This window comes from Pithys albifrons, chromosome 7 (assembly GCF_047495875.1).
Source record: "Pithys albifrons albifrons isolate INPA30051 chromosome 7, PitAlb_v1, whole genome shotgun sequence".
Lineage (NCBI taxonomy): Eukaryota > Metazoa > Chordata > Aves > Passeriformes > Thamnophilidae > Pithys > Pithys albifrons.
In genome coordinates, this window is record NC_092464.1 from 17,218,595 (window position 1) to 17,290,191 (window position 71,597).

The 71,597-nt window shown below is 42.3% G+C and overlaps 3 protein-coding genes across 3 annotated transcripts in view; 1 reads left to right on the plus strand and 2 right to left on the minus strand.

Moving 5' to 3' along the window:
• Nucleotides 1-12,293: 12,293 nt before the first annotated feature.
• Nucleotides 12,294-27,029, minus strand: LOC139674063 (phthioceranic/hydroxyphthioceranic acid synthase-like). The gene is made up of 7 exons (XM_071560179.1): nt 27,015-27,029; nt 25,354-25,422; nt 24,473-24,626; nt 22,595-22,755; nt 20,637-20,840; nt 20,352-20,533; nt 12,294-17,888 (listed from the first exon to the last, which is right to left on the minus strand). The coding sequence occupies exons 2-7, from the start codon at nt 25,412-25,414 to the stop codon at nt 12,330-12,332; spliced, it is 6,321 nt and encodes a 2,106-aa protein (XP_071416280.1). The 5' UTR covers nt 25,415-25,422; nt 27,015-27,029; the 3' UTR covers nt 12,294-12,329.
• Nucleotides 27,030-49,534: 22,505 nt separating this feature from the next.
• On the plus strand, nt 49,535-54,815 carry LOC139673990 (patched domain-containing protein 3-like). Its single transcript, XM_071560026.1, has 4 exons — nt 49,535-50,434; nt 50,657-50,778; nt 51,374-51,519; nt 52,735-54,815. The coding sequence occupies exons 1-4, from the start codon at nt 49,703-49,705 to the stop codon at nt 54,333-54,335; spliced, it is 2,601 nt and encodes an 866-aa protein (XP_071416127.1). The 5' UTR covers nt 49,535-49,702; the 3' UTR covers nt 54,336-54,815.
• Nucleotides 54,816-59,966: 5,151 nt separating this feature from the next.
• YME1L1 (YME1 like 1 ATPase) overlaps nt 59,967-71,597 on the minus strand; it is a 17,699-nt gene continuing 6,068 nt past the window's right edge. Inside the window, exons 6-19 of the mRNA XM_071560059.1 lie at nt 71,351-71,501; nt 71,152-71,259; nt 70,316-70,398; nt 69,376-69,466; nt 68,394-68,546; nt 67,063-67,195; nt 66,523-66,585; nt 65,939-66,051; nt 65,412-65,567; nt 64,885-65,036; nt 63,726-63,852; nt 63,553-63,626; nt 62,822-62,908; nt 59,967-61,698 (exon numbers count right to left, since the gene is read on the minus strand). Of these exons, the coding sequence (XP_071416160.1) occupies nt 61,555-61,698; nt 62,822-62,908; nt 63,553-63,626; nt 63,726-63,852; nt 64,885-65,036; nt 65,412-65,567; nt 65,939-66,051; nt 66,523-66,585; nt 67,063-67,195; nt 68,394-68,546; nt 69,376-69,466; nt 70,316-70,398; nt 71,152-71,259; nt 71,351-71,501 (1,635 nt within the window). The 3' untranslated portion in view covers nt 59,967-61,554. The remainder of the gene's footprint in view (nt 61,699-62,821; nt 62,909-63,552; nt 63,627-63,725; nt 63,853-64,884; nt 65,037-65,411; nt 65,568-65,938; nt 66,052-66,522; nt 66,586-67,062; nt 67,196-68,393; nt 68,547-69,375; nt 69,467-70,315; nt 70,399-71,151; nt 71,260-71,350; nt 71,502-71,597) is intronic.

Consider the following 71,597-nt stretch of genomic DNA (forward strand, 5'->3'; position numbering starts at 1 on the left):
GACAGCTCAGCAGAAAGTAGTTCACCAGCTGGTGTCCAGGAGAACAGCAGAAGCCTACAGAATTTCCCAGATGTATGAGGGAATCCTCACAGTTGGAAGGGAAGATGTGCATGGTTGAGTGCATCACATTATGCTCCTTTTATATTCCATGAAGAGAAAGAAGAGGTTTTGTTTCAAGTCCTCTGCCTATTTGTGTTCTTGGACTGGACTTTATGTGTGGGTGGTTGTCACAGAAGCTATCTCTCATGCCCTGAAGGGATCTGGAAACCTGTTTTGGATGCAGATACCTCTGTTCTTGGTCAGATGAGCCCATCAGGCCCAGGCAAAGCTCACTCATGCGTAAGACCAGTGGAGAGGAGTGGGGAGGGGGCACACAGGCTTTGGCCCAGAAACATGTAAGGCAGGAAGCTTGGAAGTGCTGCTGGCTCTGGCCACATCATGGGCCGGAGTAGCCACAGTGCACAACCACCTTTGTCAGATCGGCCTGTAGAAACCCCAAAGGGTTTCTTCGTTACTTGTCACCAAGCAGTGAGTGAAGAATTAAGCTGCATGACTAAGCAAGCTTTATCTGAGGAGTTTATTTTTCCCTCCTGCAGCCCATTGCTCAGCTCCCATGGAGAAAGGACTAACACCTGGGGTGAGCTTGAGGGTACTCATGGGGCCAGGATTGAAACTTTGAGGGTTCAAAGACTTTGATCCACTGCAGTACTGCATGGACTTCCTGTGGTCAATGGAAACAAGACACTGTGCCCAGCCCTGGAGACAGGGCAGGATGGGCAGATGGCTGGTTACAGTGCTTGGCCCTGCCCAGCTGCCCAGCGTGGGTGTGGGAGATACCATTGCTGAGAAAAGTCTGGTATCGGTAGCTCCCCACTGAGAGAAATGGGGAAGCTTGATACCTTTGGAGTACAAGCAAAACCCACTTCCTTGTTCTACCCTTCCACAGAAATACCACAAATACAAATAAAAATGCAGTCTGCAACTCATTGTACTAACTGAAAGAGAAATTATACTTCCACTGCTTTCTGTTTTGCTCTGTATACAGTCCTGTGCCATGACTAGTAAAGCTGGTCCCTCACAGTACAAACCCTGGCACATGAAGTTAGGCCTTAGCCTAACATGTCATGGTTTGTTCCTTGTCAGCCTTTTTTGATACTGTGACAGCCCTCTGGTCTAGTTGCACTGTGATGTGAACACTGTAAACTTGCAGGGGGAAATAAAATTTTCAAGAGACAAGTGTAGGTGATGCTGCAATTTCTGGCAGTAGTCACTGTTTTTAAAGTTTCTGCTCTATTTCATAAAAGCATCCCTAACTGTTTAATAAATTTTACTTAAATGATGAGAAAATATGCCAGTTTTGGCTGAGATAAGAGTTTATTTTCTTCACACAAGCTGGTATGGGGCAGTGTTTTGGATTTGTGCTGGAAACAGTGATGATAACTCAGGGATGTTTTAGCTATTGCTACCAGTGCTTACACAGTGTCAAAGCCTTTTCTGCTTCTCACCTCATCCCACCAGCGAGGAGGCTGGGGCTGCAAAGGAGTTGGGAGGGGACACAGCCAGGACAGCTGACCACAATGGACCCAAGGGATATCCTGTACCATATAGTGTCATGCTTTGTATATAAAACTGGGGTAAAAAGCAGAAAGGGATGAAGGCATTTGTTCTCCTGAGCCACCGTTACACACGTGATGGAGCCCTGCTGTCCTGGAGATGGCTGAACACCAGCCAGCAATGGGTAGTATTGAATTAATTCCTTATTTTGCTTTGGTTGTGCATGCCAGGTTTGGCTTTACCTATTAAACTGTCTTTATCTCAACACCCAAGTTTTATTTTGCCCTTCCAATTCACTCCCCGTTTCCATGGGGAGTGAGCGAGTGGTTGCGTGGTTTTAGTTGCTGCCTGGGGTTAAACCGTAACAGATATCCTGTTCTTTCTCTTTATTTGACAAATATAGTAATGGAATTTAAGTGGAAAAAAATGCCAGGTTTTATTTAGCTTTTTTTTTATTTCTGCCACTGTGTCCTTTGCCTTTGGAGTCCAAAACTAGCAATCAAAGAGTCTTTGAAAGTTGCAGATTCAGAGCTTCTCCACAGCAGAAATGTCCAGACAGGCCATGAGTTTCTTGCAATCAAATGGTTACTGTGGAACAGGCACTGGGACAGTCAAATAAATGATTCAGGGAAAAAGCAAATGATGCACAGAGGCACTGCCAGACTGGATTGCATTCCAGGTCAGACAGGCTTGTGATACTCACTGTTAGTGTGACAACTGTCTATGTATCACTTAACTTCTTTCGGAGGACACGTTTCTACAAACTTGTTTTTTTCTCCTATTTCTGTACTACTACTTTCCTAAAACCTACACAGCCTCAAGTATTTTGTGTATTGCTCAGTGGCCTCCTCTGCAGAAGAAGCAAACCCAGGCAGTGTTGAACCTACTTCTGTTGGTTCAAATTCAATACTATTTTTTCCTTGGTTTCTACTAGTGGATTCAAGCTGTGAAGCACAACTGGGATATTTAAAAGATTAAGACAGACATTTTTTCTTTTGTGTGCTTGTCCTGGTTTTGGATGAGATAATTTTCTCCTTAGTGGCTGTTACAGTGCTCTGTTTTGGATGTAGTATGAGAATGAAGTTGATAACAAACTGATAGTTTCATTGTTTCTTCTAGTTCTTACTCTAATTCAAGGACTTTTCAATTTTCAGTGCTGTCAGTGAGCAGGTACACAGGAAGATAGGATGGATCACGGCCAGGAGAGCTGATCTGAAATAGTCAAAAGGTTGTCCATACCCTAGAACATCATGCTCAGTATATAAATTGGGAAGATTGGCTGGGAACTGCCGATTGCTGCTCAGGGATGGCAGCTCAGGGATGGGACAGGTCAGCAGGTGGTAAAGAATTGCATTGTGTGTGACTTGTTTTTCTTGGATTTTATTCCTCTCTTTCTCTCTGACTCTCTCCCTTTTTCATTACTATTGCTATTAATTACATTATTACTATATTTTACTGTATTTCAATTATAAAACTGTTCTTATCTCAACCCACGAGTTTTACTTTTTTCTAACTCTCATCCCCATCCCTCCGGAGAAGCGAAGGGGATTCAGCAAGTGGCTACCTGGTAGCTGGTAGCCAGCTGGAGTTAAACCATGACAGTGCTAAAATCAATCATTTCTGAAAAACACCGGTTTGACATTTCATGGGCAGGTAACTTAGCAAGCCCAGAGAGAGTAAGTCACTTCTTGCATTCAGCTGCTCAGCTGTGTTTTCTCTTGTCAGTTTGAGGTATTCCTTTCAAGTGGAGAAAAGAGAAATAATTCCTCTCCTCCTCTATAGGGAGGGGCAGTCTGCATTTGCAAGCCATCTGAGACCTTGTTTCTCATAAACCTATCCCCTCTCAGCCCTATGCTTTCCCAGACTCACCAGCTGCTTCTCATTTGCGTAGATATGCTGGAAACAGGAGGTTTCACTTCTTCATAATTCTGCTGTGCATACATTTCAGGAGCACAGATATTGAACAAGCTCTTCACTGATGTGATGTAAACATCCTTTGAAGCAATTTTAATTAATTCTGATTGATTTTTAACCAAGTCAGTCTTACGAGTAAGCCCTCATGAAGACTGCTCAACTGATGAATCATCAGTTTGGTTAATAGACCAAGTGGAATCTTGTTTGAAAGTGCACTAGGTTTGCAACCAGACTATGGGCTATCTGTTCTGATTTACAACATTAGTATTTATACCACATATTTGGTGAAATACAGCCATAATACTCCCTCATAAATGTCAATAAGCATTATAAAAGCTGTTCCTACCATGATGCCTTTGACTTTAGTGTTCAATAACTCTACTGTTTCCATATATTTTAAATCCTTCTATGTACCTGAGGGAATACACATCTAAAGTTGTAGGAAATGGCTGTCTCTCACCCTGAGTCTGCTGACTTTATGACTCCCAAAATACTTTTATCTGTATGTTCTGTCCCCATGTCACAAATTCCAAATGTCTTCCTGCTTTGTGCGAAAAATACAAGACTTCTACAGTATCTTCTCACCAGAGACTGCTCTGGGAATCACTGCCTATTCGTTTCTAGTCCAAACACTAGCTAATGAGGAGCTCAGCATTGTCAGAAATCCCCTTCTGGAAAACATAACCTTGTGTTTGAAGACCTGGGCTATTTTAATCACTATTATGGTGCTGAAGAAAAAAACTCAAAGCTTGTTGCTAATCACAGAATATCTCTTGTGTTTTTAAAACTTAGGGGCCATCCCAGGGAGTTTTCACTCACACTATTAGCCGTGAGTAAAAATCTATTAGCTTTCAGCAGGTCTAACCAGTTTAATTAAGGGCTTCAGTTTGCTGGAATGCAGCTTCAGGCAGCAAACTGTAAACAGGTTTTTGTCTAAATAGCATTTAAGGTGAGACAAGTCCTTATTAATTGAAATTATTGGGAACAAGTGTTTTTGGCAAAAAATATTTCACATACGTGTACAAGTTCTATCTTGAAAACTTGTCTTTTCTCAGATTTGTCTCCCTTAAAGCAATGCTGACACAGCAACTATGATGCCACTTTGGGGGTGATGTCTTGATTTGGAAAATTTGTTGCAGCATCAACAACTAAAAATTATATGTAAGCAGTTTCCAAATAAACAGATTCATTTTGCTGAATTTGCTCAGTGTGATCTTGGCCACAAAGGAATTCCACATTGTCCTCGTAGTCACATCCAGCCACAATGGCCACTGCAGAAGGTGAAGCCACAGATAATGGTGGTCTGTGCCCATCTGCCCTTGTAACAGAGCCTTTTATCAAATAACACCTGAGAGGTGAAGAACTGTTAATCCAAAAATGACAGTAAAAATAGATGAGGAAAGTTTCTAATGTGCAAACTGTCCAGGTTATTACATAGAGATACAATACAGTCATCAACACTGCTACCTATGGTACTTCCAGGATGTAAAGCCAAAAAGATTTACAAGGCAAAACATGGGCTAAATTCCTGGAAACCAAAGGACCACCTGTATGCTTACTGGGTAGGCTTTCACAACTTGTGAAAACCAATGTTATTTGCTTCATGGAGAACAGGATTAGAATCTCCATGCTAAAAATCTGATTTCAGATTGCAGTAACATCCTCAACAAGAAGACAGCTCACACTGTGCACATTTTTCCCTGTGTACATACTATTTTGATATCACATCTTTCCAATAATATTTCCATCATATTAATATTGTCTGTTCCCAGAAATCATCAGTTCCAACACCTACTGTCTTCATTACTTAATAAGCAGAATAACCTGTTATTTTCTCCTCTCTTCACCTATGGAAGTAAAGGTACATTATGTCAATATGAAACGTTGCATTATCTGGATTTACTAATGGTTTGGCAATAAATTTTATCAATGACAAGACATTGTGTTTCTGTGCAGGAGCCTCTTCTTCATGTTCTTAGTATTTAAAAGAAGCCCATCACCTGGATAAAATCTTCCTTTACCCTTGTATGAAAGATGCAAGGGTGTACTTCTAAACCAGTACTGAAGCTCAAGTGGTTTCACTAGTTGTCAGCTGTGATACAAGCATGGGCAAGGTACTCTTCTGCTGTGGGCTGATACATATGGACTTGATGTAACACCATAATAAATTTTTTCTGACATTTCCCATACTCAGCCCTGTGTCCTGTTGCACAGACTTCTGCCAAATATAGGCCAGAAGGATACAGATTTTTCATCCACACCTGTACAGGTTGAATTTCTTTGGATATTCAACAAAATAAGTTTGGTTGTCTCCAAGGGAGCGTTGTGTGAGCCAACCGCCCTAGGTTACTCCTGCTACCAGTGGTAAAGCACGTATTTTAGAGAGGAGAGTCATCAGGCCTCATTCGAATTTATTGAGTCTTTGTTTCTTGGATAGGATTTATTTTTTCTTTGTGTATGTGTTTGTGTGGAGTGTGTGTGATTAACTTTGCATCAAGGATGTCACACTCTACTAAATCCATCCTTGAAAATTATAGAAAAACAGGTCAGCTGCTTTCCTGAAGGGTCACATGCTGTTATCAAAAGAGTAAAACTAACACTGCAGCTGTGAAGAGCAGCCTGTCTGCACTGTGAGGTGTGTCACTATTCTCATCTCTGCGAGGGATTTAATAAAAAATACTGTTCTCACTCTAGACTAATGTAGAATGATTTGATCTGAGCTGAAGAAACTAACTGAAGAGGGTCTGTGTTTGGCGCAGTAGATAAGACTGTCATGTCCTAATGAATTTCAGGAGGTATATAAAGTCACAGGTAATGACTGCATGGAACTACATTCTGTGTTTCATGCATAGGATTTACTTTTAAATTTACAATAGAAAATGCTTTCTTAAAAGTATGAAACGATGTCTTATAGCTAGATGTGAAACTGAATCTGATATTCTGTTTTTTGACCAAGATATTTTTAATTGTACTCTGAAATTTCCAGAATGGACTTCTGATACATAAGAATCATTAAATTTGTCCCTCTGGGCATTTCTTTCAAAAGTGTGGGGTAGTTCTTTCCTTAGAGCATGAACAGGGGTCAAAAGGGTCATAAAGGGGAAAGAGGGAGATAAGCCACAGGATTCTGAATTGATCAGGTTTTTTTACAAGGCTCTTTAATGTGGTAGTGTCAAACATTACCCAGGGTTGGAACTGATGGAGGTGATCAAATATATCTGCCAATGGATCTCAGAATCACAGCAGGTTGGGAGAGACCTCCAGGGGTCATCTGGACTAACTCCCTGCACAAGCCAGGACACCTACAATCTGTTGCCCAAGACCATGGTCAAAGGGCTTTTAAGTATCTCCAAGGATGGAGAGTCCACAAGCTCCCTGGGCAACCTGTGCCAGTGCTTGGTCACCCTTACACCATAGGGAAGTGTTTCCTGGTGTTCAGAGGGAATATTCCGTATTTCAGTCTGTGTCTGTTGCCTCTGGTTTTATCACTGGGCACCACAGAAAAGAGCCTGGCTCTGCCCTCTTTGCACCCTCCCCTCATGATTTTACATCCATTAATAAGATACCCCTGAGCCTTCTCTTCTCCAGGCTGAACAGTCCCAGATGCCTCAGCTTTCCTCATATATGAGATTCTTCAGCCCCTCCATCATCCAAACAGCCTCAGGTGTCTGAAGAACTTTGCTGTAGCTTTCCAAGGATCCTGCAAAATGTATGTCTTGTTCTGTTATTAATGTCATCATTTCTTATAACTGCCTCTGAGATCACAGGTGTAAACACTAAGTAGCAGAGCACCATAGGAATAGCCTGTTGAGTAAGGTGTGTCTTAATCTGTTGACTACATTAATTAAAACATTTACATGGATCCATTTAGGATACAGCATTTTTGCTTTGCAGTGATAATCAGTGTTTGGTGCAGTTCTGAGATATTACTGAGGGAAGCCTTTAGCAACAGCATTGCTCCTATCAACTGAATGCCTGCTTCTCTGGGATATTATCTGAAAGAAAACAACTGTTGTCTTCATAAGATCCTGGGGTTTGGCTGCCTAGGCTCAGGGCTAAGGCAACTCAAATGGGACCATGGGGAGAGGCTCCCAGAGGCACTGTGGGTAGGCCATGGCCACAGCCAGCCTTGGTCTTGGGGAAATCACCTGGCCCCTGCCAGAGCTATAGCCATCTCTGTGTTCTGGTCCAGCCACAGGCTGGCTGTGACCCCTGACCTGTGTACAGAACACACCTGCAGGCCAACATGGATATTATCAGGCATTATATGATCCAGGCAAAACAAGAAACAGACATTGGCTTACTTGAAGGAAAATTAGTGTATTAGTTTAGCCTTCAAGCTCCTATTATGCAACAGGAGTATGTTTTGATGAAGTGCCTGAGCAAAAAGTCCATCTGTGAGCACATTTTCCAAACAAATATTAGGGCTCTTTTCCATTAATTCTGTATTTATGTTGCTTCTGTTTAGAACATATCTGACTAATTGCATTTAGGGTTATACTCAGAGAAGGAGAGACAGGTGTTTCAGCCATTTGTCTAAATGTTGTATCACCTCAGGCTCTAACTGGAAAAATTAATAGTTTTCCAAGTACTGTGCCAGTCATGATTATCTGATTACTGAATATGCAGCCTGCTAATGGGATCCTTCCTCTGATAACAGCACTGAGAGTTTGGAGACTGAGGGCACAGAATCATTAAAAATACCCCTGTGTAGTTAACTATCTAAGATTAATTGCAAAGACCAAACAACATTGTCACTAAAAGCCTTCTGTTAAACACAGATAGAAATTTTTTTCAGAAGTAATTTAGCTAATTGCAGTTTATATTTGAGCAGAACATCATTTTTCAGGAGGAAATAATAGCTACAGCTCTCTTCAATCATATTTGACATCAGCTGATGAAAGAAAAAACCCTTTTAAACCTATTTAAATTAAACTGGCTGAACACCAGATCCCACAGGGTTATAATTAGTGACATAGGGTTCAGTTGGAGGCCTATTACTACTGCTGTCCCCCAGGGTTCAATATTGGGCCAAGTATTGTTTAACTCATTCATCAATGACATAGCTGAAGGGGCAGATGCCTCCTTAGCAAGTTCACTGTTGACACAGAGCTGGGAGGAGTGGCCAATACCCCAGAGGGCTGTGCAGCCCTTCAGAAGGACCTTGACAGCTTGGAGAGATGGGCAGAGCAGAATGGTCTGAAATTAAACAAGGGCAGATGCAGCATCCTGCACCTGGGGAGGAATAACCCCATGCACCAGTACAGGCTGGGAGCTGACCTGCTGGAAAGCAGCTCTGTGGAAAAGGAAGTGGGGGTCGTGGTGGACAACAAGCTGTCCAGGAGCCAGCAGTGTGCCCTTGTAACCAGGAAGACCAATGGAATCCTGGGGTCAGCAAAGCCTTTGACACTGTCTCCCATAACATGCTCCTGGAAAAGTTGCAGCCCATGGCCTGGACAGGGGCACTCTCTGCTGGGTTAAGAGCTGACTGGATGGCTGGGCCCAGAGAGTGCTGGTGAACGGAGCTGCGTCCAGCTGGTGGCCGGTCACCTGTGGTGTGTCCCAGGAGTCAGTGTTGGGCCCAGTTTTGTTTAACATCTTTATTGATGACTTGGATGAGGGGCAGTCAAATGCCTCCCTGATGCCTGATCCCGTCAGATCTTGGAAGCCAATCAGGGTCAGCCCCAGTTAGTACTCAGATGGGAGACCTCCTGAGAATACCGGGGGCTGTAGGTTCTAGTCCTGAGGACTTCACTGTCACCGTCCAAGCCCGCCCGGCCATGGCAGATATGAACCTTAGGACTTAAAGCATGGGGCCAGTTCTGCACACGCTATGCTTCACCTAAAAAATCCACTGCGCAGGCTCAAAGGACACACCCATGTGGGGAGAGCCCTTCCCAAATCTTTGTTCGTGAAGCCGAGATATAGGTATATAGACAAGGGGATTGAGTCCATCATTAGCAAATTTGCAGACGACACCAAGTTGGGAGGGAGTGTTGACCTGCTGAAAGGCAGGAGTGCTCTGCAGAGGGACCTGGATAGTCTGGAGAGATGGGCTGATACCAATGGGATGACGATGAACAAGGACAAATACTGGATCATGCACTTTGGCCACAATAACCCCATGCAGTGCTATAGGCTGGGGACAGAGTGGCTGGAGAGCAGCCAGGCAGAAAGGGACCTGGGGTTTGGATTGACAGGAGGCTGAACATGAGCCAGCAGTGTGCCCAGGTGGCCAAGAAGGCCAGTGGGATCCTGGCCAAGAATAGTGTGGCCAGCAGGACAAGAGAAGCGATCCTTCCCCTGTCCTCAGTGCTGGTGAGGCCACACCTTGAGTGTTGTGTTCAGTTCTGAGCCCCTCAGTACAGGAAAGATATTGAGGTGCTGGAGCAGGTCCAGAGAAGAGCAACAAGGCTGGTGAAGGGACTTGAGCACAAGTCCTATGGAGAGAGGCTGAAGGAGCTGGGGCAGTTTAATCTGGAGAAGATAAGGCTCAGGGCTGATCTCATTACAGTCTATAACTACCTGAAAGGGGGTTGTGGCCAGGTGGGGATTGGTCTCTTCTCCCAGGCAACCAACAGTAGAATAAGAGGCTTAAGCTCTGCTAGGGGAGGTTTAGTTTGGCTATTAGAAAGAGATTCTTTACAGAGAAAGTAAACAGGCATTGTAATGTCCTGCCCAGAGAGGTGGTGGATTCTCTGTCCCTGGAGGTTTTTAAGATGAGCTTGGATATGGCACTTAGTGCCATGATCTAGTAATCACAGTGGTGTTGGATCAAGGGTTGGACTTGATGATCTTGGAGGTCTCTTCCAACCCAGTTCATTCTATGATTAGCCCCCTGCACCTGTTCTGCACGAGACAAAGACCCACAGCATTACAGGCAGGGGACTGAGTGACTGCAGAGCAGCCTGGATGAAAAGGACTGCAGGGGTCATGATGGGCAGTGGACTTGATGCCTTAGGACTTTGTATATATATCTTTTTATAGTTGTATATACATGTATATATATTTTATATATTTGTAAATTTTTATATAGCTGTATAGCTTCTCATATTTGATGTAGCAACTAGCAGTTTTTACCTTTGTGCCATATTCCTGAATTTCTCTGTTAAGGGTCCACATGTACCAAGATTAGAGTAGCAATACATATTATAGCCAAAATAAGATACCATTTTAGTCAAAGCAATAGAAGGCCTAGAAACCCAGAGACTTTGGAGAAGCTCCAAAGGAGGGAACATGATGTGAAGATGATGATGGTGAAGAAGTAAGAGGTCTTGAGAACTCTGACTCAATTCCAAGGAGGCGTGCCAAGGGGCAGGCTAGGGAAGGTTCTGAGGGTGAACAATTCTTGGGTTGGATGCAACCTTTAGTTATGGTAGTTAAATGGTGTTATAAAATTAGCAAACCCCTATACTGCTGTGTGCATCTTTATACACTGGGGAGGGCGACGTGGCCAGAGCGGGGTCCCACCACTCCCTGCCCCTCTCCTCTGGGCAACCCATGAAGAGCCTCAGGTCCTGCCTGAAGAAACATGAGGCCATCTTTGGAGGCAGGGTGCATCTTTCTATATTTGGTATATTGAAAACTCTCATTAAAGAAGTGCTCTTTATTTTTCCCAAACTAATGTTGTCTCAAAAAGTTTTCCCTTGATTTTAGAGAACAGACTAAGCACGAGTTTACCATGCACACTGAGTGCGACGAAGGGTAACAGCCAATTGGGCTGTATCAACAGGAGCATAGCCCATAGATGGAGGGATTCTACATCTCTCTGGTGTAATGAAAACAACTAGTACACCACAATTTACTCATTACACCTCATCTAGAATCCTGATCCAGTGCTGGGTGCTCCAGTAAAAGAAAGACATAAATAAGCCTGAGTAAGATCAGCAGAAGGTTGTCAAGATACTTATGGCTGGATCACCAGAACTAAAAAGAGAGACTAAGAGAACTGGGTTTGTCAGCCTGGAGATCAAATGGTTTCAAGGGGACCTCATGGACCATGGATACTCCATGCACTGGAGAATACTATCAGGACTGCAAGGGACGTCTCATAATAACTAGGGATAAAAGGAAGAAACAATACGAGGACTCTATTCCCATATTAAGACAATATAAACAAAGTTTCCTTCAGTGTGTTTGGGGAAAAGTCTCTATTTTCTCACTGGAGCAAAAGCAAGACAGATATTAGGCTAGGAGAAACTTAAACTAAGACAGCAGATGAGGAACAAAAAATTTAAATACAATAAAGATACACTTTAGTGTTGGATTTTTTAAGTTTTTCAGTATTCTTTTTTATTTGGGCATTCATAAAAATTGGTTAATTGATAAAGAAAAACATTTGTTTTACTGTGTGCTTTGCAACTGGTAAATTGTTAATGTTTTTGAAGACATAGGAAAACATTGGATTTTTGAAAGGCACAACATCAGAAGTCATTCAAAAAGATGCCTGTATTTATAAACACTAGGTAATACTAAAAATATAGTGATAAACTAATACTATACTATGACAAAAATGGTGATAATCAGCTGCTGCTTTTCATGTATATTCACCACTTACAGGTGCAAACATGCAACTTTCATCAAAATTGAATATACTTAAAAAAATGCAATGTGCATTGAACATACAAATTCACTAAATGAAAATGTGTAGCTATTAACCTACTTATTTTCAGCTAGAACTATTGATAATCAAGGTTAAAAAAGTATCAAATGCAACAAGGTAAACGATTGAGATTTTACCATTAGCATGTTGACAGAAGGGTACATTCAGCATCACCAAATGTTCTACCCCATCTGCATGACATATTCTGAGATGCTACAAAGGTATCTTCAATGTACACATTTCCTGAATGAGAAGATTCCTACAGCCGGCTCTCGTTTTCTGCAATTTCAAAAGCAGCATTATTCTTCTCAACTACCCCATTTGCACCGCTTGTTTCTTCTAAAACTACCACTAAACTTGACAGAGTTGTGTTTGGATCAAGCAGTTTCACAAGAGGTATGTCCACCTTTCTCTCCTGAAAGACACGGTTCTGAATTGTCATAGCTAACATAGAGTCTATGCCCAAAGATGAAAGTGGTGTATTCATGGTTAGTTCATCTGGGTTCAGTCTGGTGAGGTCACTCACCAGGGAGGTGATATAGTCTTCAGATTTGAGAAAGGCAGTATCTGGCACTTGAGTTTCCTCAGGGCTTTCAAGCTTGTTCCTGAAATCTTCTGACATAAGTGATATGAAGCGACTTTTGAGTGAAATTATCCGAGAGAAAACATGATGATACAGAGCTTGAAAGTTCAATTTGACAACAGCTTGCTGTGGGTTATTCATAAGTAAGCTCTTCCTGAGATACTCATGAATTTCATGCACTTGCAGAATGTCTATGCCCTTGGATCCCAGAATGCTCTGGATATAGTTTTGATTGAGCAGAATGCCAAGGTTCAGAGCACCCCAGTTAATAGATTGGCCTGAAAGCCCACAGTTCCTCCTGTAGAGGCAGAAGACATCCAGGAAAGAGTTTGCAGCTGCATAGTTTGTCTGGGTGGCATTGCCCAGAAAGGAAGTAATGGAGGAGTAGCACACAAAGTAGTCAAGCTCCTGGCCTCTAGTAGCCCAATGAAGATTTAGGGTCCCTGCTACTTTGGGGCTCAGCACTTTCTGAAAGTCAGCCAAGGTCAGAACTTCAAGATGCCCATCGTGTAAAGCAACAGCACTTTGAAACACACCTTTGATCGGACTCCCCGCAAAGGTGTTTGCAATGGACTTGAAGGCTTTCTCAACATCACTGGTCGAAGTCACATCGCACTGCACAAACACTACTTTGCTCCTTTTGTACTGCTGATGCAAAGCCTTCAGCTCTTCTTGCTTCTCGTTGCTCGGAGTTCTCCGGGACAAAATTGCAATACACCCTCCTCCGTTCTCAGCTATGAATTTCACCGTTTCAAAGCCAAGCCCAGTGAGCCCTCCCACTACTACATAAACAGCATTCTGCTTAAACAGCTGCTTCTGGGGTTCATACAACGGTATATCTGAAAGCATGCTGAGGTCCTTCTGCCTTCTCAGTACAGCAAGGGGGACAGAAGTGCAGGTGAAATAGGACATTGCAGAGTTCAGCCTTTCAAAGTTCTCACTCTGCTGAAAAACAGAACCTGAGAGATGTCTAAACTTTTTCATATCCATGGAACAGATCCAGGCATATACAGTCTTTTGCAATTCCTTTAGAGGTGCTTTCTGGAAAACACTGGAAAGGGCAAGGATATGAAAGCTGATGTTTTCATGATCAATTTCACTGACATTCTGGATACATTCGGACTGTCGATTGCCACACACCATCACCACATCTTTAAGAAAGTACATGTGGGCCAGATCCTCCCGAGACAGTCTGCTGACTGGAGGAAGGACAACAAGGGCATTGCATAGGTTTATATACTGGAACTTATCAGGAGTGGGCCTTGCAAGGACTGTTCTCCAACCCATCTCTTCTGCCGCTGCAGAAATAACAAGGCACAAAACCGATGATGGGTCTGCAGTAATAATACCCAATGTTCTGCCATGTTTCCCTTTGGGTAATCTCTGAGTGAGGATTTCCCATGCAATGATGAAGTATGACACACAAGGGACATTCTGGAAGAATGGGAATTTCTTTGCACTGAAACAAACTGTTCCCGGAATCCGAACCCTGGATGACGCAGCAGTGGGATAACATGAAACCACATGATCTCCCACTTTCACTTTTTTCACTTCACTTCCTGTTGCTGTTACTGTGCCACTGAAATCAAGAGCTAAAAGTCTGTGTTTCTCTCCTGCTTGCGAGTTCCAATACAGTGTATTACCAAAGTTGCAACTAGAAACGCTAATGGGAAAATAATCTTCTGAGTGGACACAGATTTTATCCACTTGAATTTCAACACTCTGTTTGTCAAGCTGAGCAGCAGCGTTGGTGGATAATTCACCAGTCAAGTCTTTCGCTGTGTATGGATCAGAAGTGTACAAAGTGAATGTGTGTGACTTCTGGAGAGCTCTTACAGGTTGGATGTAATCTGCATCTACAAAAGGTGTGCGTCTGATTTCAGACACATAAATTCTTCCTTGGCTGATGCAAACTTCTGGATAATCCCCATCTTTGTATTTGACAAGAACATCTGCTAGAACTGAGATGTCCAGGGAGCTGGAAGAGCCGAGGTCAATCAACTGAAATGTGATTTCTGGAGCTTCAACCATGCAAGTTCTGGTCATGCCATACAATGCAAACCCACAGTTAACATGGTCTACGTATCTTTCTGTTGTCCTGTAGGTGATCACTCGGACTGAAGAGCGGGACTTTTTCTCTCTTAATGCCACCACTACTTGGCGATAGGCCTCACAACACTTTGCCAACTGGTCTACAACTTTCCTTGGGAAATCTTCATTTAACTTTTGAATGCCCCACAGGAAGAGAATTTCATCATAATCCTCAACCTCAGCTCTCATTTTATTCTGTGTGTGGCCTTCCCAGAGGGCTTCCCAGTCTTCATACATAACATATCTCGAAGAAGGATGCAGATACGTTTTGAGCTGCTCAGCTATCCCAAATTTATCTGCAAACACTAGGAATCTGGGCTTAACACCCAGATGTACAATTGTCTGTGAAGGAGAGACTTCTTTCCACTTGTTTTCAAACAGGAACTCATTGTCTCTGGAAGATGCTTCCTTCATGAAAGTGATTGCAACCCGCTTGAGTTCAGCCAAAACAGAGCCATGTTTGTCCACAAAACATCCACAGACCTCTAGGCAGTTCCCAGTGGACTTGCTTGTTCTCATATAGATCATCATTTCTTCCTCCAGCGGCCGGAGCACCACAAGGCTGCCTATTCCTGAGGGAAAGCCTGCTCTGGACTGAAATGTCCTTGAGGTCAAGACAGCAGTCATCTGCAGAAAACAGTCAAGCAGCACTGGGTGGATACAGTAGCTGTGCATCTCTCTGATGGTCTCCTTGTTCACCTTTATGCTTGTTATAGCTTCCTTTAGTTCCTGGCAATAATGCACATCACTGAGCTGCCTGAATATGGAGCCGTACTGAAAGCCAACCTGAGACAGCGCTTCATAAACCTCCTCTCTGCTAATCACTGACCTGCATCTTTGATAGATGTCTTGGAAGGAGATAGTGCTCTCTTCCACCACAATTTCAGGCCCCTTTGCCACTTGGCCAGCAGCATAAACTGCATTGGAGGGAGAGAGAATCTCAAAGGCTGTCACGGCTTTCTGGGGACTCAGCTTGATACTCAACACTTGGGAACTCTGAGAGAGAACGCACGGTGCAGAAAAACCAATACTCAGCTGGCAAGTACTCAGAGGCACTTTGGGTCTTGAGCTGCTCATCACAGAGGCCAGGCCGAGCTCTGCATAAAAAGCACCAGGGACTAAGGCCACCCCATTGTTCTTGTGCTCGTATAAGTACGGTGTTGTGTCCTGAGACAGCAGGCAGCCAAACTCCATGTCATCACTGTTTATACTGTAAATCAAAGGATGACTGGAACTGACACCTCTTTGTTTTGCTTGTTGATGGATATCCAGACAAGCCATGAGTTTTTGGCGATCAAACTGATAGCGTGGAATGGCCACTGGAACACTTTGATATGCATTATAAATGTGCTGCCAGTTGGGATTATATCCCAGTTCAAACAGATTTCCCACCAGTGTGAGGAGCGTCTGATGTTCTGCATCAGTTTGCAAAGAGGAGAACACCTTTGTGCCTTTTCCTAGGGTTTCCCTTATGCTTCGCTGCAATGCTCGGTGAGGACTTATTTCCACAAACACCAGGTTTTCCCTGTCTCTAGCTGCAGTTTGGATGGCTTGCCTGAAAGCCACAGGCTCACGAGTATGCCGGGCCCAGAATTTACCCTGAGCAAAGTCATTTTCAGATGCAGCCACCCCAGTCAGCGTTGAAATCACTTCAATTTCCCCCTTCTGCTTTCCCAAAGGCTCTATCTTCTCTTCCAGCTCCCCAAGGATCAAATCCATGCTGGGGCTGTGGTATGCAGCTGGGACATTTAACACATGAAGAAAGATGTTTCTCTGTCTGAAAGCTTGAGCTAACTCTCTCTGGACAGCTTCCACAGAGTCTACATTCCCAGACAAGGTGCAGGAAACTGGGCTATTGAAGGCAGCAATGCACACCTTTCCCGAGTAGGGATGCAGACATTCAGCAATCTCTTGAACAGGGATGTTCCCAACCACCAGCATTCTGCCACTGGCAGTCTTTGCCTGCAGCCTGCTCCGGTGATAAATCACTTTGACTGCATCTGCCAGGGAAAGGTACCCAGCAATATGCGCAGCAGCAACTTCCCCCACCGAGTGGCCAACAGCAGCAACAGGCTTAATACCCCAGTACTTCAGGAGGGAGGCTACGGCAACCTGCAGGGTAAAAATCAAGGGCTGGGACAGCTCTGGGTTCAAAAAATCCTTTGGGCTCTGATCCCTTGCTGGCAGGAGGCTGATTGCAGTGTGTTGCTGAAAAAGGTCTTCTATTTCCTTACACTTGTCTCTGAACACTGGCTCTGAGCTCAGCAGAGTCTCGCTGAACTCCTTCAGTGTTACGCCGTTGCCACAGAACACAAACACCAGCTGTGGTTCCCCCTTGGACAGGGCCGGTTCAGTGCTCACTGCAGATTTAAGCTCTTGCTGCAAGTGTTGAAGGGAATTTGTGACAAACGCTTTGCGATACCTGTAGTTGGCATGGCTTCTTCTACAGGCAGAGGTATAGGCCAGGCTTGGGAGAGTTATGGAGTTTCTTATGCTCAGCTGCTCAGCTGTATCACCCATGGTCATCTGAAGGGACTTACTTGATGCTGCTGACAGCAGAACTAATTCAAGGGGCCTCTTAAAGGCAGGAAGAGGCTCTGGCTGCTTAACCTGCCTGACTACAACGTGACCATTTGTTCCTCCAAATCCAAAGCAGTTGATGCCAGCTACTCTTCCATACTCACTTGATTCTTCCCAGGGCTCTACAGCAGTAGCAACATCAAGGTTTAATTTCTCCGTATCAATGCTGCTCATCTCCTTTGAGTAATGCAAGGATGGAACAATCTTTCCATGATGCATCATCAGTAGCACTTTGATTAATGCAGCTGCTCCAGCAGCTGATTCAGTGTGTCCAATATTTCCTTTCACTGAACCAATTTTCAGAATGGAAACTCGGGAAGACCTGTTTTTACCAATGACATTACCTAGGCTTTCAGCCTCAATAGGATCTCCAGCAGCTGTTCCTGTACCATGTGCTTCAATGTACTGCACAACCGAGGGATCAACACGACTTTCATAAATGCTGCGCAGTAACTTCTCTTGCTCTGTTAGAGATGGTCTTGTGATTGGAGTTGTGGACCTACCATTCTGATTTACTGCACTGATGTTTATCACACCCCAGATTTTGCTGTAGTCTTCCTTTGCCTGTTTTATAAAAGATAAAATTCTCTTTAGTAATACTAGTAGTCCATTGGTTAAATATGTCACCAGGAAAGTTCTAAGCCTGGTACCACCCACTGACTACTATCCGTTACTGATCTTCCATTGGAGGGAGAGAGGAAATGGCAATACACAGTCTTAAGGCAAACAAAAAAGTTTTCAGGGCTTTGGGATGTTTGCTAAGGGAATTAGAGGCACAAGTTATTTTCTCCTCCATACTCCAGTTGAAAGTAGCAATATTGAAAGAAACAGACAGGCTGAGTCTATTTATACCTGACTCTGCAGCTAGTGTCACTACCAAAATTTTGGGATTTTTGACAATGGTATGGCCTAGGCAGGCATGCTGGCACCAGAGGGGATTCATCTTTCTCAGTGAGGAAGGAAAGTCTTTGCCCAGGAACCAAGAAGACTCATTGGCAGAGCTTTAAACAAGATTTGATAGGGGACCGGAGCAATATCAGGCTTGTCCCTGGCAAACTGAGGGATAGTATGATAAAGTTAAGAGGGACAGGGTACATGTGAGGGTCCTCTGCAGGTGACTGTGAGATGTACCAGCAACATTGGAGTACACCTGCAGTTTTACAGAGGTGAGCCTGGGACTCCTGAGATAACAGAAGACAACAGGGAAACATCACAGAAAGACCTTAGTAGCAAAAGAAGGCTTTGCGATTACGGAGATGTGGTGGGATGGCTCACATGACCGGAATGTTTTCAGGAAGGGCTACACACTGTTCAAGTGAGGGAGACCAGGAAAGTCTATGTGAGGCAACACCTGGAATGTATTGAGCTCTGTCTTGGTGAGGATTATGAGCAAGTCAGGAGCTTATGGTTAGGGTATGGGCACACTGGTAAGGGTGACATTGTGAGGGGGGTGTGCCGCAGGCCCCTGATCAAGAGGAGGAAGTGGATGAGGTGTTCTACAGGCAACTAGAAGCAGTCTCAAAGTCACAGGTCTTGGTTGTTGTGGGGGACTTTAACTACTCTGACATCTGCTGGAGAAGCAACACAGCAAAGCATAAACAGTCCAGGAGGTTCCTGGAAAGCATTGATGACAACTTCCTGTCACAGGTAGCCAAGGATCCCACAAGGAATGGTGTATTTTGACCTAATAAGAGAAGGCCTTGTTGATGATTTGAAGTTTGGGGGCAGCTTTGACTGCAAGTGACCATGAGACTGTAGAGTTCAGTAGTGAACAGTATCAGGACAGTGAGCAAGATTACAATCATGGCCTTCAGGAGAGCTAAATTTAGCCTCATTAGGGATCTTCTTGGAAGAATCTCATGGGAGAAGACCCTGCAAGGAAGATGGGTCCCAAAGAGTTGGTCAGTATTCGAGGTTTACTTCCCCCAGGAGGAGTGGCCAATACCCCAGAGTGCTGTGCAGCCCTTCAGAAGGTCCTTGACAGCTTGGGCAGAGAAGAACATTCTCAAACAAGGGCAGATGCAGCGTCCTGCACCTGGGGAGGAATAACCCCACGCACCAGTACAGGCTGGGGGCTGACCTGCTAAAAAGCAGCTCTATGGAAAAATAACTGGGGGTCCTGGTGAACAAGCTGTCCAGGAGCCAGCAGTGGTCCTGGTGGCCAGAAAGGCCAATGGAATCCTCGGGTGCATTAGAAAATCACTGCCAGCAGGTCAAGGGAGGTGATCCTGCTCCTCTACTGAGCCCTGGTGAGGCCACATCTGGAGCACTGTGTCCAGTTCTGGACTCCTCAGTACAAGAGAGACACAGAGCTCCTGGAGCAGCTCCAGCAGAGGGTGACAAAGATGATTAAGGGACTGGAGCATCTCTCTTATGAGGAAAGGCTGAGGGAACTGGGCCTGTTCAGCCTTGAGAAGAGATGACTGAGGGGACCTCATCACTGTCTATAAATGTCAGAAGCAAGGGTGTCAAGAGGATAGAGCCGGGCTCTTGTCAGCAGTGCCAAGCAATAGGATGGGAGGCAACAGGCAGAAACTGATGCATAGGAAGTTTGACCTAAACATGAGGAAGAACTTCTTTACTGTGCAGGTGATCACACACTGGAACAGGTTCCTCAGAGAGGTTGTGGAGTCTCCCTCAGGGGAGAGATGTAAGAACCATCTGGACATAACCCTGTGCTCTAGGATGACCCTACTTGAGCAGGGAGGTTGAACCAGACAATCCACTGTGGTCCCTTCCAATCTGACCCATTCTGTGATACTGTGACAGTCCCATACTTTCTCTGTAGAGGGCAGAACAAAACACCGTGACAAAGCAAGAACAGACAGAGTACACTGCTAACTTTTAAACATGTGATCCCTTTCCCATGTAGGGAAAGAACATAAATGCTTAATGTTTCAGGAATGCTTCATTGATCTTAAGCTTGACTTGGAAAATCTTCTCTGGAAAAGTAATCATTAGACCTGAAGATACGAGACACAGGCAAACAACCAGTCTTATTTTAGCCTGCTTCACAAGCAATCATACCTTTTTCAGTGGTTTGAGGAAAACAACACCACAGCCTTCTCCCCTTCCATAGCCATCAGCCTTGCTGGAGAAGGGTTTGCTTATTCCCTCCGGAGAGATCATTTTCGCTTTACTGAGAGATACAAAGGTCCGAGGATCTATTATGCAGTTCACTCCAGCACAGATTGCTGCCTCACAGTCTCCTGGAGTAAAACAGAAACATGCTCATGTTGAGATGGCCCAGGTGATAGACAGAAACAATCACAATCCTGAATTCAGTGTCCAGCATCTCTTCACTCCCATTACCTGATTTAATGGCTCGCAAGGCGTAGTGCAGAGCAAAAAGAAAAGATGAACAGGCAGTGTCAATAGTCAGGGATGGTCCAGTCAGATTAAATGTGAATGAGACCCTGTTAGCAGCAATACTCATTGATGTTCCTGTGCCATCATAATGATTTATTACACTCACTGCTCTGCTTGTTACGATTTCATAGTCTCGATTCATAAGTCCTGTGAAATATAAGATACATGTCAAGTTAACCCAAGCCAACAACAGGGATGTACAGCTCTAAACCTCATGGAATGTTTTGGTTTGTAGTTTTAATAGTAAAACTGTGTGCCATCAATGCTCCTATGGGGAACCTTTCCTGCAACACAGGTCAAAGGCAAAACTCCCACCAATATCCCCTGGACACAACTGACACAAACATACCTAACACTTGAAATTCCTACCTGACCAGTAAATGACAGGCCTTTCCTGATGGCTTAGCTCACTGTAGGATGCAGCTGAGCTCCCTGTAGCCTGCTTAAGTCCCTGTGTCTCAGTTTGACAGTGGTTGTTTTGGTTTAGCTAGGGGAATATACATCAGCAAGTTACACAGAGGGTAGCTGGGACATAAATGTACAAGACATTAGCTTCAGTTCCTCACATGTACCAAGTTCAAGGTCACAGCACAACCTACATTTGGTGCTTTTTTATTTTTCTCACTCTGTGAACCAGTAAGATAGAAATAGAAAAGAACAGAGCCTGTGAAAGCAGCTGTGTCCTCTTCCTGTGAACACACAGGCTTGAGGTACCATGGATCCCCAAATCCATGGGCATGTGTGGAAATTGCAGTATCTCCTGGATATTGAAACCAGGACACTGGCGACTTTTCTTTTTTCTTTTTCTTTTTTCTTTTCTTTTCTTTTTTCTTTTCTTTCTTTTCTTTTCTTTTTTCTTTTCTTTTTTCTTTTCTTTTCTTTCTTTTCTTTCTTTTCTTTTCTTTTTTCTTTTCTTTTCTTTCTTTTCTTTTCTTTTTTCTTTTCTTTTCTTTCCTTTTCTTTTTTTTGTTTCTTTTCTCCTCTCCTCTCCTCTCCTCTCCTCTCCTCTCCTCTCCTCTCCTCTCCTCTCCTCCTTTCCTTTCCTTTTTCCTTTCCTTTTTCCTTTCTTTTCCTTTCCTCCTTTCCTTTCCTTTTTCCTTTCCTTTTTCCTTTCCTTTCCTTTCCTTTTTCCTTTCCTTTTTCCTTTCCTTTTTCCTTTCCTTTCCTTTTTCCTTTCCTTTTTCCTTTCCTTTCCTTTTTCCTTTCCTTTTTCCTTTCCTTTCCTTTCCTTTTTCCTTTCCTTTCCTTTCCTTTTTCCTTTCCTTTCCTTTCCTTTCCTTTCCTTTCCTCCCTTCCTCTCTGCCTCTCTCTTTCTCTTTGCCTCTATTTCTTTCTCTCTTTCTCCCTCTCTCTCTCTCTCTTTCTATTTTTTTTTCTCTTTCTCTCTCTCTCGCTCCCTCTCTTTAATTCATCTCTTCCTTTCTCTCTTCCCTTTCACCCAACTCCTTTATCCAAAACTATTGCCACAGGCTTATATAGTAGGGCAGGGACTATCACACCAATTTCCATGCCAAGTGTGTAATTTACTAAGAAAATTGAATGATTTTTTTTTGCAGACTCCAACATTTACAAAACTTGGGGGTTCTTTTCCCCTTATGGGTGGGACATCCCAGCCTGTCTTGGGAGTATCATTCTCAGGAAGGCTTGGGGGTGCAGCTTAACTGGTTCCTGCTTCAAGTTCAGTGCTTAAACACAGGAAGAGGAGCACCTAAGAGAGATACAGCAATTCTATCATGAACTTCCAGAGGAGCCTAATAATTCCTACCAAAAATAACCAGCAGTGCCACAGCACAGTAGCCTTACATCTCCAGTGCTACATAGATGTGCAAAGTTTATGAAGGAGTGCTCCAATCTTTGGGACGTTCAAACACACTTTCTTTGACATGAAATTTTCATCTTACCAACAAAAACACCTGTTTTGCTGCCACTGACAGCTTCTACAGGGACTCCTGCATCCTCCAGGGCTTTGTATGTGCATTCTATCAGTAACTTCTGCTGAGGATCCATGCGTTCAGCTTCCATGTTATTAATCCCAAACAGGTGGTTGTCAAATGAATTAAATCTAAAATGCACAGAAAATGGTACATCATGTATCAGATACATTTACTTCTAGACTCACACTACATATCTTTTGTAATTTCACTAAAAGTAAAGCAAAAAATGGGTTTTAAGCCACAATTCCCATTTATGAAATGCAGAAGGAAATGTGCTTAGGCCAAGGATATTTGATGTCCCACCACAAAATATGTATTTCTAGCAATGATTCTGCATTTCACAGGTAAGAGCCATCACCTAGACATTTTTATTTGCATGGTCATTCTCATCAGATTATGAAATGGGCAGAATGAGACTCCCTCTTTTGCCAACAAGGTGAAAAAATATTGTCTTATACATTACTTTAAGCCAATACAGACTGATGCTTTACAATTTACAACCAGTAAGTAGAGGATCAGCTCAGCTGTTTCCAAAAGATACCTATACTTCTCCAACAATAAATTCAAAATACTTTGTGTATATGTCTGTGGTTATCTTTAAAAACATCTTCAGAGTAGGCCCAAGCTTACAAATTACCAAGTCCAACCTTAATCTTATATCCCAAGATCAGATTTGTATGGCCTTCTATCATCTCTTGGTTTCAGTGCAGAATTCAGTATCTGCACTCAAGTAATTATGGGTCCTATCATTCAACCCTGCCAAGTATTAATCTCAGGAGCCAATAAGATTTCTTTTCTGCATGTGAAGTTCTCGTTTGAATAAAGGTCTACAGCCTGAGGATTTAAGGTGAATGTGGAATTCAAATAAAGGACATTTGTGTTGATCTTATTGTAATTTCCTATTCTTCTCATAAGTCACAGCCCTCAAACATTTGCACCCACATCTCTGGGATAATTTGACATGAGATAGGAAGACACAAGTGAGAGGATGCATCCTGCAGTTCCCTCCTTCAGACTCTCTCTTCACATTATCTTTACCTGATACTCATACATATATAGCCCCTCAGTATTATGGAGGAATGACTCAGAATAAAGACAAAGTTTCTTTCTTTAAAGCATGACAGTATGAGCCCTGAGAAAAGCAAGTTTGTTATGCAATTATGAATAGTTCAGGTTTACAAGCAAGCATAACACACAAATTAAGCAGGAGATCCCCTTCTTTACCAGCTATCCAAACCAGGCTTCACTATTGTCTCTGAATTACCACACCTGCACACGAATTAGCGTTACTTGTCCCCACAACGACAGGATTAGGTCCCAAGGTCCAGCAAAGCAGGTTGATCTGCAGGAGGAAACTGAAGGAGACCCACCTGGCCCTTCTTACAGCTTCACCACCTTCCTCTGCAGTCCATACTACTAGAGACAGTACTAATTATCTGACAGGCTCTCACTCTCCTCAGATCCAGCCTACACCCCCTCATACATAGTGCATGTCTGCTTCTGTAAACCCCAAATGCAGACACCACTGACACACAGCAGGCAGGTGACATCTCAACACATGCTGAGTGTGTACAGACACGTTGGATTGTGCAATCAAAGGCCATGTGTGCTCCCAGACATGCACATAACATGCTTGACACAGCCTGCAACCAAATTTCCTCACCGATGTCTCAGACCAGGAATTCCTGTAGTTGGATAAACCACCTGCTCCTCATGTCAGATAAAAGCAAGTCAGTTCCTAGGTCCAATTTATAGATTCTCCCTGTGCTTTGCATTCCCTCAAAGGATTAGTAAGTTAGTCTAAGTACAACAAAACTTGGTGGTGCAGCAGAGTAACAGACTCACTCATCAAGAAGAGCAGCTCGCGTTGTACATATTTTTCCTGGCTTGTTATCATCTGGATCATACCACTCTTTGGCATTAAATCTCTCAGGAGGGATTTCCACTGTGCAGTTTCTGCCTTCCTCCAGCACCTTCCAGAAATTGTCAATTCCATCTCCTGTTGTACAAAGTTTTTCAAGTAGATTAAAATATGTTCTCCCCTGCCCCACGCAGACTCAGAAATGCACAATCAGCCACAAAAACTCCCACAGATAAATCGAGTCTGCTCACACAGAATTGTCAGACAAACAACTGGTCATTCTTTGGTGAGATGAAACTGAAAAGCTTGACTCGCCCCTTCACTGCTTGTCTAAAAGCAAAGGAACCCCACAAAATCCATAGCCACCTTCTCTCCCCATTTCCCTTCCATCTACTGCATCCACAGTATATACTGTCAAAAAGCAGGAAGTTTTCTTTCAGCAAAATCCAGCCTATTTATAGTACAGGCACAGCTGGTGATATTGTCCTGCCCTTGATCTGTCCTGTCCCTATTGGATGCAGATTCCTGCAACAATGTACAGTCCCCCTGCCAGTGCACGTGAAGAAAGTTCAAATCATCCCAGACCCATCCAGTTCATTTGTAGGAGTTGCACAGGCAGCTCAATCCCCTGCCCACAGCCAGCACTGTGAGTCAGTTGGTTGGTCTGTCTGTCTGTCTGTCTGTCAGCAGACAAATTAGAACTAACTGGTTTACACCACAGCACAACCTTTAAAAAGATCCTACAAGTAAAAAAGCAACAAATTCTACTAAGGGAGAAACAGGTTTTATTCTGTTTCAACACTCATAAATTACTTCACTTTTCAACGTTCACTCACAGCCTGCTTTGCTTTTACCCCACACTTACCTCCAGGAAAGTTGCATCCTATTCCAACAATAGCAACTTCATCTGCAGTCTCAATCTCCATCTCGTGGGCTGCACAATACAGATGTAGTATCAGCCAAATCAAACAATGATGCATTTACCATTGCATAAATACCAGGTTAAAACATGAACTTCCCACAAACACATATACCACATACACTTGTTCAAAGCTTGTTTCATCTGGAATGACCTGTTGCTTGCGATGACAATGACACTCCCCATCAGTGACCAGAGCTGTGCTGTATTTTTCTTTCCGTCCCTACCTTTGGAGGGAAATCCCCATTTCATTCTCCAAACTCCTTCCTTCAAAGACTCCTTATTGTTTAACCTCTGCTACTCCTGCCAGTTGATCTGCTCTTGTGCCTTTCCCTAGATTAGTTCTGTGTGTCTTCTTGTGTACATAAGTGAACACAAGGCCCATTGACCAAGGCACTCTTTCAGCTCTATAGTCTCTCTCCTATTCACAAAGCAGATCTCCCAGTCTGCAAATTGACAGTTTAAACCAGACCATGTAAACCAACGACAAGCTGCTGAAGGAACAAAAGGTGCATCTTCCACACTCCAGAAAAGTGCCTGGAAAAAAACACCTCGTTCCCTGGATCCCAAGACTGCCTAGCTTTTGTCTAAAGCAGCTTCAGGTGAAGAGCTTGACCCCCACAGACCATGCTGAGAGCCACATGATCTCACTGTTCCTCACAATGCACAGTCTCCAGGTAGCCCCACTACAGCCATACAAGTAACTCCCTGTCAGCTCATTTGCAGCTCCACAGGGAAAGATTTTTCCTGGGAAAAGACTCACAATAATCATTGAATAATAATTTTTTCAAACAATTAGATGGCAAAGAAAAGAATTCTGTGGAATCAAATTTAATACCCCAGTGTAGAATTGACAGATGAGGGGGTTTCCCTTAATTCTGGGAAAGAAAGTTGTCAGACAAAAATCAGTTCAATTGAACTACTTAGAACTCACGAGGATGCCCACCTCAGAGGGTGTAAGTCCTCCTGGAGTTGATTTAACCCACAGAGGAGAAGATTCCTGTTGAAAGGTTTGGGAGGGGATTCTTGGCAGTAGGGATAGATTCTCATAGCAGTGAGACCACAGTAGGTCCCAAAGAGCCCTTCTCAGTCACTGACTGACAGCAGTGAAGCATAGATGAGGCCTTTTGACAGCCCCACACATCATTCAGAGTTACCATTTCTTGGAGATTTGCTTTGAAAGGTGAAATTAAGAATAACTGCTCAGGTTCACACTTTGAAAAATTTACTTCCTGGTTCCATTAACTAAGACTGAAAAAGCTAAAAAGCCACCTAGCAAAAATAAGGAGACCAAAATCTGGATTTCCAGGAGTAAATTCTATTGTACCGATAATATAAATTCTGAAATGCTATAACAATTGTTTCCTTTTAGTTCCTTCAAAATTGTCTATGATTTCTATGTTTCTTCCATTCCATATTTTTATGTCATTGCCAAGCTAAAGCTGCAAATCCCAACAAAAATACTTTTAGCACCAAGGTACTTTTAAGCATTGTTCCTAAGTTAGCACTTAAATAGCAAATAATAATAATATAAAGACTTTCTGGTCATAACATAAAACATGTCTTTGGCATCTCTAGAGTCATTCAGTGAGCTATGTAACTCTTACCTTATAATATCCCAGTAGGATGGAGTAATAGGCTGAGTCTGTGGAAGGAGTTTATATAGGATTCTGTGAAGTTTCTTATTCAAATATGCATGCTAAAATGTTGACGCCTTTTAGAGGAAAAAAAGCAGATGAGTAATGTGATTAGTCAGTGACCCTGACAAAAGTCTAGAAGTACTTCCCTGTAGTAGTAAATTTCTTGGTCATCAGGTCCCACAACAGAACACTTGTAAAATTTCCATCTTATGTAACTTTTTACAGTTAGCAAAACAATTATTTGGATATATGTCACCATGAAACAGCCCATAAAAATTTTATTATTTTAAGACTATTATTTAAAAGACCCTGTCTTTAAATTAACAACTCAGTTTTGTTTGCTTTTCATATCAGGAAATCTGAACTAGTCTCTAAAGCCCTTCCCATTTGTTGAAGGCATCATTAGTGAAAATGAAGCACAAACTCCCTGTAAACTTGTCCAGTAGTTGCTGCTAGATGCCTTTTTCACTCTCTCTCTCATCTGATTTCACCCCAATCACCCAAACTCAGCTTTCTCCTCTTCTGACTTTGTAATGGAAATACAGGGTTCCATTCATATATGGTTAACATTTTCCCTGGCTATGGGACCCAACACTTTACAAAAAGACTGCAAAAAAACCATTGTGCTGAGAATAAAGTTTATTTCACCACTGAATAGCTTCCTAACCTGATCTGAAAAGTTCAAATTCTCCTCTGCATTTCATATCTGAAAATCTCAGTCAGTCACTTTGCTGTATTCTGAGGGTTTTGGAAGTTATTTAATGATTTCTTAACTTAACCCACTTCCTTGATATCAATTTTAAGGCTGATTTACAAGATGGCTAGTTTGAAACTGACTTGAGACTCTCCATATTTTACACATGTCTAAAGAACCCTCTTGTTAGTGCTGGCACCATTAACATCCCCTGGCAGAACAGAATCTGGGTTCTTCAGGAGGACTAGGAATGCACTGTGGAACCTCCATCGTCATTTCACTGTTAGCAACTGAAAACAGTAGATGTTAAGCCATATTATGAGGTATTGGTTAGGTACTGGGAGAATATTGAAATGAATCCAGCACATCTGTGGCCATTAACTTCAATGCAAGCTAAACCAATCTGATCCCCAGTGATCCAAATATAGTATCAACAATGCAACCATTACTGCAGGACTGAGAAAGTGTTGTTAACATCATTGGTTCAGAATGTAAGACTTGTTTACATTTGCTGGTGTGTTGCCTTAGTACTGATGACTTGCACTTGTCTTATCATAGCTGGAGTTTATTAATAAACCCAAACGATTGCTCAATCCTTTTGAGCAATGCCAAAAGTAGATATAGGAAGTAAGGATGGAAGCACATGTAGGAGTAATTGATCGAGTCTGTTACTAAGGTAGCAAGCCCATTTATAACTGAATTTTAAGTTCATTCGTCATCAAGTTTCATCACATTTCCTCTAAATGTTACAGTAGAAAGTTCAAAAGGGAGACAAAGACCTGTTATATGGTAGGCACTACATTTATTTTGCTTCCCATGCCATTAAAGTATCCACCTCTGAACCAAACCTTTCATTTGTTCTATCCAAATTTATGTTTGATAATTCCAAAAGGACAAAATATGTATGCATTTCCCCAGGTTTTCAAACCAACTGCCAGGACTTCGATATAGGAAAATAGCTATTTAGCTGTCTAGACTTCATTATTTCAATCAAGTTTCTTCCATCTTTTCATGGGAAAATATGCATGAGTGAAGTACCTGTGGGACTGGATTTCTTTCAGAGACAGCACAGAGAAAATTAAAAAAAAGGTTTTTGGAAGTTTTTTAGTTCCAAGTAGGTAATTAAAATACTTGTGAGTTCCCCATTTCCATCAGGACACAGGAAGGATTACTACACAAATCACTACAAGTTATTTCTTCACTGAAGCACTGCTCTCACAAGCTAGGAGGTGGTAACACAAATATCTTATTCTGCATTATCATGAAAACCTAGTAAGAAAAGGTATGTGTCTTGGGCAAAACATTTCAATTTTCAATCAGTCAAATCTGAAAAATTAACTTTGTACATAATCACAATTAATGAATATTTGTTGCCATTGAATGAGGGAGTAATATTTACCTTTTTCATACTGCAGCTATGAAGCTTTCTGGTACACTGTTATCATCCCTGGTTTTGTTGCTGCTATAGCAATAATAACGCCACCAAGCACAGCAGGGTTGTGCTACACCAGGAGCTACACTAATCCATAGGAATTAAAACAGTGTCACCACCAGAGTAATATATGTGACAACCCCAAGTTCTTTTCATTACTTTCCAGTGCTCTGCACTATGGGGCTAGACAGGAGGAACAGAAGCAAAGGGAAGAGCAACTTCTGACATCTAAATTATTTTTCTTGGATTTTTTTCCCCACTTTAATAGTAATCTCATGTATGATTGCAAAAACAAGCCTTCTATAGACAGTAAGTGATGCAAAGCTGTCTGCATGAGTTTGCTGAGAGCCTGAAACAATAAAGTGTCCAGGCCCTGCCCCATTCAATTTAACTGTGGAGAGTCTGGTGCCATTGCTCATAGTTTGAACATGGACAAAAGCAATTCTTTTCCTGATGATCAACAGGTGGAAGAGAAGACATGGCATAGTAGTATGAAGATCTTGGCCTAATTTTCCTAAAATTTGAACAATAAGAAAAGGATGGAGTACAAGAGGATTTCTCTTAACTTCCTAGATGTGGAATCTGAAAACTTTATGCCTTGGGTAAACTCTGAACACCGCTGGTCCATGATTAGGGTTCATCTCATTTAGCCTGAACTACCTAAATGTTGGGCACATTGTCTGTGCTAACCATCTAGCTTTCTTCTCCAATGACAACAGAGAAAAGCCTGCAGTGGGAAAATCAGATCAATTTAGATGGTTAAAGTTATATAAAACCACTTTCACTGACAAGAACAGTGGAAGAATAATTTCCCTATACCTACTCAATATTCCTTTTTATGCAAGAAGGGATGCCATTAATTCTTTTTAGCATACACTTAATCTGAGATGTGAAATAAGATGGTTATCTAATAATACTTTCAGTTTCCTTTCCAGCATTACAGATTCTCATAAAGTAATACAACACCCTGTCAAATCCCCACTTTCTCTATTCCTTATTCATGATCTTGCATTTAGCTATTGCAGAATTTTTCCCTGACAATTCCGCAATTGAGTTACTGTATCTGGCTTAAATTGAGGTGTTTAAGCTGTTATTTTTTAAAAGATGGAACATAACAGTGCATAAATAGATATATCTAAAAAAAAAGTACCATTGGGAAAAGCCATGTGTAGCTGTTACAGTAAATATAACAAGGATTTTCATAGAATACCAGGTTGGAAGAGACCTCAGGGATCATCTGGTTCAACCTTTCTTGACAAAAGCACCATCTAGACCAGACAGCTCAGCTTAAAAGTCTTAAAAGTGTCCAAAGTTGGCAAAATCACCACTTCCCTGAGGAGATTATTCCAATGTGAAAAATATTTGTCTTGTGTCCAAAAGGAATCATCCCAGCAGTAACTTGTACCCCTTACCCGTTTTCTGTGGTTTTGAGCATCTCTGAACAATTTCAGTTTGAGCTGAGCTTTTGCTTTTCTAACTGCATCTCTGCACACCCTGGCAATGCTCTTGTAGTCCTCAGTGGGTATTCATTCACTTTTCCATCTCTGGTATGCATCTCTTTTGGTTTTGAGCAAACACAGCAGCTCACAGTTAATCCAAGGGGGTCCCTTATCGCACCTAGTTTGCTTGCCTTTAAAGGGGAAAAACTGCTTTTGTGCTTCCAGGAGAGGATTCTTGAAAATCTCCCAACACTCACTCGCTCCTTTATCCTCCATGGAAGCTTCCCACATAAGTCCTCCCAAATGAGTTCTGAGTGAGCTGAAGTTTGCTTTTCTAAAATCTAAACCTTTTGTCCTAGTACTAACCTTCAGCATGCTTGACATGATCCCAAACTCCACAATATGGTGATCACTGCAACCAAGGCAATCACCAACATTGTAATATAACAATAAAACTTTACAAGATATTACAAAGCAGGTTTTCTTGATTTGTGAGTAGCAAGTCCCGCAGTGCCTCATTCCTTGTTGGCACATACTACATTTGTATGAGGAAGCAGTCCTCTATGCATTCCAGGAACGTGATGAATGGCATGTGAGCTGCTGTATTCTCTTCCAACAAACATCTGAGCAGTTGAAGTCACCTGTAAGTACCAGGTTCTGCTGACCTGAAGCTTGCTTAAGTGACCCAAATTATGCATCAGCCTTATCCTCCTGGTTTGGAGGTTGGTAGCAGATGCCAACAGTAAGATCCTCCTTGGAGATGACCCCTCTGATCTTGATCAGAGGCATTCTATAGGACTTCAATGATTGCTGTAGTCGACTTCTACATATTCAAGTTCTCCTTATCATAGAGCATGACTCCTCTTCCTCTTCTTCCTTTCCTGTCTTTACGAAACAGCCAATACCCATCTGTCATAATACTCCAGTCATGTGAGTTGTCCCACCAGGTTTCAGTTATTCCTATGATATTACAACTTTCTGACTGACTCATGGAGTTCAAGTTCCTCCTGGTTGTTTCCCAGGCAGTGTGCATTTTTAAAACCAAACTTGAGTTGTGTGGTGACTGTCTTCTGGTTCTTGTCTGGACTGTCAGATAAGGGATATTTGTCACTGCTCCAGTTCACTTGACTTATTCCCCCATCGTTTGCAATGTCATGAGTCTGGCCACTTTGAACCCCACACTCAGAGTCCTCCAGTTTAAAGCCAACCACAACAAGTTGTCCAGCCTGCTATCCAAGACTGTCTTCCCTCTTCCAGACGGGGCAACCCTAACCCTATGCTTAACCCCTCCTGAACAGTCTATAGTCATCAAAGAATGTTCTACTGTCAGGCCAGCAGAGGGGTGCCTCAATACCCCTTAACGGAGCGTCACCCACTGCAAGCACTCTTCATTTCTTTTTGTAGTATCCACTGTGTGCTGTTGGTAGAGTTTCTCCTTGCAGACCTTGCTCATGCTACATCTGTTAAAGCTTCATATCTGGTTTTAGTTGTTATGCTGGAGGGTGGGGAATGAAGCAGAGCCCGATGTTTGTGGGTCACCACCATGAAAGATGCCTCATTCTCTGTAGTGTCCGTGAGAGGTGTATGGTTCTGAAACCACGTATCTATCCCCATCTCAGCCCCTTTAACACTGTGCAGCCTTTTAACCACTTTCTGCAACTCAACCACCTAATGGGACAGATCATCAGCCTGTGCACATCTTTTCACTGGAAGTAGGATGTGGGCACTCATTGCAACCTCCTGTCTATACTGAAGTCTCCTTCCTTACCAATTCCATCTGCATGAAAGCATCAGACATCTCAGGGACTTTCTCTGTATGAACACTGGTTTTATATCTGAGGCAAGGGCCCACCATTATGGCAGAGACCTAGAGCACTTCCCTGGGCTGTGGGCTTACAATCAGAGTGCACAGCCCTTCTCCTGTGCCCATCTGTGCAAACTGCTGCACTTTTTCAATCCCTGTGCTGCCCCCTCTCGATCCCCATTTGCCCTCTTAAACCCCATCTGCCCATCCTGGTTGCAGCGCTCCCCAGAGTCATTTCAATCTCCCACAGTAGCTCCTGGCAAGGCCTGAGCTGCATAAGCCTCTCTCATGAGAGCTGCTACCTGCAGGCAGGAGCTCTCTGTCCTGCCTTGTGTCCCTGGCAGCAGGGACCCCCTGTACCCTTTGATCCACACTCAGCCATGGGACTTACCTTTGCTGTCGCTTCATGCCTCACTGATTTTCCTGAATATTCAAGAGTAGATAATTTATACTTTCCCCAGCATTAAATTATCAAACAATTAAGATTTTTAATGCAAAAATAAGTTGTGTACTATTTAATCTAGCCAGCAACCAAAACAGTAATAAGCAAAACAGAACCTCTCTATTTGACAGCTAACGAATTGTAGCCTGAGGTCTCGACTAACAGCTCAATAAACTCAACACTATTTCTTTAAGAAAAGCTGGTTTTTGTTAGCAGCCCTCAGCTGCAGATTGTCAGGCTGTTACAGGATAACAGACGGCAAACAAGTTTTTGCAGAGATTGCATCTTCTAGCAATTTGCAAGGGCCTTATGCAAGCAGCGAGACAACCACGTAACTCTGTTTAAATATATATATATGTATTACTGAAGGGAGTCTCTAACTAGCCAAATGTATAGGTTGTTTTGTCAGTCATGTAAGCAGCAGTAACATATGTATCTATTTTAAGAAACTTCACATACATTCACGCACAGAAGAATGCACACACACCCAAAAAAAACCAGATCACGAAATGCGAATGGCTAATGTTAGCCAATAGAGAGATAAGTAATACCAAAGGAATTAAATAATCCTTGCTAAAGACAAAGGAATAAAATAACCCTTGCAGGATCTCAGATACATCAAGTACACACACTCCTATTTTCAGTTAAAAAAGCAATCAGTCAACATATAGATGGCCACGTAGATAAGCACTGCGTAGCAGAGATACATTTGGGACTAAGAAGTGGCAGACTAAGAGACAGAGCTTCTCACTAACAAAACAATTCCTGAGATGTACTATATGTTATAGGCTCCTAGCAAAGTAAACTAAGATCTACCTCAGATTTTGCAATTCAGGGAATGGCTCCAGTAATTCTTAACAGCACTATCTCCAACACAAGAAACAACAACCCAGGGGAAAGACAATTGGTCTTTCTGCCCACCTGTGTGCTTGCCTCTCTAATTCCTTCCTTCCCTGCAAGCATTACTAATTGGCACATCAACCAAAGTTGTGGGAAATGCGAGTTTTCATAGAATCACAGATTCGTTCAGATTGGAAGGGATCCCTGCAGAAGATGTAGCTCAATTCTCCTGCTCAAGCAGGAACACCTAAACTTAAAGCTTGTCAACAGAGTTCTGTGAAAACTAGAAAGCTGAAGTGAGGCTCCAAAACACATTAGTAGTTGGAGTAGAAAAAATTACTAAATAAGTCATTCAAAGGTGTAGATACAATGAGTTTTATTTTCTGTACTCCGTACTGCACTGCAACAAAGATTATTTTTGTTTTCTGATTAAAAACATTGTACAAAGCATGCATTCATTTACCATTGGCAACAGGAAGACAAAACAGACTATATCCAAATAAAGGTTTCAAGATCTATCTCAGGATTTCAATGAGTGTTTGGGACTTAGCAGACTGATTTGATTAAAAACAAAGCCAAACCAGCAAACCACAAAACCCAAACTTGCTTACCCAGCAGTCTGTGAGGTGAACTGACAAGATACCTCTATTTTCAGTTTAGAAGATCCCTGAGCTCCTGTTGCTGCCATCCTGTTCACACTCAAAAGTAAGCTGAAAAAGTAAGCATCACCTTCTAACAAGTCTACGAGGTTCTAGAGAAACACACTGGACACTCCTATGAATTCAATCTGGTTTAACAAATTCAGAGCACAAACAACATGTGTGGATTATTTCAAAACACAGCACTGATAACATTAGTTTAATTTAGCTTTGTGGGCACTGAAGATAGTGACACATATTTTCAGCCATTAGCTGGAGCTAATAAATTCTTCACCATAATGAGGTGCCAAGTCATCTAGGCATCACACATCTAGGCATCAGGGAATCACTGGGAAGGGTTTGTACCATCTACATTCAATTACTTTGCATTGGAATCCATAGCTGTTTCAGATAAAACTCTTAGTCTTGACTCAGAGCCAGAATCAATCATTTTCACCTCACAAATGAATATCCTAGCTGCCAGGCTGCAGAGCCAAGCTCCTTTGTGCTTGCCCTCTTGGCATTGTCCCTTTATGAAGGGACTCATGCCCACACTCTACCCCTTCCTGGATGAGGCTGTGACCAGTAAGAGGTTATTGAAGAAGTTGGCACCTCTTTACCTGATTGCTGTTCACACTTCTTTTTAACTCCAGGTACATAGATGCATCCACCTGCAGCCTGCAAAACATGAGATGATCAATGTCACCCAGGGTTGAAATTTCACCTGTTTACTGGTAGGTAGGACTTCTTCCCACTCCTTAATCTCTCCATTTTTTGTTCAGCCTGTTGAGGCTCCATTTCCTCACTTCACTGTGCGACTACAGCCACCAACCTTTAGCTTCTGGATTCCCTGCTGAAGTCTGTAAACCCATCAGCGAGGTGAGTGTCCACCATCAAAGTCCTAAAGTGCACCTTCCCACCAAATGACAGTTTATGCCTCTTTCTGCCTACAGTCTTCCTTATAAATCCATAGTTCTCCCCACCAAGCAATTTCAAAATGTCAGGTCCCAAAGTTTTTTATTTACATTTCCCTTTTCCCAGTAGAGTCAGTAGGAGTTTATCAACAGAATTCAGACACTGCTGGGAATACTTGGAAATTTCTGCTGAGCAGTGCTTACACAGGATCAAGGTGTTCTCTGCCTCTCACACTGCTGCACCAGCCAGCAGGCTGCAGGTGCACAAAAATCTGGGAGAGACACGGCTGGAACAGCTAACTCCACCCAACCAAAGGGATATCCCATATCATTAGATGTCATGCACAGCAATAAAAATTGGGGGGAGGTTGGTGGCAGGGGCTACTGCTCAGGGACTGGCTGGGCACTGGTCTGTTGGTGGTGAGCAATTGTTTTCATTTGCATTGCTTGTTTTTCTTGGGTTTTATTTTCCTGTCTCTGTTGGTTTACTTCTTTTTTTCTTTTCCTTACAATTTTTTAGTGTATTTCTAATCATTAAGCTGTCTGTATCTCAACCCACAAATTTCTTTCTCACTTCTACCCTTCCTGTTCTCCCCACCATCTCACCAGCAGGAAGTGAGCTGGCAGCTGTGTGGTGCTGAGTTTCCAGGGGTTAAACTACAACATTCACACGGGAAAGAACCCAAAAAAGAAGTGCCTGTCTTCTCACTGAGTTCTTTCAAAAAAAGGCTAGTAGCAGTAACTTCTGATTTCTTCAGCAGTGATACAGACACAGTTTATCCTACACTGTGGGAGAGGAATGAACTACTGACCAAAGTTCCTTCCGATCCTGTGATGGTCTGACAATGGTCAAACTCAATGCATTTCAGGAGTGAACAACAATAAAGAAATATCTCTCTATGACACATTTGTAGAGAGGGCAATAGAACAGAATGGCCCAACTGTGCCCACCACAGTCTGAAATTGCAGAGATAATTCCTTCTGCCAGGCAAACCTGGACTAATTTTTCTTTAAGACTCATAAGCTTCACAATACAGCCTGCCAGTGACATGCACCAGCACAGCACAGGGGTCTGTCACAGGGTACAAGGACTTTTGGACAGAAGCTATACAGGTAAGTAAAAGCCTGCATGCACCTTTGAGGTAAATAGTAGAAAGGAAATTCCAGGTGCCTCCCTGTTCGTATGTGTAGCTGAGCAGTCACCCTGGTTTTACTATATAGTGCACTACATAAAAGAAAAGAGCTTACAGCTTCTGACAGCATCAGAAGTTCGCTGACTATTTTCCCTCCCAGCCTGTGGGGGGGCTTTTTCTGGAGCAAGCCATGCTTATGGATATGACAGAAGCTGAACCGAGAACAAGGACTCCCCCTGCTACATTCAAATCCACTAAGAAATCACATTATGATGCCTTGAAGAACTGGGTCTGCCCTACGTTAAAAATTATTCCTCTTTGAAGATAAAAGATTCATAACATTCAGTGCTGATACAGTTGGTTTTAAAGTGCAAAATGTCATAACCTTGTAGTTGCCTATGACCAAGCCTACAGACTTTGGACTGAAGTCACAAAAAACAGCTTCCCAAAAAGTTATTTTCCCTTATTATACCAACATATTGAGCAAAGTACAAATTATTTATGATTTCTTCTGAAAACTGTAGAAAAGTTTCCAAGTGTTAAGTGAAATGGCAATTCTTGACAACCTGTCATAGAAAATTAGCCCAAGAAGAATCATGAACTAATATTAATCTCTCACATATTTTCTCAAATGACAAAAATAAAAAAACCTGCTTCAAAATCACAGAGAAGATCCCATTCAGAGACAGATATTATGGTCTAAGTGACAGCGTAAAGAATACGATGCACGCTTGATCCAATTTTCCTGTAACAGAGAATTACCCTGTTTATCCTTCACCAGGGCTGTGTTCTCTTCCATATCTTGTGCAACAAGAATTGTCTGAGAGGGCAATCACAGAAATGAGAAAGGAAAACAGGCAATTACAACTGTTCAAGGAGTCTTTAGGAGAGGAACCACAAAGTACTGCTGTACCAAAAATGATTGCTCCTTTGGTCTGCTGGTCTCTTGAGGTTCTCTTCCACATTAATTAACAGTCCTCCTCAATAAGTAAGAATAGGTTGGTTTCTTGGTCTTTTTTTATTGATTTTTTCAACTCAAGCCATTCACTTTAAGCATGAGATGTCAAATTATTTGAAATAGAATGGTCTGGGTTGGGAGGGATCTTTAAAGATCATCTAGTCCAAGTCCCCTGCAATAAGCAGGGACATCTTCAGCATGATCTGGCTCCTCAGAGCCACATTCAACCTGACCTTTATTGTTTCCACAGTTGAGACACCTAACACCCCTCTGGGCAACATGTTGATGTGTTTCCCCACCTTCATTGTAAAATGTTTCTTCCTTATATCTAGTCTGAATCTATTCTCTTTTAGTTTAAAATCATTATGCCTTGTCCTTTCACTGCAGACCTTATTAAAAAGTCTGTCCCAGTCTTTCTTATAAGCCTCTTTTAAGTATTGAAAGGCCTCAACAAGGTCATACTGAAGCCTTCTCTTCTCCAGACTGAACAACCCCAACCCTCTCAGTCTTTCCTCATAGAAGAGCTATTCCATCACCTTCATCTTTTTTGTGTCCCTTCTCTGGACCCACTCCAACACATTCATGTCCTTCCTCTGCTGAGACTCCGGAGCTGGGTGCAGTATTCCAGGAGGGTATCACAGAATTAGTGATGCACTTCACTCATAAAAGAGAGATAGCAATATGTTTACTGATATAAATTAGTAATTTAACAAAGTCTGATACTAAACGTGACAGTGATTTAACAAGATTTAATGAGATTTTTTACTGCACAGAGAACAGGGTCAGACAAAACTGTCAGGGACACCATCCTGTTGAGTCATGATGTTCAGAAAGGACTCTCTTGCTTTTTAAACTCCTTTATGAGGGGAGTTTAAGTGTAGCCAGATCCAGACTTAGTCAGATTTGATCAACAGTTTACGTCTAGAGGATTATCTGTGCACAATCAATACTTTATATTACTTTATGATTTCAAAGTTTAGCATGCTATTAATCACTTACCAAGAATGTGTTGCAGCAAGCAATCTCTCAGCCATGAGAAGTAACCTTGAGAGCCATTTCCTACTCAAGGGGAGATCCTGGTACGCAGTCTGCTTCCATGCAGGACAGTTCAATGGGCCCTTGGCTGTCCGCTATTTATGGAATAAGATGATTGACTTATAGGCATACTTACATGCCAGCCATATTTGGCGTTGTTGCATGCTCAACTAGCCCTGAGCTGTTGAGCAAGACTTCCTGCCCTTAGCCCTTGAGTGAGATTTATGGTCTTCAACTATTGTGTTGTTATCTGTGGGCCAGACAAAAGCATCATGACCACCACTGGTGTCTATTGCTCAAGCAGAAAAAGGTAGGGTGGGGAGCACATTGTCACAGTGGTGTCTCACAAGAGCAGAGTAGAGGGAGAGAATCACCTCTCTTGGTCTACTGGCCGCACTTGATGAAATACCTCTTCTTTTTATGCAGTCTAAGATACAGTTGTTTTTCTGGGCTGCAAGTGCACATTGCTGGCTCTTGTTGGTTTCCATCCACCAGTACCCCCAAATCTTTCTCGGAAGGGCTCCTCTCAATCCCTTCATCCCCCAGCCTGTACTGGTACTGGGCTTTGTCCCAGCCCACGTACAGGACCTCACACTTGGCCTGTTAAACCTCATGAGATTCCCGTGGGACAACTTCTCAGTCTTGTCCAGCTCCCTCTGCATGACATCCAGTCCTTCAGGACTGTCAACTGCACCACTCAGCTTGGTGTCACCTGCAAAGTTGCTGAGGGTGCACTTGTCTTCATTGTCTATGCCACTGATAAAGTTATCAACAGTACTGTTTCCAGTTTGGAACACTGACACCACTCATCACTAATCTCCATCTGGACATTGAACCATTCACCACTACTCTTTGGATGTGGAAATTTAGTTCTTCCTAAAAACTTGTTTCTGTAACCCTACAGCCTTAGAATAAGCCAGAGGAATCTGGACAGCTGAACTTTTCCTTTACTGGCAGGACAGTTCTTTAGAAGACATTATTCTTCTCAATAGACTTAATGAAAATGGCAGACAGGCATGTGAACCATGAGGAGTAGTCTGCTGCAGATTTAAATAAGAAATCTGGCACACATAAATCAATGCTCCCTTACCTAAAACTGCCCACCAGCTCTAGATGGTGACAACATAAGTATCTGCTTACATGAGAGATGAGTGTCTAAGTGCCTTTAACAGTTTATGGAGGTCTGGTGTGCTGTTTTTGAATGGGGTAGAGTTGACTTTCTTCACAGTGGCTGGTATGGGGCTCTGTTTTGGATTGTGCGGAACACAGGGTTGCTAATAGAGAGATGCTTTTGTTACTGCTGAGCAGGGCTTACACAGAGCCAGGGCCTTTTCTGCTTTTCTTCCTGCCTCGCTGGTAAGCAGGTTGGGGGTGCATGGGCAGCTGGGAGGAGACGCGGCCAGGACAGGTGACCCACGCTGACCCTGGGGATATTCCACACCATATGACATTCTTGCTCAGTATATAAAGCTGAGGGGAAGAAGGAAAAAGGGGGACATTTGGAGTGATGGTGTTTGTCTTTCCAAGTAACCATCACACATGATGGAGCACTGCTCTCCTGGAGATGGCTGAACATCTGCCTGCCCATGGGAAGCAGTGAATTAATTCCTTGTTTTGCTTTCCTTGTTTGTGCAGCCTTTGAGCTCCTTATCAAACCTCATTCACCTCAGCCTCTGAGTTTTCTAGCTCTTACCCTTCCAATTCTCTCCCCAAAGCTGCTGGTGGGGAAGTGAGGAAGCAGATGCCTGGGGCTTGATTTCTGACTGAGGTTAAACCACAACAGACCTTTTTGTGACTCAGCATGGGGGCCAAAGGGTTTGAGCTAATGACAGATCCAATTGGGATGTGCTAGGTTGAATTTATATCTGTAAGTGTTGCTTAGCTACAAATGAACAGGTTCCTGTGCTTGCCATGGGGCTCACTCTTCTGTCTGTATATCACAGTCTAGTGCTTTTTAGTGGCCGCTTTTTCTTTTCACTACTTCCTGTAGTACTATACAGCTTATCACCTTACTGAATTGTGTCTGGGAACGTTTTGATACTGGACAGGCTGGAACTTCAGTCTGACCTTGAGCTGAAGCTCAGAATGAGCAAGTGTCCGTGTGGTGCTTTGTTGCCGGCTGGGATTAAACCATGACATCTGGTCAACAAAGGCAATAGTGTTGCAGAGAGCTGGTCATTGGACCAAGGCAGGTGGTCACTGCATTCCCACTCCAAGTGAAAGTAAAGAACAGTTGAGGAATAGTCTCAGAAAGAAAGGAAAACGACTCTTTCAGTCAGATGATAATTCCTATCAAGAAAGGGAAATGGAAAGGGAAACAGTCAGGATTACATTTTTCTTTTACAATTAGTAATCTGAGAGGATTGCTGGCTCAACAGGATTGATTTCCCTGGACAATATTCCAGGAGGTAACCAGTGAGGAAAATGAAAAGAGTGAAGAAAGATGGAAGTACCAGGGGAAGACCAAGATGGGATCAGAATGCACTCAAGTTCATTTATGAGAAGCACTATCTAACATGGCTGTCACTACTCAGGGACCAAAGAGGTCTATTCTCAAGGACATGCAGTCTCTGTGTGACATGTCAGCCTCCTAGAGAATGCACTCCCAAGCTGACAGGAATCCAAGAAGCCAAAATTCTCTACAGGTTTTTGGCATATTGTATGTAAAGCAAGTTACCCACGTAATATCTCTGTAAACATTCTGGCTCCCCCAAAAAACTGTAAAGACACATGTTGATAAAAATACATAGGCACAGATAGGGCAAGACAAGCAGTTTCCATGTTTGCACAATAACAGAAGATATTACCCTGATATGCACACCCGTAATAAATATAGATCAATGACAGGAGAGCCTGGATTTCCTAAGAAGAAGATATTTTTTTCTAAAATGCTGTTTGCACAGAAATACTGGAGTAGATAAGCAATGAATACATTAGTTGTGTAGTTGGTAGAAAATTTCCCTCTCAAGGAAGTATAAAATTTACCTTCCAGAATATGAAGTGGGGAGGGGTTTGAAAGGTCATCCCACCCATGCACAGCAGAATAAATATTTGCATTAGTCCCTGCAAGATCGTTGTCATGTATCTGAGCTCTAACGAATCAAAGTTTAGTTTGTGCTCAGATCAGTATTCTCTGATATATAAATATTCAGAATAATAAGGTAGTGTTAAAAATAACTAAAAAACTACAAACAAAGCTCAAACAGACATCAGCTGATCAAAGCAGGAACAAAAGAGACATACTGTAGTTTTACTCTGTAGTTTTTCTCCATAAATAACATGCACTTACAGTTCCTGAAGATCGTTGAGACCTGACCGAACAATTTATAATATACTCCGTATAAATAACACAGTAATTAAAGAGGTAAACTTTTTCCAGTTCTATAGAGGTATGTTGGGAAATCATTTATGTACATTAAGGAAAGTGAAATGTTACAGACCCTTTATAAGGATGTACAACACTGATTAAGTTCTTCAGTAGCTTCACATTACATCAGAATCATTGCATTCCAGGATTTTAAAAGTATAACTTAGAGCAGTCCTAATGGAAAATCTCATGATTCTGAAATCAAAAACACAAAACTGAAAAATCAAATGAACACAGACATCAATCTCATCATGCAGCAGTGGAGCAGCAGCCACTCGTCCTGCCAGCACTTAGAGGGTGGAGGTTTCAGTGTCACTGTGCACTCCCAAAGAAAATATGAATAAATATATTTAGTTCCGGGTCCTGGTGCCAGAATAATTTCTGAGTTTTCTTTGGAATCATATATTCTAGACAGACAAGTCACTCTAGAGGAATCCAGGAATTCACCTCCCATGTGGCTGCCCTCATCACCAGGCCATCCCCATCATTCCTTTGTGGGCATTTTCCTGAAGGCCCCAGGGAATGTGACTCTGTCTTGCACACTGGCCACTGAAGGCACAGAGGGCACATCTCCCCCTTGGATACAGGGGTTTGAAGCACTGCATTTCCCACATCTTCTGCAGTCAGGTAACCTCAGGGCCACCAGTTGTCACTGCCCAGCACAGGTAACAAAGTCCTGTTGTTCCAGCCAGGCATGCAAAACAAGCAGTAGCTAAGCAGCCCTCAGAGTACTCCTGCCTCATACAAATGCAGGATAGGATAGGATAGGATAGGATAGGATAGGATAGGATAGGATAGGATAGGATAGGATAGGATAGGATAGGATAGGATCAGAGACAACTTCTCTGTTACTGTCAGGTACTATGGTGGGCATTGTAAAGATGAGTTTAATCAAATTTCCTTCAGAAATGGCACAGGCATACCTGATTCTGCATGAGAAATGTTATGAAAGACTTCTTGATGTTACTTTTCTTTATTTCAGAGTCTACCGTGTCTCACAGAATTGGCAGAGAACTTTCAAAGGCAGCCTGGATGCACTTGGAAATGCCCCTCTGTCCTGTCATTCCAAGGAGAGGGGCAGAAATAAGCCATCCCATCTCTGACTGAGAAGTTGAAATTGCAAACTTCCATTCCTGGTGTAAGAACAAAGCTCTGCATTTTGAAATTAAAATACACAGTGCTTTCTCAGACTTGGTTGTGTCACACTTTACCACAGAGCAGGAGTCTGTCCCTGAGCTCAAAGACTTTATAACAATAGACAAACAAGAGGAATTCAGTTCTTAGTTTTTTGTGACCAAGTCTGGGCCATAGTGACATTCATGGGAGATTTTATAACTTTTCTAGATTATCTCTACAGTAGTAAGATTCAAATCAACACCTTTTTATACTTAGGGTTCTCAAGTACTGGAATAGGTTGCCCAGACAGCTTGTGGAATATCCAGCTCTGAAGATGTTTCAAACTGAACTGGACAATGTCCTGAGCAACCTGCTCTAGTCGACCCTTCATCAGCACAGGGTGGACTGGATCTCCAGACAGCTCTCCAACCCAAACTATTCTGTGAAATTTATTTTACTTTAAAATTAATAACAACATTCCAATTTCCCAATATTTTTATGAAAGCAGACAACTGAGAAATGAAAAATAATTTTTAAAAATTATAACTTAAAGCACAGAAAAATTGTCATTTCTCATTTGTAAGCTAACCTCTACAAACAATAGAACCTATAAGCTAAAATTTCTGACTATGTTTTCAAGAAATTGGGAAAATCTATATGAAATGCTGTCTCATGGCATTCTATAAGAAATAACATGATTGCAAAAGATCTTTGCAGTTGTATATGGAAACTTCTTTGGGCTACAGGAATCTGTGGAAAGGACAGAAATCACAGAGATATTTTCTACCTATGAAACACAGCACATTTGGAAAGAATTACTCGTGGAGCTCAGAAACTAGAGTGCTAAGGTTTTTTGCATCTCCTCCACCTTATTTCCTAAGAATTTACACGTCAATTTTATTTTAAGTCTATATTGACCACCCACACAATTAACCACGAGTGTGTAAACATGAGTCAACAACACAACCTTGTGGTGGCAACCGCCAACCACGTAGGGGGCTACATAGCAGGAGTGTAGCCAGCACTTCAAGGGAAGTGATTATATCCTTCCATTCAGCACAAGACCTCATCATATGCTCAGGGCTGGGCTCCCAAGTGTAGGAGAGTTATCAGCTTACTGGAGTGAGACCAGTGAAGGGGCACCAGGGCTGGGTCCTGGAGCACCCAATGAACCAGGGCAGGGGAGATAGATCTCGTCCAAAGAGGACCAAAGGTGGGAAGCATTTTTGTACTGTCTTCAGACATGTGATGGGAAGGTAAGGGAAGGCAGCCAGACTGCTCTCAGAGATATCCTAGGAAAGGACAAGGACCAACTGTCACAAATTGTATCAAAGAAATTCCAGCAAGATACTGTCACAGGCAAAAAATGTTTACTCCTTCAGGGAATTTTCATTAATTTAATTTATTTGCCAACTAACAATCTATTAGTTACAGATTCTGGTATCAAGGGAGACTGAAAAATCCAACCAACCCTCAGGAAAAAACTCTGCTTTCCTTCCTACACCTCTTCCCCCTGCCATCCTTCTTGCTCCTCAGTCCCCTCACCCCAGGGCATGTTCAGCCCCTTTGCTGAGGCAGTAGCCAGGGCAGGAGACTGACACAGCACGAGTGCTGGTTCCTTCACTGACAGTGACCACTCAGGGCTTCATCTCTCAGCTTCTGCTCTGCAGCACCTTGGCTCCAGCCCCTGCCCAGGTGTTCTCTTCTCTCTTCCTTCCTCCTGCTCCAGTGTTGATTTTTTTCCCTCCTTTTCCTCCCACCCTAGCCTTGTTTCTCCTTTTCCGTAGTGTTTACCATCCTTGCTTTAAGACAATTTCCCAGAGGTGCCACAGACTCCCCTGATGGTCCCAGTCATGACCTAAATTGGATTCTTTGAATCCAGTCGGCCCAGACTGTGACCAGATCACGGCAGCCCCAGCCCCTCCTCACAGAGGCCACCCCTGCAGCCCATCTACAAAAACATCGACATTGATGAGGGGACAAATCACCATGAAGTAGTCAAACACTGGAACAAGCTGCTTAGGGGCTCTGGAATCTGCACCCTTGGAGGCAACTTCAAACTCAGCTGGACAAAGCCTTGAGTGACCTAGCCCAACACCCACAGCAGCCCTTCTCTGAGCAGGGCACAAGTGAGACAAGTGCCAGAGGGTCTTTCCAATCCAAGTTATTCAATGATTCTACAAAACTGCTGGCATCGCTCCCAGGCTCAGTAAATGTTCGGTGGATTTCTTGCACATGGTGATGAACAGTAATCAAAGTCTTTTGTCCATTTACTTGTGCTTGCTTCAATAGCACCTTTCTTATCAAGGTGAGATTCATTCCAGTAGGGATAGGCTATAGATCTTATGTCAGCATATAATTAAATTATAACAACAGATAAGATATAACAAGAGCTGAATACTAAAATCACATCCCAGAATTTCAACAAGGTTACAGACTCAAATATGTATGATTACTTGAATCTACAATAAGGTTGTCTACAAGTACAAAATCAAAGAAGTTCTGATATAGGCACATCCCTTCCCTCAGGCCCATACTCTGGGAATAGAGTGCAGCTCTGCTGTGATTTAATTTTGACACAAGGATTGGGTGGATAGTATATACCAAAGCATTGTGTCTCATTAAAACAAAAACTATGGCTTTACAGTTGGTGGGGTCACAAGTGAAATTAACTGGTTATCATCAAGAGTGGAATTCCCTTTTAAATTTAGTTGCATTATCTCAGGCTACTTTTTGAATTTCAGTGGTCAAATTGCTTTCATCTCCATTATAATTTTTGCTGCAGTAAATTGCACCCACAACTGAGAAACATGTGTGATGCAGAGTGTACTATAGTTGTCATACTGATTATCATAAATAAAGAAGTGAGGGTCTCCACCCTGTGGGTTGAGCTTATTGATGTGTGAACCAAATTCAGTTCATGCTGGCAATGATTGCTCTTAGAAAAAGGATAAGCAGTCCTTAGATGGTTAGCTTGATCTTCGGTGGGGATGCACTGGCATCACTCCCAGTATCATTCCCGAGAAGAGAAAACATTGTAAGTTTTGAAGGGGTTAATTCAGAGGGTGGCTCAAGTTGTGTAACAGTTCAGGGTAGTAACAAAAGTCCTTTATCCCACTCAGAATATCCCTATTTTATTTCTTTAAATGCAGTTGAATTGAATAGTAAAGATCTCTTTGGTCAGTCAGGGCCAGTTTGGCCATGACATTCCTCAGGTGGAATCTTAACTTCACGAAGTGTTTGCCATACTGCCATTGCTGCTTCCCTACCTTTTCAAGGGGGTCTCCTGCAATTAGAACTGTCCTCCATGAGTGGGATGCTCTCTGAATTTGAGTTACTAGCTCTGCAAAATATAGCACAGCAGCAGTTAAAGGTGTGGTATCAGCATTCAATTGCCTGTAATAAAGCGTAAGTCATGACTGTCTGCCTGGCTCTTTCACAGGCCAGACAGGAGAATTAGAAGGGGAGTGTGACTGAGCGATAATACCTCTTTTCTCCAAATATGTTGCCACCCTGTCAAGGTGCCCAAGCAAGTGACTGCTTGTAGTGTGGCTGTTAGGATTGCTGTTTTCTGTTGACAAACAGTACCAGTGAAACCATCCCTCTGCTGTAGCTAATTAGACCCTAAGCTATCTCTCCTCAAGTTAAGGGTCTTTCCTGGTTCCCTTGTCTAGCTCCTCTTCCTCTCTGCAGTTAACTCTCACCTCAAGCAGTTCCTGTAATTGTGCCATATAGTTTTATTGCATCTGGCATACCTGTTATGATGGGAGACATCCTATTTGAAATGGCAACCAGTGACATAGGTGAGGGCTGTCCTGGAACACACCATTTATTGTTCATCAGTTGCAGACATGTTGCCTTCTGTACACTCTAGATCACATGATCTATAGTTGGGGGTCTCGATCATAACCAGTTCACCCCTCTGTAATGGATCCAAACCTCCTGTCCAAAAGGCAGCCCGCTTAGTTAAAGACCACAGTTCTCTCTGGTCAGACACCACCAGAAACATTTCTGGCCCCCAGAATCATTGACCCTCTGCCTCTGACAACATGATCTGATCACCACCCATCAGGGGCACTCTCCTCACATATTCAGTTTCTGATTCTCATGAAACTCTGCTATACTTTTCCCCGACTTCTGAAATCTTGGTTGACATATATGGCACCATTTTAGTAGCAGTTTGCTGACCTTGACCATCTTGTGTGGTCTTGATCGCCCCTATAGTCCATGTCAACTTCTTGGCCTCATTCCTGTGCTTGTACAGTACTGTGTTTGCTTATCTCCAGGATCTAAAACTAGGATGTTTGTCCCAGAAAAGTGTTGCCCTACCTCTGCATGGCCCCCTTCTCCAGCTACATCTTGTTCTTTCTCACAGCATGTTATTTTCAGCAATCCTTGGTTATTACCAACAATCTTTGTCTATTATTGCCAACAATCTTTGTTTGCCTCCTGTTTTGGTTTAGATTGGCAAAATGCTAACTGCTTAATTGCTTGTCAGAGCCCTCTCCACCAAGGGAAAGGGACAGAGGAAAAAAAAATAGAAAAGGAACTTTAAATGGCAAGGTTTTCATATTCACACAGAAGAAAAGAAAACTAAAAACAGAATATGATAAAACACGTATATATACAAATGTGAAAAGGGGATGGTAACAAGGCCTAATCTCGGTAGAGGCAAGGCAGTGCTTCCTCACAGGTCTAAGGTGAAGACCAAAGAGAGACAGAAGTTCCATCTCCCTCTCTTTTATACTTGTTTTGATGTCAAATGATATGAAATATCTCTTTCGTTGCTTAAGTCAGGTGATGCTTGTCCCCTCTAACCTACATCAGATTCTCTGAGACTGCTAAATTGAGGCCTACCTAAAACTAGAGCCAAAACCACCACACCTCCATAGCCATCTGACTATTGTTGTTTCAGACATACACATTAGCCTCTTATCTTCTGGACTTCTGCATGGCTTTCCTTGTCACCATTTCTTTAGAAATGGGAAACACACAGTGTGGCACTGTGAGTATTTATCTACAGTATGTCCAAACAGTAATTCACTGGAATCTCACTTTGAAACTTCCAGCAATGGGAATGTAACAATGGGGGGAGAAAGATTGTGCCTTCACCCAAGAAATACCATATAGATTCGCTTGCTGGAAGTTATGTGACCAGTTCCTGGCCCTACCCCAAGGACCATTTCAGATTTTATCTTACTAGATGTTACAGTGCATGAGCAGGTCAGGCAACAAGGACAAGAATCCAGTCTCTGGGTGAAGACTGGCACATACTACCTGCTTGAAGTCCATTCTGAGTTGAGAGTTGGAGCCATTTTCCTGTGCTCTAAGTCAGATCTGGGCAGTCCCATGGTGTAAAGGAGAGCACCCTGGACTCTGAATCCCAAGGTCCTGAGTTCGAGTCTCAGTAGGGACTGTCCCCTGGCAGTTCAACGCCTCCCTGCCATCCCATCCCGTCAGATCTCGGATGCTCAACAGGGTCAGCCCCGGTTAGGACCGGGTGCTGTGACAGTTCCGAGGACTTCACTGTCACTGTCCAAGCTCGCTTGGCCATGGCATATGGACCTTAGGACTTAAAGGGTGGGGTCAGTTCTGTGCATGCTGTGCCTCACCTAAAAAATGCACTGCGCAGGCTGGAAGGGCACACCCACGTGGGGAGAGCCCTTCCCAAATCTTCGTTCGTGAAGTCTGGTCATATACAGATCCCCAGACCAATGTACTAGATACCCTGATTGGGTAGCTCCTGCCATGAGGCCAGTTCCTAGATTTCAACAACTTAGAAGCTACAGGAAATAGCTTCTAAGTGCCCATCTCCCACAGAGAAACTCAGAACTGACACAGCTGTCACAGAACACCTGTGCGTGGAAAAGGGAATCACCAGGATCCAACCTGCCCCAGATGCTGAGCACAGCCAGACACACACAACACTGCTCAGAGCCTGGCTGGCTGTTTTATGCTCGCAGGTGCCAAGGCTGTCTGCTCACGATGAGAGAGAAAAAATACCTACAACTTTTCTTGGCAAGTACTGGCAGGAGAGGAGAAAGTTGCTTCTTTGAAAGAAAGGCAAGGATGAGAAGGGCCTGTCTGTGATGTATTAGCTCATTGCCTGGACACCGCTCCAGCACTGTCACATCTAAGATTAATATTCTTCTCAGCCAGAAGCCAAATTACTGTCACCAGTGTCAAGAACACCAGGCTGCAGGGTATTTTATGGACTTGGAAAGATCTTTTCTATCATTGTTACTGCACAAGGCTCTGGTGTATCATACCAGCGAGATTCTTAGGACTTGCCAATGGCCATCACTAACCCTTGTTTCAGTCTTTGTTTCTTCAGCTCTCACTGCCCCGTTTTGTAAACCTGTTAACCGAGAGAGCAAACACGGCACATCACCACTGTCTCTTTTGCTCTCAGATGGAAGAACAGTCCGTAGTGCTGAAGTAAAGGCTGCAGTAGCCTCGGGGAAAACAGTACAAAAGCCGATGAGGTCTAAAGGATGAAATGCTGGAGCGGCGCCGGAGCGGAGGGGTAGAGGGGACCCGGGGTGGCCCAGGCGGGGCGGGGCGCGCCATGGGGAGCCTGTTGAGCCCGCCCGCACCCGCGGCCCGTCCGGGACGGCTGCGGAAGCCCCGCTGAGTCACGGCGAGGGCGGTTCTGCTCGTTGAAAAACCGCTCGTTCCTTCCGCGGCCCCGGCGCGGACAGGGCGGCTCCCCATCCACTGGCCTCGCAGTCCACTCCGTTCCTCTCCCTCTCCTCTGCTCCGGCGCAGGCACAGACCGCACCGCCGGACCCGCGCCCGTGGCGAGGAGGGGCAGCCTCCGGCAGCCCGTGCCCTGCCTCGCCCATGGCGGGGCCTCGGGACCCCGCGGAGCGCTGCTCCTGCCGCAACACCGACTGCGTGGAGCGGCCGCTGCGGCGGCTCTTCGAAGGGCTGGCGAGCGGCGTGGCCGCCTGCCCCTGGCCCTTCGTGCTGGTGCCGCTGCTGTTGTCGGGCGGGCTGGGCGCCGGCTTCTTCTTCCTGCCGCAGCGCCAGGCGAACGACATCGAGGGGCAGTTCACGCCCACGGGGGGCCCCGCCAAGGCCGAGCGCGACTTGGTGCGGTGGCATTTCCCCACCGACGACTCGGCGCGCTTCTCCGCCCCGCGGCTGCCCACCGAGGGCGCCTACGCGGCCCTCATCGCCGTGGCGACCAACGGGACCTCGGTCCTGGCGCCGGCGGCGTGGCAGGAGGTGCTGCGGCTGGACGAGGCCGTGCGCGACCCCAAGTACGAGCAGCTCTGCGCCCGCAGCGATGGCAACTGCTCCAGCCCCAACCCGCTGCTGTCGCGGAGGGGCGATGAGCGACCGCCCGCCCCGCAGAGCCTCCAGTTCCCCGTCAACAACGGCGACTTCCTCGGGGCCGCGCTGGGCGGTGTGGAGACCCGCGACGGGCGGGTGCTGTCGGCGCGGGCCCTGAAGCTGCTCTATTACTTGCGGGAGGACGGCCCCGAGGCGGAGGACAGCCGGCAGTGGCTGCAGGGCTTCCTGCGGAACATCTCGGCGAAGCTGACGGACTTGCACCTCAGCTCCATTCGGGTAAGGCAGGGCCGGGTACGGCCGTACGGAGCCGCAATGTCCGGCCAGCCCCGTCGCGGAAAGAACAGCAGACATTGCGGGGAAAAGGCGGGTGGCCTGCGGCTTGCGGCGGCCACGGCAGTGCTCTGCTGCCAGCGTGAGCTTTAGCCTTGCCTGGGCGTGTGTACAAAGACCAAGAAAACGAGAAGTGCATCATCCTTTCTTTCCTTGTTTTAACGGCAGGTGACTTACTTTACTTCGCTGTCCAGACAGCAGGAGTTTGAAGGAAATACCAAAAGCGTGATCCCTCTCTTCTCCGTGACATACTTCTTGACAATAACCTTTTCAATCGTCTCTTGCTTAAGGTAAAATACCTTCTAAACTATGGCTCCATGAGCAGTGACCTCTGCTCTTCTTCACAGGGTGGGCCGCCTGGTTTAACACTTGCATCAAGCATCGTGCCCGTCAGAGCATTTCTTGGGGAATCCTTGAGCCAGCCCTTAGGGGTGTCTTGGCAGAAGGCCAGTAGCCTATCTGCCTGCTGAGAACGTTTCTGTACATGGCACTTACTGCCTGGGAGGTGCTTCCATATTACACTGATGTGCACCATGAAGAACCCATGTACAAGCAAAGAGCTTCTAAACAGTTACCATTTTTGGGGTCACCCTAAGTCTAGCCTCAGTGGTGGAGCTTACATATCTTCATTTTGCCAGCTCTCTTGTTATTGATCCAAAGATCAGTACACATCTCTTCTGAACGTAGCTGACCAGTAGAATAATGCGTATAGCACCTCCCAGATAAATTAATCTTGTCCAATGATGACACCTGGGAAGTCTCCTAGCAACTTTCATCAGGAGTTCTCTTTAGACAGGGTATCACTGGTATCTGTGCACTTGTGAAGCCACACACTTTGCTGAAATATCTGACATGTAATTAAGATATTCCTTGAAATGTTTTTAGACTGAGCTGTATAAGAAATAATGTCTGGCTTGCCTGCTGTGGCGTGGTTTCTGCTGGCTTAGCTGTGTTGAGCAGCTTTGGACTGATGCTCTTCTGTGGAGCGCCGTTTGTGGTCACTGTAGCAAACGCACCATTCCTGATTCTGGGTAAGTAGAAAAGTGAGTCTGATTCAGATACAAAGACTAAAGCAAAGTTAACACAACCTAGTGGTGTCACTCTTTCAAGATGTGAGCATCAGATCCTACAACTTTCTGAGCTGCAGCGAGGGAAGGACATACCTGGAGGTGCCGCCTCCTCAGAACTCCTCCAGGAGGGTGAGCCCCTCAGCTCAGCTCAGCTCAGCTCAGCCTGGGTCGCTGCCATTCAGTAGTACCTTTTGACGTGCTGCTTGCTTCATCTTTGCATGTCTTCAGGCAGCAGGTAGTAGTTTCATCTATTCTATTATGCTTGGCTAAGTCATCTATGCTCACTTCTCTATTCATGTGGTCTTGCTTTCCTTTTTCATGTGTTTAATTTTTGGGGAATAGGAGAGCCCTTGACAGCATTGGCAAAATACTGAAAGGTCTGTGATTAAATTAATCTTGAGATTTGGCAGAGCTGAGGCAAGCACATTGGCTCTTCCTTTTTGAACTTCCACTCGCTTTGGAATCTTAGCAAAAACCCAAGCCCAGGATCCAGTCTTCCTGGCAGAGTTTCCCAGAAGTCTGGGGGGTAATATTTTTCAGTGCATGAGTATAAATGTGAAGATAAATGAATAATAAATTGTGAAAAAGGGCTGAATGATAAACTGGAGAGAAGTGGAGGAAAAAGACATTAAAAAGTGATCCAGAGATCAAAAAAGTGACCCACTGGAAAACTGGGATCACCATTATCCCCTGTGATAACAACTGCTGTACATGTGTGCTGATGGCAGAGCAAGAAATTATTAGTCTAAGTTGCTGCAGTGATGAAGAAAAGATTCCAGAGATAACGGGATACATTTCCAGTGGTAAGGATAGTTGAACATCAGAACACATGATGCTTTGAGATCTGTGTCATCTACATGAGTGGACACGTGGACAGCAGGTACAAGACACTTTTCAGAGATGGAGTAGGTCTGCTCAGTCCTTCAGCAGAGTAGGGTGAGGGGTCACCACCCCATCAGGTCACCAAGAGTTTCTGAAAGGTAATACATTCAGCTACACATAAAGGATCTGTTTTCCTGATTCTATTATAACTTGCATCAGCACTAAAGCCATGTTAATGGCTTTTCTTTTTCAAAATTTTGTGCAGACTTAGACATGATTAATGTTGTAGTTTTGTTGGGTGTTAGTGGAAGCTGCTGTTTTGCAGTGCAGCATTAACTTTTTCTCCCCTTGCAGGAGTTGGCGTTGATGACATGTTCATCATGGTCGCTTCCTGGGAACAAAGTTCAAGGAAAAAAGAGAAATCTGATGTTAAATCTCTGCTGGCTGAGACTTACTCAGAGGCAGCACTTTCTGTGACCATCACCACTCTCACAGATGTTTTGGCGTTCTTCATTGGTACCTGGACTGCTTTTCCGTCTGTGAAATCTTTTTGCCTCTATACGGGCACTGCATTTGTCTTCTGCTATGTATACACCATGACCTTCTTTGGGGCAGTTCTTGTATTAAATCATAAAAGGGAGCAAGGCAACCGACACTGGCTGACTTGTATGCGTGTGGGAGTAGATCAAGATCAGGCAGAGAACTCCTGCCTGTACAATGCTTGCTGTATCGGCAACTGTTCTGGGCAGTCCTCTGAGCCAGAAGGTGAACATCCAATGAGCATATTCTTTAAAAAGTATTATGGGCCTTTCGTTACAAATAAATGGATCAAGCTACTCGTGGTGTTGCTGTACGGAGCATATTTGGGTGCCAGTGTTTATGGGTGTACTCAGGTCAGGGAAGGCATCGATCTTCGAAATCTGGCTAATGATGACTCTTACGTTATTCCATACTATGATGATGATGAGGAATATTTCTCGACATACGGACCCAGGGTCATGGTTGTCATTACTGAAAGTGTAGATTACTGGAATCAGACAGTTCGTCGTGACATTGAGAGCTGTGCACAGAATTTAGAGAACATTTCCTATGTAGATAAGAACCTCTCAGAGTCATGGCTGAGAGTATACACAGTATTTGCCGAAAGCAGTTCAATAAATATAAACAGTAAGGCTCCCTTCTTTGATAATTTACCGATACTATTCAGAATTCGTTCCAGTTTTGAGTGGGACATAAACAAAACTCAAGATGAAATAGAAGCTTCACGTTTCTTCATCCAGACCGTGAACGTGACCTCAGCTGTTGATGAGAAGAATCTTCTCAATCAGTTAAGAGAGACAGCCAAGCAGTGCAGTATTCCACTGAAGGTGTATCACCCAGCGTTCATCTACTATGACCAGTACCTGGTAATAGTTCAGAACACCATCCAGAACGTTGCCGTTGCTGCCGCTGCAATGCTCGTTGTCTCCCTTCTGCTCATTCCCAACCCTCTGTGTTGCTTGTGGGTGACTTTTGCTATAGCTTCTGTTATAGTTGGTGTTGCTGGTTTCATGACATTTTGGAATGTCAATCTCGATTCTATATCCATGATCAACCTGGTCATTTGTATAGGGTTTTCAGTAGATTTTTCTGCTCATGTTTCCTATGCCTTTGTTACAAGTAGAGAGTCATCAGCCAATGAAAGGGCAATCGAGGCTCTGTCCCTGCTGGGTTACCCAGTATTACAAGGTGCAGTTTCTACAATATTAGGAGTTGTTGTCCTGGCTGCCGCAAAAACCTACATCTTCAGGACCTTTTTCAAGATCATGTTTCTTGTCATTTTGTTTGGGGCTCTTCATGGTCTTGTTTTTATTTCAGTGTTTCTAACATTCTTTGGAAAATTTGGCAGATCACCACATGGTAACAAATCTGAAAAGCCAGAACTTAGTTTGGGAAATTATAAAGATGCTTCATGACTATGTTAAATGTATTCTATTTAATATATATTACAAATTGATTAAAATGCACTCACTTTCAGGGAATATAAGACATTAAGAAAATGAAGGACAGAAAAATAAATACATCAGGGAAGCAAAGGCTTCAGAAAAGCAATGTAATAAAAATAACAGATGAAATGAAAACTGACAGAGTGCATTTGCATTTCTCATTTCTGTGTATGCTTGAGTCAACATCCTAATGTTGTGGAGTATTTTTTGTGTTTACTGAATGTATTAAAATTACTCATAAGTGTTTAGGAGACATAGTCTGTTTATGCTCCTAATGCAGCATAAGAAACTGTTGGGGAAGACAAATGGACTCACATTTTCTGTTCGAAGACTTCTTTTTTTGGTGTTCCATATTCTAGCTAAGATTAAGCATTTGGTACCTTTAAGAAGATTGTGTGTAGTTTCTTTTGGCTGCAGTTTGCAAAGGGATGTGCTGTAGCTTATTGAACTTTTGTGGACCTTCTGAGTAACCACCATGGAAGATGCTGTGCCATGGCACAACAAGGCAAGGATTCACTAGAGAGAGTCATGCCCTGATTCAGGGCGGAGTGAAAAAGCAACTCAGGTTTAAGGAGGTCAGTTCTAAAACTGTAAACCCCTCGATTCCACTGTGTTCACCAGTGACAGCCCCTCCTGTAATGTGTCAGTTGAGCAGAGGAGCTTTCACTGAATAAGAGCTAAGAATATTTGAGGTGGTCTTCTAACCTGTAGGGACATGACAGTAGGTGAAAAGTCGGTTCATAATTTGTTGCCAATATAATGAGTAACCCATTGGAAACTGAATGATGGTAACTGATGTTTGTAATTTTGGAAAAATTGATGTAGGACTTAATAAGCATTGAGTCCAAATCCGCTTCTGTGGAGGGTTTCTTCTGAGAGATTGAGCAAGTGTGACAAAGCCAGGGTCTCCTCTATCCCCTGTCGATTTCCAGCTGGTTGTATGAGACCCAGTAGACAAGGCAGAATCTTGTTTCTTCCATGATGTCTCTGTTTATGGGGACCACAGTCTGAAAGTCCAGTCATTCAGAAACTGATGATTCCAGGACAAATGGGAAGTACTGATTATAATTTTTGGAGCAGTGAAATCATAGTCTCCAGGCATTTCCATTTAGAGTTAACTATGAAAGCTACATAACAAAGCTGAAGATAAATCACTGACAGCCAAGAAAAAATGGTGGAAGCACTTAATAGTCACTAAATCTGGAATGCAACAAAAACATTTATGAAAGAATAATGGCAACTTTCTGTCCAAAACCCATTATTAACCAAGTTCCTACAAAAAAAGGAAATTAAAAATCAAATGTCAAGACCTCAAAATTTTTTAGTTCTGTGCACACCCCAAATTGGAAAAAAATGCACAGACCACATGGAGTTTACCTGCAACTTTGCTATGAATATATGAATACTTCCTTTTAGTTGCTCAGATTTAGAGAGATACTGATGAGGCCACACCTCAAATCCTGTGTCCAGTCTCGGGCACCTCGCTGAAAAAAGACATTGAGGTGCTGCAGCATGTCCAGAGAACTGCATCAAACCCAGTGAAGGGACTAGGTCACAAATCTTACAGGAAGCAGCTGAGGGAGCTGGGATTGCTTAGCCTGGAGAAAAGGAGCCCATCTGCAACTGCCTGAAAGGAGGTTGTAGGGAGGTGGAGAGTCAATCTCTTCTCCCAGGTAACAAGTGACATGACAAGAGAAAACAGCCTCAAGCTGTGCCAGGGCAAGTTTAGTTTGGATATTAGGAAAAATTTTTTCCCTGAAAGGTGATCAAGCATTGGAATAGGCTGCCTAAGGAAGTGGTAGAATCACCATCCCTGGAAATGTTGGACATGGGTTAGTGGTAAACATGGTGATGCTGGATTAATGGTTGAAGTTAATAGTCTTGGAGGTCTTTTCCAACCTTAATAATTCTGTGGTCTGAAGAGTAATGACTACACTTATCATTAAGACATGTCCTAGATCACTTTGTAAAAGCAAAATGAAATTAAGCATGAATCAAGGGGGTTTTTTTAGGATTACTTAACCTGCATAAAACCAGAAATGCATTTCAGCTGCTGCATCTTTCCACGTCTGCTTTTACCCCTGGGTGCTAGAGCTTCTTGGAGATTGATTTGGCTTTTTTGCTTTTTGGAAACAGGAACAAATAAAACCACCACTCACTCTACCACCCCCCCTCCTCCTCTACTTATGACAGCTTGAGAATTTTTATACTAAATTCTTTTGAAAAGGTGTCCTGAACTTTGCTGCAAATTTCTCTATTCAAACAATGTTATTTCCTTCTCATTTCAGTTTTCCTGAGGTCTTTCTACCTGGAAAGATAAACTAAATCTGGGGGCGTTGTTTCATCACAAAGGCAGTCGAATATTCTGCAAAAGTAGCTCTGTAATAATGGGTAAATGTTTATTAAAAAAAGAAGTTGGTCTTAAAATGGTCTAGAGTTCAAGAGCAAGTTTTGTTCCTAGAAGAGGAAACAGTTCTTGAAATAGTAGTCAGACTAAAAACTTGCATTAATCTTAGAAGAAATCTGCTGCTGATTTCAAAGTCAAAACCCAGTGCTACTACACAGCCCACATGGTATATGATGAAATCTCAGAATTACACTCAGCAGCATTAAGTTTCCAGGACAGGCCACTCACCACAAAGCTAGATTTGGGGAAAAAACAAAACCTCAGCCCCATTCACCAGAATCCCCTCCTCTCCCATGAAATGTTTAATTGTCCATATTAGTGCTTTTATTATGGCAAACAATACAGCCATTTCTGCACTAATGATGCTGTGGAAAGAGCAGATGATGCACTCACACATCATGAGATGTTTGCCAACATGAGAGGAAAGCATCTTAATATAACACTGGAGCTTGAGTCATACTCTTAGAAAAAGAGAATGGAATCTAGGAAAGTAGTGAGAGTGACCTATTTAAAGTGAGCACTCTTCTCATCCTGATGTTTGGCCATATTTTAGAAGCAAAACCAGCTCTCCTTGCTTCTAGCAGAGGTTTCCAAGCAAATCAAGAGAACAGAAAGCTACCAATGGCTTGATTGCTTTAATTTCGCAGCCAATTGAGGGGATAAAGATTTAGAAAACTTTTCTGACATTTCAGCTGACTCAGTGTAGGAATCAACTCACAGTATCTGGAATGGAAAAAGTCCTGTCAGAAGTGGACTTGTGAAGAAGATGAAGATAACCCTAATGCCCTAAAACCTGAGGTTTTTACTGTTGTTTAAATGCACAAAATGGATTCCATTGTTCTTTTTTGCAAAGTCACCCTTCTCTTTCCCAAAATCCCCTGAGATAACTGTTATCTCAACCCTTAGGAATGTATTTGGTGGTCTGGAAGGAAGTTTCAAGAAGTTTTCTCATTGGATGTTATTTACCCCTTTCTATTGCTTGTTAATCCTTGATTCCTATTGGCATGGAGCCAAATCCCCCTTTGGTTACTATTTGTAGTTTTGTGATCCCTCCAAAACCCTTATAAACCCTCACCCTTGAGCAATAAACTCTCTCTTGTTCCTCTCCTGTGGTCCCTGTGGGGTCTTTGCAGGCTCCCTGGGGGCCATGTGAGGGATAGGGCGGGAGCACATCCCCTCTAGGTAAGGGGTTAGCTCCGGAAACCTAGAGCCTCTCTCAGCTGTTGCAACTCAGGTCATCACAGAGTAGGGAGCAGCCAAAAAGAGCAGGCCACATCTTTCTCCGGAAGTTTGCATTTTCTTTGTATTAAGTTTGATGACAAAATTCTGGCATGCCACCCTCAAAGAAAATCCAGAATCATGTCCAAGTTTTATGTGCCACCATGCTTGTGACCAGTTTAAGGGTATTTAAAAAGCAAACAGTCCATCTAAGCACCTCTGACTGATGTCTGGAAGCTGTGTGTGATTGTGGGGGGTTGACCCTGGCTGGACACCAGGAGCCCACCAAAGCTGCTCTATCACCCTCCTCCTCAGCAGGGCAGGTGAGAGAAGATACCAAAAAAGGCTTGGGAGTTGAAATAAGGGCAGGAAGAGATCACCAGTTACTGTCATAGGCAAAGCAGACTTGACTTGGGGAAATTAGTTTATTGCCAATCAAATCAGAAATAACTCCAATCTTAGAAACACCTTCCCTCCTTTCCCTCCCCTTCTTTCTGGTTTTCACTTCACTTCCACGTTTCTTTACCTTCCCCCTACAGCGGCAAGGGGAGGGACAGGAAATGCACGGTGCAGTCAGTTCATCACACATCTCTTCTTTCCTCAGGGGGTACTCCTCCCTCTCCTCCCCTGCTCCAGAGTGGGGTCCCTCCCATGGCAGACAGTCCTACACAACATTCTCAAATGTGGTTCCTTCCTACAGGCCGCAGGTGTTTCACAAACTGCTCCAGTGTGGGTTCCTTCCACGGGGTGCAGTCCTTCAGGAACAGCCTGCTCCAGTGTGGGTGACAGGTCCTACCAGCAAACCTCCAGTGTGGGCTCCTCTCCATTAGTCCACAGGTCCTGCCAGGAGCCTGCTCCAGTGCACAGCCTCCTTTGGGCAGCCACCTGCTCTGGTGTGGGGCACTCCACATGCTCCAGGTGGATCTCTGCTGCCCTGTGGAGCATCATGGGCTGCAGGGGGACAGCCGCCTCACACTGGTCTTCACTATGGGCTGCAGGGGAATGTCTGCTCCAGCACTTGGAGTACCTCAAGGACCTCCTCCTCCTCCTCCTTATTCGGGGACCTTGGTGGCTGCAGTTGTTTCGGTCCATATCCTTGCTCTCTGCCCTCTGGTTGAAACTGCTCTTGCACAGTAACTTCTTTCCCTTCTTAAGTGTGTTATCCCAAAGGCATTACCACCATGGCTGATGGGCTTGGCCTTGGCCAGTAGTGGGTCCCTGCTGGACCCACTGGCAGTGCTCTGCTAGACACTGGGAAAGCTTCTGGCATCTTCTCCCAGATGCCACCCATATGACTACCTCACTACAAAAGCCTTGCCCCACAAACCCAACCTCCTACCTCTGCCCAGTGTTTATGAGGAGAAATTTCAGCTCCTAGATGTAACAAGAACACCAGGGATTAAACCCAATGCCTAAACAGATAAGTTTCTTTGAAACTCCACAGCTGTTACATGCACACAACCAACCACAAATGACAATAAACTCTTTTGTAATACCAGTGCTGTTGAGTTGGTCAGAAAGCAAAAAGACCTTTTACACTTTATGGCTAACCTTGTAACAATCTTTCACATCCCAATGAAATACCACTTTTCTACTTCTATGCATATAGGAAGAAGCTTTTGAATGAGAAAAAGAAATAGGACTTAAAGGAATTACCCCTCAAACAAGATCATTCAATAGAGATTTTAGTGACTTCAAACAAGAAAAGTTTTTTTCCTTTTGTTTCTGAATGCAGATTCACATTATTTAACTGGAAAAGTTCCCTTTCAAATCCCACTACAGAAGCAGCAACTGAAAAAAGGTCTGAATTTCTAGGGAAAACATTGCCTAGAGATCTCATTATTAGAGTGCAATTTGGCCATAATTCTCAAATTTATTTACAACTTTAAATGTGTTATACACCTTAATTTACACAGTAGGGAACTTGGTATTAAATTTTATAGCAATTCACAAGGAATACAAAGAAAACCAATATGCATAATTAAAATTAACCTTTATTACTTCAAAAACAGATGCCAAATATGCAGTATATTTCTGTTGGCATATTTCTGAAATACAAGTACAACTGTAACTAGTCAGCCTAGACATTTTGTATGCTGTTTTATAACAACTGGAAGTTCTCCCACATGGAGTGGGATGTCACTGTAGTAAGCTGACAAAAACAGGCAAAAAGAAAGTCAATCTGGTTTTGAAAGGAAAAAATATGCATGTGCTCCTATTTAAAAAACTAGGTTATAATCAAGCATTACACTCAGAAAATTCTAAAATACTATGTTACTTCTACTTTTAGGTGTAGCTACCAGTTTCCACTCACATTTATTGGCACCAGCCCAACTATTTTAATGTCCAAGTATGGTAACCTTCAACATTAATATGCTAATACAGGCCCTCTCTGCAACAGAAGTTTATAGTCCTTCTATAACTGATTGTGCAGAAAGATTATGATCAAGATTTGTTATTCATAAGAACCAGTTCCATGAGATCAAAAGAATACTGGCATATAATTGCTAGCAGTCACTTTCACTTGATTGGAAACTGCTTTTGTTTTCAAAACCTTTTTCTTATTTTCTTAGAATTTCCAGAGGTTTCAGTAAGAGTTGAAAGGAAAAGTTTTATTTCCCTACTTCTACTGTAGAACAGAACTGGGAATGTTATTTGAAAATGCTTCAAACACTTTCTGAACTATCCTTCAGTGAGCAATATTGCCCTCTTTGAAGAAACTACCTGTTGGATTATCAAACGCCCATACACAATATTAGTAGAAACTCCGGGATCTCCAGCAGTGCAAAAGCACTGTCATCAAAGCACTGTCATCCATTTACTGCAGCAATAAAAAAATTAAGAATCTTGTCAGCAGCACATCAGAGGTCACAGGTATTTTTTTTTACTCCTGCCATGGTTCTGCCCAAAACAAGGCCCAAAGAGGCTTAGACACATTTAGCCTGTTGGTTTTGCATTAAAATTTTTGTCCCAGCCACACACGTGTATTATAACCCCAAGAGTGCAGGAGCATTAATGTTTCTGTCTAACATGGAGCTCCCACAATGTAGCTACTTCATTCTTAGAGATATTTTGTTACTTTTCTAAATAAGGTCTTTAATAGTGGTCTCTGGCCCCAGAGTATAAACATTTGTTACTCTACATACTACTCTCTTACATCTCCCATAGCACACATTGTGGGCTATCACTTCAAATGCACATGTAGCAGCATGGCCCAGGACGCTGTGTCAAAACACACCAGTGTATCTGCATGATTTTCTTCTCAGCTTCAACACCTTTGATTGAACCAAAATACTGAATTCAGCCCTGAGATTAAGCCTTCTGAATAACTTCTTGTGCGAAGAGTATAGGGAGCAGAGGATGAGAAACTTGCTTTATTTTGTGTCTTTTTCTGATCAGACACAACAAATAGATGAGTAACACAAGCTCACAAGAGACAGAGTAATATTAAGTGACACTAATGCCATACGCACATCAGGGAGAGAAAAAAGGCTATGCTGCGTAAGACTACTGCATTGCTAGATGTACATTCTTCAAATTATCAGTTACATATTCCAGAAGTTATCATCTTACTTCTAGTTTTTTCCCCTCCAGAACAATTTGGATTTCTTTGGCATCCAAAGTCTCATATTTCAATAAAGCTTCTGCTAAATTCTTGTGTTCTTTTGCATGAGTCTTCAGAATGTTCTTCGCTCGCTCATATGAGTCCTAATTTTAAAAACAAGTAGAAGGAGATTTTAAGACTTTAGAAAAAAACAACAGCAACATTCCACTTCAAAAATGGTTTCCAGGAAATACAGCTTGAAATATTTAAAGTTGTGTCAGGCAGTCAGCAATAGGACAAGGGGGCACGGTCACAGGCTCAAGCTCTGCCAGGGGAAATTTAAGCTGGATATCAGAAAAAAATTCTATACAGAGAGTAATCAGGTATTAGAAACCTGACATAAAGCATGAAAAACTATCAAACATTTTATGCCACCTTTGCATTTTGTATAAACAGGACTAAAAATAAAATCCTGAAACAAACCATAATATTTTTACACATGACTTAGAAAAGACTAGATTTGAAAATTTCCTGATTTTCTGAGAAAGTGTATTTGGTTTTGCATTAGGAGTAGAGCTACAGCATTCACAGATTGTTCCTCAAAGCCTAACCTTTTATAAAGCTTGTAAAACTCCAACTATTACACATTTTCAGAATGCTACAGCTACTGAAAGTTGCCAGTGATTCAAGTAGAGGCACAACACCAGCATTACCAGCTTCAACTCATGGTTCTACCTCAGCAGTTCTCACACGACCAGGTCAAAATCAACTGCAGCAATGTTCATCATTTAAATGTTACAATGTAAGTAATTTTCCTGCCTGCACTAAACTAATTCAGATTACCAAAGAGCAATTGTGAAGTTCAGTGATTACCAAATGTTACAAAAATCTCTAAGCATCTGATACTGATCCCTGTGAGGAACAAGATACTGAAGTCAACTCTCTGATCTGGTATGGCCACCCATGTGATTCTATACAAAGTTATAGTTCTAAAACTATTTACAGCCATACTTTTCCCCCTATTAACTGCATAGGCAAAATACAAATCCTGACAAAGTGTAAGAGGAAGTGTTAAAGAGTGCATTAAAGAACCCAACATCACCAACTTGATTCATGTTACTTGTGCATGGCCATCACCAAGAAGTTTTGACATGCACAGATTCAAAGTTGCAGCTACATCCACCTGTACATTTTCACCATTATACATTATTAAAATTAATAACCAAGCAAGCAGATATTCAACTCATCTCAAAAGAAAGGTATCAGAGTGGAGAGGGAGTGACTTACCCGTAGAAGTGTCCTTACTTCCTGTTCAATTGCTGACTGGGTTTCAGGGCTGACTTTCCCAGTATCAGTGTAGGTCATAACACCAAGCTAAACAACAACAAAAACATCTTTATCTTGCCACTGTTGCAGTAATACATGTAAAACACTGCACAAGCTTCATCACCTATTGCTTCCACATGCAAACAAATAAAATCATGAGTCAAATGCTTACTGAAGTGCTTTCAGCAGAAGCAAAACAAGAAGCCTGTTCATTGACTATGTAGTAACTGCAGAACTCTGCTTCAATAGGTCACAGTACAGATCCTGGTTAAATGTTTTCTTACAGAAAAACCAGACCAAAATCCCTACACTGTTTACACTTGATGAGTAATAAACACAACTAAAGGCGCTTCTAAAGAATGTATAGAAAACTCAGCGTTGTTACCCCAGTCACCCTCCAAAACCCAAGGTTACCCTCAATTTCAAAATGTTTGGCTTTATTATAACTATTTTCTGAAGACATTAGTAACCTTCAAGGCAACTTTGAGGTGAAAAGACTGCCAAGTAATTTTTAAACTGTCAAATACACAGGTTTTCTAGCTGAACTCCCTCTAGGCCATGTCATAAGGCTTATTCTTTTTGTTAAAACTACTTACACTATTCTCAGTGATCCCTGACACCCAAATAGGCTTTAGTTACAGAACAGAACTTGTCTTTGTCCTGTATAAATATTAAAGGACTGACGATACTACCTTCTCACTCATTCCAAATCTCGTCACCATCAGTTTTGCAATTCTGGTAGCATTGTCAAAGTCACTGGAAGCACCTAAAGAGCAAACAGATCTAAGTTAGGTTATTGAAACCAAATTAAACATGCTAATCCACAGCCCTGATCAAAATCTTTTTGAACTACCAATCAGCTGACCTGTTGTGATGTGATCACTCCCAAATATGAGCTCTTCTGCTACTCTTCCTCCCATACAGACATCCATCTGTGCAAGCAACTGGGATCTAGTTTCACTCCATCTGTCATTTTCCGGGAGCAAAGATACCTATAAGATACAGAACTGTGGTCAGGCAACAAAAAACTGAAGAAATACAGAAATAATCTTGAAAAAACAGCCAAAGCAGATACAAAGGCTTTTATGAAACACTTTAAATGCTCTGGGCCTCCTCCATGTCTATGCACTCATCAGGTTTGCTTGGAGGGTCTTATTCTAACCACCGAACAGCCTCCAGCAGACCACGAGCACCACATCAAACTGAGCAACTTACACCTACCACCAGAAGAAACAGAACAATCTGTTCTATCAATTTCTCCCTATTCCCTACACTCAAACTGAGTACAAGAGTCAACTTACCCAGCGGATTCAGGCCAATGGTTTTCATTAACTGAACACATTAACTTGAAAAAAAGTTCAACACAAACAGAATGTTATGGGTTCACCTAGGTGGGCCTAAATTTGGGCTCTGAAGTTTGGACTAGGCCGAAGCTGTCGGCTGACTTGAGCTGGGCTGAGCTGACAGCTGACCTCTTCTAGCCAGTAATTTTGTATTCCATATCACATAGAAATATATTTCTGTTCAAATGCTTGGCAGCTAAAGGCAAAATAAAAAACCTTAGAGATATCTATGCTAAAAACAAGATAGGTAACCAGTTAAGTTTAGAAAAGCCACATTGGACAAAGTGTTAAAAGTACAGCTGAGCTATGCTTTTACTTACTATTCCCTTAGGCAAACCCAGGTTTTGCTGTTGGGTGCTATTTTATTTGCAGCAGAATCAAACTTACATTTCTTTCCTTGTACACATGAATTGTCATACTAGCATATGCCAATTTGTCCCTAAACAAAGGAAGAAAGCTTTCTATCACGCAGAAAAGATGACCAATGGGTTTTCCAAGAGATTGCTCATAACTGAGTATTTCAAGAGACTAAATATGCATTATGACAATCACAACAACCACCATTGTTGGCAAACTTCTCAACACCACAAAACCAACATAAAAATAAAACTAAATAAAGAAATACTAATAAAATAAATAGAATTAAAAAATACTAATAGAAGTAGATGAAGAAGCACTCACGTGTCCCAGTGTTGTTCCTCGTGTCATGATTGTGGCCTTGTTGATTGGCATTGCATCCTTCGTATAATACGCGATGATCGCATGTCCCGACTCATGGTAAGCAGTGATGGTTTTGTTTTTCTCATCAATTTCTACACTTCTACGTTCAGGTCCTTAAGCAGAGGAAAATAAAATTAACTTTTTTGTGCAGTTAATCACCACAATCCACACATTGCATATACTCAGAGCACAAAGCAGCTCAAAGCACACTCATTAACTGTAATGAGCTGGATTTTAATATCTAAAAATGGACTGTGTCTCCCTCTAGGCTGAAGTACCACAATGCAGCACTTTTGATTTTAAAACCAGTAACAGGTATCAAAGACTGTATTCCACACTAGATTTTACATACTACTCTCTGGTCTCAAAAAATGTTCTATTCAAAAATAACTAATAGGAGATGTAACTGTTAAAAAAAAAGTCTTCATTACTCAAGAAAACCTCTGTGTACAGTAACATACAAGTATGTCTTTTGTATAAAATCATACCCATTAGAATTTTGTCCTTGGAGAATTCTAGTTCTTTCATGGTTACCATATCTTTTCCATCAACAGCTGCCTTCAAGGCAGCTTGATTTACAAGATTTTCAAGCTCTGCTCCCGAAAATCCTACTGTGCCTCGTGCAATTATTTCTGGATCAACAGCTGTGGGGGGGGGGGGTGGGGGGTGGGGGGTGGAAAAACCAAACAAATTTGTCATTAGAGTCTATATTGCTCCTGAAATTGTAAGCAAGAATCATGTTCTATTAAAAATTATGCATTAAACAAAAATTTTCAGTTTTAGAAAGGGCGAAGCCTATTACACTGAATCAAGACACCATGAATTCTTGTGGACTATAAAGAAATGATGCCTCAGAAAACTGTCAGACAGTTTATATTAGACAATTTTTGTGTTTTTTTTAAGACACCGTGTAAAGCCACAATTGCCAATGCAATAAAGGACTAACAGATGAGGGGGCTGATCCAGTATCAAAAACTGTTACACAAAAAGACATTATAGTAAAGTATTTACTTACATGGATCATACTTGATTTTATTAAGGTACCACTTCAGAATTTCCGTACGGCCTCTTACATCAGGCTTAGGAACAGTAACTTGCATATCAAAGCGACCAGGACGTATCAGAGCACTAAAGGAAATGACAATTTAGTACAGTGACTTAAAAATGCTGCAGTAAACTTACTAATGTATCAAGGAACAAAAATTAATTGCTATTTCTAAAGACATCTACAAAGACTATGTCTCATGCACAGGTGCAAAGAATATGTTTTTCTGTCTGTAAAAAGATAGAGGAAAGATATTTATTGACAAAACATTTTAAAGGGCTTTTTGCATTTGAAAATTTTGCATTATGAACAAGGAATGCAGCTGGTCAAATTTTAAATGCTTAGAAGCATGTTACTTATTTCTCCATATTTAACTTTGCAACCTATTAAATGCCAAAAACTGGTCACACACATCCCCTTTTACGAGGGGAAAAACCTCAGCCATAACACTGTAATACCTGAAGATTAACACAAGCAAGTTTGTTGTTGTGGTAGGGGTGTTTTATTTGTTTTTTATGTATTCTCTGTAAAAATGATCAGTGTATTATACTCACTTATCTAGTGCTTCAGGGAAGTTTGTTGCACCAATAATAACAACACCTTCATTTGGTTTAAATCTGTGTGGACAAAAGGGTGAGATTTTTTTTTTGACACAGAATTTACAATTTTGTCCATATATACTTCTGTTACTTATTTCACATGACTTCACTAGCCAGTCAAAAATATGCCTTTACACCACAGCATGTGATCCAAGAATTACGAGATTTAACCCAGCAACAGGTTAAAAACATGCTCTGCTCTGACTTGAACTTCTTCCGTTAAATATATAACCAGGCTAAAAAAATTGAGAAGACATTCAAATAATTGCAGTTACTGTGCAACTGCAACTCAGAAGCTTCTATATTCTTTACAACAAGGCCATTAATGCTACTGTTGGCAGTACTAGAAGGTAGTCATAAAAGCGGATTAAATTTATATCCTTAAAAGAATTACAAACAATTATGTAAAACTTCAAAGCTGTCAAGGAGTAAAAGTTCATCCAAATTACCAGTCAGTCAAGCACCTTCTGTGCCCTGAGGAATCCATATACCTACCCATCCATTTCAGCAAGAAGTTGATTAATGGTCTGTCTTGAATAGGGGTGCATTGGAGATTCAATTCTCTTCCCACCAACTGAGTCCAATTCATCAATAAATATAACACAAGGTGCATTTGCTTTTGCTTCCCCTGACAAAAGGAAAATAGCAGGAGGACCTTGAACCACACAAAGGAACAAACAGTGTATCATGTAATTTAGGATTCTATTTCTATTATTCTTGGGTTATAAAGTTTTCTATTAGACATCAGCAGAAGTGTCATGATTTTAGCTTAAAAAAAGGGAATGTATTTTTGAAATGGAGAGCTACAGAGAGAAGCAATGTTCTTCATATCGTTATCAGATTATTCATATCATGCTACAAGAAATCACCAGTAAAATAGATTAAGAAATTGTTGTATTTTGTATGAACTCCCTACAAGAGTTTCTTTCATAGGCTTGGGTAAAGAACATTTGCTTATTAAACAAAAACAGTACAAAATACAATGGGTCTCAACACTAACTTATTTTAATAGAGCCCGCTTGTTATTTAACAGGGAAGGGCTCACACGCGAGTTCACAGGTATTAAAACCACAAAAATGCAGCGATAAACTTGAAAACCATTGACTGGTAAGTGGATACTCGGATGGAACTCGTTCACCCAGCCAGACATACCTGTAACATCAATATCAATGTACAAGTCAGTCATCTAAACTTCTGTAGTCAACAGAAGGAAATGCCTTTTTAAGGTACTAAACATACTGCATTTTGCATCTCTTCCACATGAAGCAAGTCACGTTCCTTCTACAAATGCAAACTACTTTGTACATTGTATATATTTGACACTACCAGTTTCCCATTTAAGAGAGAAGCTGGATTCCCTCTCCCCAGTAATATTTGCATACTTGAAATAAAAAGGTTCTTTTGCTATAAATCTAAACATTATAATGTCCTTTATTCTGAGCCTGTTGATGGGTGTGAGAAAGGAAATAGCAGCTTATTGCTACACTGTGATGCCATAAAGCTCGAATTTAGATTAAAAAAAATAGAAAAATATGAGGGAAATAATTGATAAGGTTAATACTAATTTTTCATTTTAAATTACTATTTCAAATACTCCATTTCATAGGACATTATATTTCTATTTAAATTACTTTTTGTTTCTGGGACTGTTGTAACATCACTTATAATTTTTGCTACAATTTCATCTGATGACTAGGAAGATTCTACAGTTGCTCACAGAATTCTAACATTTACCTACAGAGGCTTTATTTATTAACCTCGAATTGGAACCGAATACTGAAATCTCCCACATGAAACAATTTCAAACCCCCAAATATTTAACTTACTGAACAGGCTTCGGATGCGACTTGCTCCTACACCAACGAACATCTCATCAAACTCTGATCCAGATGCATAATAAAATGGAACATCAGCTTCACCAGCTACAGCCCGTGCCAGAAGCGTTTTACCAGTACCAGGTGGTCCAACCAACAGAATTCCTAAAGGAGAAACAAAACAGCCAAAAAGCAAACCCACCAAATCCACAGACTTATACAGGTAGTTTCTTCCATGCAGTAGAAGAAATAATTTACACTTGGCTTCAAAATGCTGTTAACATCCCATTTCAGACACTGCTCATTACTTGCAGTCTGAAGAAGCTTCCTGTAACAAATCCAGATACAACCTGATCCACATTTAAGCAACAACAAAGACTTGTAAGACTATCAATTAGAAACAAACCTAAAGTATTCTACAGAATTACTAAAATATTCTAAAGAATTACTACAGTATTCTACAGAATTACTATTCAGCTTAGCAGCTGAATCCTTAACAGTGTTTCCTTCAAACTGACATCCTCCTGTCTGTTTCTGTGGAACTTTTTTTTTAATTAAATCATTCCAAGTAATTGTCTTTAAACAGTGTACAGCACTGGCAAGAAACAGACTTACTAGCTTTACTTATTTCAGATGCACTTGGACTTCCACTGTGATAAATCTTAATCATCCTTTTAAATGCAAACATCTGTTTCTGAGCTGTCTAAAGCAATTAGCAAACACTAAAGGTGCTGAAAGCCATAAGGAAGAAATAAAGGCCTTTTAAGAGCTCAATTACATAAACTTCCCCCTGCTTTACAGGGCAAGGAACTACTGTTCATTAGTTTTATAAATAAAGAAGACACAGTAAATTTTGTCTAACTTCAAAATATTCATTTGCGTAATACGTGAAAAAATAGTACGAAATCAGCATGTAAACAAGTCACTTGGTATAGAACAAGCAACACAGCCATGGCTACAAAGGTTTTTCACTTCTGCTGAGCAAGGTTCTTACCTTTTGGAAGTTTACCTCCTAACACAGTAAATTTATGTGGGTTTTTCAGAAATTCCACAACTTCTTGCAATTCCTGTTTAGCTTCTTCAACCTACGCATTAAAAACATGCCACAAATATAGCCAAGCATTTATAAAATACTGAATGTTTTTTGTAGGTGAGTTTTATACAAGAAATTAAGTCCCTAATTGTGTATTGATCAAAAATACAAATAGAAAATTATAAAAGCGTACCACAAAATTTGTGTGCATACTGACTGGCCATCCATTTAATTCAACGTATCCTAGAACTACTCACAGAAATCAGTAAACATTAAAATTAGAAACAATGAAAGAAAAACCCAACAGCTCAAGACCAGATCTGACCAAAAAACTAAAAACAAAATCAAAAATTCTACACCAAGATATTAGTCTAAGTAATTAAAAAGAGATTAATTCTATCTATTTGTCCAAGGGGAAGGAAAGGGGGAGGTCCTCCTTTTGTCACTGACAGTCAAAGAACAATTGAATAGAAAAAAATTAAGCTATCCCATAAGCAGTGCCATGCCCAGTTCTTTCCGGGATTCTTTGTATCTTCTGTCCTAATTATCAACACCCAGAAGAGATGGTACTAAGAAATAATCAAATGGCATTATCATCTTCTTGTACCCATCAACTTCTGAAAATAATAGCTTAACTTGGATATTTATGGTCTGTCTTTTGCTGTTCTAGCCTTTAAAAACATCATTCAGTAAGTGGAGAGTGCACCTTTAGTAAGCTACTAAATGCTACAAAAATATAAAGTAGAACAAGAGTGGTTCAAGTCTTCCTTCGCCTTGGAGTGGCCAATATAAACAAAGCTTCAGTTCATGCAAAGAAATTCCTTGAACAGAGTAAGACATTCTTCAGACTCACAATGATTAGTTAAACAAGAACTTGCAGACATTTTACTTTTACTCTTACCCCTTTCACATGTTCGAAGGTGACATTTTTCAGCTGGATTGGATCAACTGCTGCATCAAAGATACTTGATGTTCGAAAGCGTACTAAGAGCAAACAGCACATGACGAACAACAAATTTACACACAAAGCCATTTCATTCCAAGACTGAATTTTGCAATTGAATGCACACCACCACCACACTGACTCAACACCTGCCCTTTTAAAAGGGAATGTGTTCATTTACAAGTGTCTGGCAAGAAGAATTTTTTAAAAAAAATAATTCTTTAAAATACTTGCAATTAATTCACTGATGTGCTTTTTAGTCATGGGTAGTATAGAAAGCTCTGCGTCCAGAAGCACATAGACAGCTAGAACTTCTCCCTCAGATGTTTCTGCATATACCCTAACTTGCTTGAGACCCAGGTGATAACAGCATAAAGCTGAGCGACATTAGCTCAGCCTTTTCATTGTTCTGCTATTTCCAACAGATCTCTTGAGATGGCAATTTGACAACGAGAGTTCCTGGTTGCTATAAATTAGGCTGTAATTACAAATTCAAAAAATCAAACCATTTTGCCTATAGCTGATCTGGGTAACACACCACCCAAATTCAAATACATAACTGGTACACAGCCTGACTTCTCTGGTTCCATGTAACTGCTTCACCAAAAAAAAAAAAAATACTAATACACAACTTTTATGTCTTCATAAACATTTTGTCACACTGTCATCTGAAAGGCTGTGCCAGAAGCAGTAAATAACTTTCATTAGTACACTGAAATTTTGTATTTAATTTATGATAAACCTGCTGGAAGAAACAACACAAGTGTAACAGTGGGGGAAAAAAGATAACTAACCAGCATCAGAAAAGGATCCTTTCCCAGGTAAAAACGATGAATATATAGCAAGATAAAAACAAAGAATGAAGAGAAAGAAAGAAAGCAAACGTGATCTTCTCAAGGAATCTGTAAAAGAAAACAAAAACATATTTAATCTGGGCTGAAATAAACTACTTTCTGATTGCAAAGACAAGATACATAAACTAAAACAACTTACCAAGTGTTTTTTGTAGGAATACCTGGGCTTTCAAAAAGCCTTCTGCAAAACCAGTTTTAAAAGCATCCTGGTGTGCCTCTGGGATGTTTTTCGTCTTCATTAGCGCATCTAAGTTTTCAACATCAATTCGTCGCTTTCTTAGGATGAAGCTCTGAAATATTTTCCAAAGCACTGTTAGTGCACACTAAGCTTTGACACACAGTTAACTACCACCTGGCTCCCATGGGTGGCAGGAAAAAGATAGAAT

Coding starts and splice junctions, on each gene's coding strand:
- LOC139674063 (XM_071560179.1), bottom strand. CDS start 25,414: ATGGAGATTGAGACTGCAGATGAAGTTGCTATTGTTGGAATAGGATGC. Junction 24,627..25,353: donor AGGATGCAACTTTCCTGGAG/GTAAGTGTGGGG, acceptor TTTGTACAACAG/GAGATGGAATTGACAATTTC. Junction 20,841..22,594: donor CAAAACAGGTGTTTTTGTTG/GTAAGATGAAAA, acceptor TATATTTCACAG/GACTTATGAATCGAGACTAT.
- LOC139673990 (XM_071560026.1), top strand. CDS start 49,703: ATGGCGGGGCCTCGGGACCCCGCGGAGCGCTGCTCCTGCCGCAACACC. Junction 50,779..51,373: donor TCAATCGTCTCTTGCTTAAG/GTAAAATACCTT, acceptor AAATGTTTTTAG/ACTGAGCTGTATAAGAAATA. Junction 51,520..52,734: donor CGCACCATTCCTGATTCTGG/GTAAGTAGAAAA, acceptor CTCCCCTTGCAG/GAGTTGGCGTTGATGACATG.